Source organism: Macaca nemestrina, chromosome 7 (genome assembly GCF_043159975.1).
Source record: "Macaca nemestrina isolate mMacNem1 chromosome 7, mMacNem.hap1, whole genome shotgun sequence".
NCBI lineage: Eukaryota > Metazoa > Chordata > Mammalia > Primates > Cercopithecidae > Macaca > Macaca nemestrina.
The window spans coordinates 165,687,706-165,759,794 of record NC_092131.1 but is presented as its reverse complement, the minus strand read 5'-3'; the positions used below and the strand labels follow the sequence as shown (position 1 = coordinate 165,759,794).

The 72,089-nt window shown below is 36.0% G+C and overlaps 1 long non-coding RNA gene across 5 annotated transcripts; it reads left to right on the top strand.

The window, feature by feature from the left end:
* The first annotated feature begins 46,986 nt into the window (after positions 1–46,986).
* On the top strand, positions 46,987–66,203 carry LOC105492807 (uncharacterized). 5 transcript variants are annotated; one of them, XR_011606179.1, is made up of 7 exons: positions 46,987–47,095; positions 50,304–50,332; positions 50,918–50,976; positions 51,109–51,317; positions 51,615–53,058; positions 55,298–55,337; positions 66,090–66,203. It is a non-coding gene; the product is annotated as an uncharacterized lncRNA (long non-coding RNA). The 5 variants fall into 5 exon arrangements; XR_011606177.1 differs by having other exon boundaries at positions 50,304–50,976; XR_011606178.1 differs by having other exon boundaries at positions 46,987–50,332.
* The last annotated feature ends 5,886 nt before the right edge of the window (positions 66,204–72,089 follow it).

Below are 72,089 nucleotides of genomic sequence, written 5' to 3'. Positions count from 1 at the left end.
TATGTGTAAAAATTAGTTGTGTCTCTCGTAAAGATGTAAGACTGTATTCCAAATGCCCATGTTGCAAATGCCATGGGGAGATTATCTGGAGAGTAGAATTGTTAACACAACAGCTAAGAATACAACAAAACTCTGGGAAGTAAGAATGAGAAGTTTTCAGAGATTGCTGGTAGTTTGGCTCCACCACACCTGAATTTAGAATCTAATACTTATGTAGAAAACCAATGCTTTAAAAGCAAAGCATTTAAAGATGTGAAGATGGACCCACAACACTGCTGGAACAAAGGGAGGTAAAGAGAATCCTGGGGATGCTACCAAAGTAAAACGTGACAGTCCTTGGAAAATTTCCCTGCGTTGGGCTGGAGAATAACTATTTTAAAAAGTCAAACATGAGAATTCTGCTCAAAGGTTCCTTTTGGGCAACTTTATAGCTGAAGATAAAGGGCAACTTCCTTTTTCGTTCAGTGATGCCCCTGCTCCAGTTCACGAGCAAAATCAGCTATGCCAAGGAAAAGCTGGCTTGAGCCCAGCAAAGGCAAATGGTGGTTACCCGCAGTCGGGGTTGCATGGTTTACGTATCACTGGGGATAGATGTAAATCTCACCTACCTCATCGCAGCAAAACTGTCTCCACAACAGCAGGAGGAGAGGCCAGAAACTTAGAAGAAGAACCGAGTTCTTGCGAACTGTTCCCTGATTAGCTGAAATAGCAAACAGGCCTGCAGACTCTCATCAGCTGGCAATGAATGGACTTGGGTGCATTTGGTACACAGAGGCAAAAGTACAGACATTGATAGAGGACTTCAGTGACCCTCTGAGCTTCCTCTTTGTGAAGACTGAGACTAATCCAGCACAGTATCATCTCTAAGCCTTAAAATGAATCCTAGGAGTGCTTATCTAGCTCAAACTCATCTCCACCAAAAACCCTCCTAGTGCTTAATTGAGATGGTTCATTTTGATTTAGTGCTCAACAGCTTCTGTACCATTATAGCTGTTCTGCATCAGATAGGAATTCCTTTTTAACTTCAGGAGTTATGTTCTTTGAAAGTACTGAAATTGGAAAAACTTTGGCAAGGCTAAGAATCAGAAAATAATTAAACTGGTGTTAACTAGATATGCCTAATAATAATGAATAAAGTTTCTAGAAGGCACCTGGATGCAGGAAATTAAAATAATTAGCATCAGAAATCTCCTGTTGATACCATTTATTTGTTTATGAAATATCGCTTCATCATCCTGCCTAGCTGAGGTAGAGTGGCAAATTTTATGCAAGACACACAGTACCAACTCAAGAAAATTTTTTAACCACTTCTCACTGGATAAAAATTCGATGTTCTTTGCACTTAGGCCCTCAGTTTTAGTTTCACTGTTTATGTGAAATTCTCGTGTAACAGTCTATCTTTTTCCTAAGTGTCAGCCTGCTTAAGGGCATATGTTACTGGTGGTCCCTCTCCTCGATTTGAGAGGGTAGAGCATAAATAATTTCCCTCTGTGCCATTCTATAGACCCTAACACACGATCTGCTGGGGGGATGGAGGGAGAGAGATGAACTGATTTGAAATGAACCTCGGGAGAAATATCATTTTATATATATTTGGTATACAAATATAAAACTGTGCTGATCTCAAAGCTAAAATTAGTAAAGGAGTACAAATTTACCTTTCCTTTTCATCTCTAAGATTTTTGAGATAGAAACGAATGCTGTCTTCCAATTTGGCTGTTAGCAAGAGCAATTGAGGATGGTGAAAAATAAAATGATGAGACATAAAAAGAATGATATGAAGTGTTCTCGGAAAATAAGAAAAATATTCGTATTATTACTTCCATGCTAATGTGTTTAGGAATTTCTTCACAAAACATAGCAAGGTGTATTCTACTATATTATCTCAATACAAACTACAGTTCTGAACTCACACTGCTTTTCTGCAGAATATTTATGAAATAGTTTAGATTGTTTTAAATATCTGACCCAAAAGCATTATTTTCAACAAAAGAAAAATAAAATAGACTTTTGAATATATGTACTGCATATATCTGTGAAAATATTAATATTATATAGACATTTTAAAAATCACATCATCCAATAGTATTCTTAGCAAGCCATAATGTAACAGAATTTTTGGCAGTGCTTAAAATGAAAGGTAATGGAGAAAACACACTATATAATTCAGAAACACACACACAAATAGAACAAAAATAATAAAATGACATTAACTAAAATAAATTCTTGACTTTTTATCATGTGGATTATTTAAAATCTTAGCAAATAAAGAATAACCACCAGCATACCTTATTAATTTTGTAGGATAAGGTATCCATATAGAGTCAGCAAGGTTAAGCTTCTCTAAACTACATCACTATGAGCCACTAATGGTAGATTTCTCTCTGGCAGTTAAAATAGCATTTAAACATTTTTACCAGACATAGATTTTTATATAGTCTAGTTCTCAATATACCAAGTTATTAGATGCCAATTCTCAATTTGTCAAGCCTAAGGTATTGTCTCTGTTGGGAGGCCGTGTCATGCTTTAGTGTTCTAGCACTCTCCCACCTACCTCGAGTGTGGATCCCCCAACAGGCTTCAGTGATTCATCATTCCTGGCATCCACTTCCTTGAGACATCTGATTGGATCGAAATGATGTAAAGAGAAAGAGAAAATATACAAACTGGAGAAATTCACAAAAAATATACAACTGGGTTTCTCTTGTTCTCGATGTTGCTAAAGAAGAGTTTTCAAATGAAACATATTTATCTTCAGCCACACGCAAAAATAAATAACCTTGGAAAATTGTTAAAGAAAAGAAAAGCTGGCAAACAATGCAAAAATGACAAATGGTTAAGATGCTTGTTTTTACAAATCAGTGTCACAACACAGTGCAATATCATGGCTAGCATGTTTTGTGAATCTATGGCTATCAATACATCATTCAGTAAAGAGCAGCAGGGTTTTGGTTAGTGTCTTTGTTTTATTTCCAAGAAAGCAACAGCAATAGTCCTTAGAAGAAAAGTGACAAAGTGGCCAAGGCTGGTGGGCATTGATTTGGACCTGCATTGAATGTCTAGGGAATAATTCTGGGTGGTCCCGAAGCGTGACCTGGGTCACTCATTACTAAAGTGTCCTTTTAAAGCTTTTCCTCTCTGATGTGAACTTTCAACTATCTGGTTTACCTACATTTAACTATCTCATGAGTTATAGGTAACCCCAGCATCTTCCTAAATTCCTTTAATTATTTTCTAAGGATAAGAGGACCAATGATTCCTGTATAACAGTAACTGATATTAGTTCTGCTATACAGCTTGTGAAATATAAAAACTCCCTAAGGGTCAAAAAGGAGCTGTAAGTGTTAATAAAATCTTCTGGGTTTTTAGTAGGAAAGGGTAGCACAGAGTATCTACTCAAATACGCTATTTTTACTACCAGTTTTCATCTTTACTTGGAAATGCTTTTGTTTACAGTGATGTGAAAAATCATCTAACCAGACAGTGATAGGAGCATTGATCTGCTTTTCCTTGCAGTGAAATGAACATAGTTCCTCCATTCTCACACCCAAAACCTGAGCCAAATGGGTGAATGGCTCTGACAGGGAAAAGTGGGAGCTTCCCTGATTAATAGCTAAGATGCAAAGTATTTGAAAAAGAAATTAGAAAAATGCATTATCTGGAGACATTTCCTGCCCCAAAACACTCCCTCTTAGGTCGATGACTGAGGAATCCCAGAAGGCATTCTCCCCTGGATGTGGCCTACATCAATGGCACATTTCTGAATTGTCAGGCTGAAAGCCCATCAACAGTCATAAGGAGGAGGATGTGTCCTCATTGGGGGTGTGTTGATGGATCTGATCCAGAACATGAGAGGTGATTCCTGGGTTACTTGGATGCTGGACATATTTGGGTCTGGTGACGGTGCTTATGATTCTAAATCAAAACCATTCTCCCTGCTTCATTCAGTACATTACATAATATGAGTCGGGCTGTCTACATGCATAATTATCACTGCTCATGAGAAACAGGCCCAAAAGAATTATCTGACCTTGTGCTGATAAATTGTGCTGAAGGAACAAGGGGCTCAGAACTGCCAGTGTCAGTTACAGACTCTGAAAAATTAAGTTGGACTGAAAGAAAATCAAGCTTCTGCATGGCACACTTCTCAGTAGACTGATACTCTAATCTACTGAAGTCTATTCCTCAGGACCCCAGTTCAAGCCCTACCTCTGCTCATCAGTCAGCACATCATTCCCGGCACTAAACAACATGCTTGTAATTTCCAACCCGACTGGAATTCGCTCCTGAGAGGAGCAAGGAGGAGGAGTTGAGGGGGAAGAAAGTTAGAAAGAAATGGTTCAGAAACGTACTCTTTCTAAACCAGAAACAACTGCTACAGTCATAAATGGCTTTAAGTAGAAATCTGCAACAAGGGGATCCGCATAAAAGGAGAAAGAAATTAAGCCACCCCTCACTCAAAGTTCCCAGGTAACTGGAACAAGCGATATCACTATATATTAGAGCAAACCTTTGAACCCGTTTGGTGGCTGACACTTGGCATTTTGTATTTGGCTCCTATTACAAAGAGCCATGTAATACTAAGGACGTCTGTGTGTAGTCCTGAATGCCTGAAACACTGGGGTGTGATTTGGCAACTTTACACATACTTGTCGTCATCCATTAATCTCAGTGAAGATCCCTCTTACTGTAATTCCTCAGAGACCTTTTCCGGAAGAAGCAAGGAATGGACAGGATGCTCCTCTCCCTCAGCTCCGATAAATTCTCACTCTAACTTAGAAGATGTTCCTAAACATACAAAAAAAATTCAGAATGGAATATTACCAATATGAAAGAAATACCAGCTTTCTACCTCTCCGGTGTCTGTGTGTGTCTCTGTGTAGTTTAGACAAATCCTAACATGGACATTCTAGAAGGAAATTGTAAGATGCTTAGCCTTACTTGTTTTCTGCACACAGTCCTCCCAAACCTGCCTCGAGAAACCAAATAAAAAACTTTTTAATTAAAAAAAGCGTCATGAATTCTAAACTAGTTTTGCCACCAGCACAGAAATGCTTTAGTGATATTTTTAATAAATTCAGTCCTCAGACACACACATACAGACACACACACACACACACACACACAAACTCTCTTCCTGATTCATGTTTTGATTGAAATTTAGAGATGAATAAGGTTTAACTAACACTGAACCAAACGTATTATATGTATTTGCCTAAATGAACATGCTCAAAGAAATAATGAAGGACCTCAAAAGCAGTTGGAAGTTTAGTAGTAAAAATGGACATGACTTTGCCACAGTTTTTATTATTGTAACAAATGTGGAGTTACTAGGGAGTAAGAATAGGAAGAACAGAAAAATAAACCAAGCTTCATTCAATCCAACCCTGGAAGTCTGAATAAGGTGACTATTGCTTTGCTATAAAATAGCTAGAGGAAAGGAAAGAGGGTAATATAGTGAAATAAAGAGTTTCTTTAAAAGCAAACATCGAATTGCAACCACATCAATCATTCCTTGATCTTAAAAAAATGAATGAGTGCTTTTCTCCACAGTGGGAAATTTCATTACTTCTGTGTGTTCTCTTCTTTGTTTATAAGCTGACTAAGAACTCCCGGACGCTTTGCTTTCGTTTGGGAAGAGGGGTCAGATTTTTGATGGCCCCAAATGTACCCCAGGGATTCTGCCCCAACACTAAAGTTTAACTTATTTTTCCTTCTCTTCTTGGCTTTTTCTTGTGGGGGAACAATAAATATATCTTTCAAATACATCATTATAAAACAGGCTCCCTGCCGTGCTATAGTATCCAAAGAGTTACTCACATTATGGGGTCCTAATGAAATACAGATCTTTCAAACTCACATCTAAAATGTCATTTGCACATGACTATTTTATTGCATAAGATGCAGTGGTCAGGCAAGCAAATGAGTTATTGTACTGAATTAAAAGACAGAAAAAAAGATGATTTTTTTTGTATTTTGCCAATTAAAAAATACAAATTAACTATTGGCTGTTTCCCTTAAATATGCAGTCTCAGAAGCCAGAGGGAAGATTCAAAGAACAAAAATGATTAATGAAAACGGTGCTAGGATTCCATTTAAAAAAAAGGATGAAAATTCTGGAACTAATCAGCTCTGAAAAGAATACAGTAAGAGAAGCATCACTTGGAAATAACTTTATAGCGAAAGTTCTTTCTAGAGAGCCCAGAGTAGAGGCAGAGAAAGAAAAAGGATAATAAATGACACAGCTGAATGCAAGTCAGGTGTCTTTTCAGTGGTAACAAAACACATGTGGTAAAATTCGTGGGCTCTGAAACTCTTACTTTAGATACAGGTGGGGTATCAGGAGACCTAAAATCAAGTTCCCTTCACATGAAATGACCTGCACGTACTGTATTTCTCTAAGAATATTTATGGTTGATGTTGACCTCTGAAATACTATTCCACCTGGTTGTAGCACTCAATCCAGGAATACCTCCAAATAAAGCAAGTAAACTCTTTTAGGTAAAGTAAAAGGCATACCTGCCCTAAACTGAATCAGGCTGTCAAGGAAACTCTATAAATAAAGTTAAGTGCGCTCTAATTGTGTCTTGCTATACTGTGTGATTTCATTACAGAGATAACTTGAAAAACAAAACAGTAATTTCACTACTGAGGAATTTCTTGTTCAATTTTCCATTTCTGAGGGTTTGATATGAAGATGGTAGTGCAGTAGAAGAGGAAGGGTAAATCACTTTCATTCTCCTGACACCTCTCACCCTGAACTCATGTTCTCAGTGTGATCCTCTAGAATTTTGCCGGTCATCTATTCCCTGGAGTTGCTCTCCTTCCTTACTCTGGTCTGCAGAAAGCATGAAGTTCTGTTTTATCAGAGCTGTTGCATGGAGTAAAATTTCATTAAGTTTTGCACAAAATGGAGAAGTACAACGCAGAATATAAGCAAGTAAAATTTTTTCTGCCAACCTTCCTCGTGGAATTTGTCACTGGCCAACTTTCTCCTTAAGCCCATTGCTGTCTGCATCTCTAGAACCCTTTCCCATGTCATTCTTCCAGAGCCTACAGCCTTCAATTTTTTGGCGGTCTTGTTATTTTTGTAATGTGTCAGATACTTTTGAAATACCTCCTTTCCCCTACATTTAGGCCATTCTTTCCTGTTTTTTTTTTTTTTTTTTTCTGTCCCTGCCCATGAATAATGCTTAGCAACAAGACTGAAGTTAGGAAAGAAGGGACTCGGATATAAGAGAAGTCACAGCTATGACATAAGAGGAAGTATTAAAAATAAAAGTCTTACTTCATCCAGCCCCGGAGGGTTGTGAGAAGAAAAAGTGGGAGGGAGCAAGAGAAGTTGGGGGTGAGAAAAGTGAAATCTCTTCTCTGAATTCAACCTGGAAAGAAGATGGTATATTTGAGAGCGTGACGAGAATATACAGCCCAAAGAACTCTAGGAGGAAATTGGTGCACAGATCCCATTGCCCCAAGCACACAATGGGAGTGGCCATATAAAGTTAACCTGACAGTGATTGCACAGTAATTAGGCAAAGAAGTTGCAGAGTTTAGCTTTACTGAGCCATTTCTGTTTCCTATATACTGTGGATGAAACAGAAAGCTTTAGGACAGGGGTCTCAGACAGCAGCTGAGATGAGAGCCAGCAAGATTCTCCGTGAGGTTCACCATGGCAGTTGGCTGAAACAGAATGAAGCCAGGCAGAGACTCAGAGGGTTCTGTGGTGTCAGTAGAAACTACATGAGGCTGCAGTGAGGCCATGTCAACCAGAAAGTCTCACTGGGTTCTGAACAACAGACCCCCAGACCCGCAGACCTGTGGAATACCACTTTAGCCAAGATAGCCAACTTGGCAAGCAGCCACCAGAGACATGAAGGAACATTTTCAGAGACAGAGGAGCTGGAGGACATCGTGGGTCCACGGACCCCTTTCCCTCAATAATATGTTAGAGAGGCCACCTCATACATTCAGATGCCATCTTGGGAAAGAGGAGGAAAGAGATGTGAAGGATTGAAGATGTATCCAAATGAAATGAAGAGATTGGACTGAATTTAGTCCTCTCCCCTTCGCATCCGTTCACCTGTTTACCTAGCTGTGTGGAGGGCAGGCAAAATAGATCAGTCAGCAATAAAATAAAGAACCTATGCTTCTCTCCATAGCTGCGTCTAGTATAAATCAGTTTTTCATATCTTACCATTTGTTATACATAGAGTTTTGCATTCCCTACTTCCTTTTTTTTTTTTAAACAAATATCCCTTTAAGAATTTTCTTAAACTAAACTGAAAAACCTTTGAGGTTAGTGATGTCCCTCCCCCTCCCGATAACAAGGAAGCAAGACAGGTGTTTGTTACTTTTCTTTTCCTCCCTCTCCCCTCCCCTCTTTCCCTTCCTCCCTTCATTTCTCTTTCTTTCCCTTTTTCTTACTGTGCTTTTTTTTTTTCTTAAGCTATTTTTTTTTTTACTTGTATATAGGATAGTCTTATCACTAAGGCAGTATTACAGTATTTCAGTATTTGCTGGTATGGATCAGCCTTACAAAGAGGATCCAGGGCAAAGCTGGCAAATATATTGAATTTCCTTATTCATCACACAAGATATTGCTTATTCATTTTTTAGTAGCAGCAAATACATTTTTGTAGGTACTTCATTTTTGTTATTTTAATACACAATAGACATTTCAAAGGCCAACACTAAGTAACTAAGGAGACCCTTGAACTCTGTTCAGTTTATTAAAGCTATTCTATAAGATTTCTCTATTCTACATCATTAATATACAAACATCCTATTGGCTCCTAAAAGGATAAAAGGATACAATGACCTATTTCTAGGAACTCTGATTTTAGAAAACCAATGGGAAAATCTAAAACCCATATATTGATTTTCCTATATATACAATTTTAAGATATAATAATAAGATAATCAAATTTAAGTATCATCAGAGTGCCTCTGGCTGTCTTTCCTTTCTCTCCCCCACATTTTTACTTCTGCCCATATAGGACTGAAAGGCTTCAATGCTTCCTTTTCACTGTTTCATTAGGAAAGAACTCACCTGCTCTTGCCGCCTGTGACACAATAAAACTTTTGTTTCCAAATATTGGCAACTCAGCTAGACAAAGCCAGCATTATGTTCCCTAAATATCAATGCTTTTTGAAGGAAATTAGCTTCTGGGTTTTATTTTGTTTTGTTTTGTTTTTACAACTACCTTATATTTACATCACACATTTCCCTGAATGCCACGAAGTGATTTACAGGTGTTAACTGATTCATGCTTATGAAGAAGTTGATGGAAGATGCAATATTTTGGTCCCAATGTTAGAAATAAAATTACAGAGAGATCATCAGTTGTATGAAAGTCAGAAAAGTGGCAGAAATGAAAATCTGAGGCTTGCATTGCAACTTATCTTCATTCACTCACTCACCAGAATGGCATGATATAGAAAAAGCAAGAGACCGAATTGTCAACTTGGGCACTAACTAGCAGATTTACTGGACCCCCGTTACCTATTTCTGAGAAATTTTTCTGAAATTTTAAGTGCTGGATTATTGACTTTAGAAGCTCACTAAATTCAAAAGTGGTCATTATGTTTATTCAGCTAAGCATATATTTACATACATATATACATATACACATACACACACATTTATTTAATTCCATTAAGGTGAAATTCTACTTTCTATTTCTCTTTTAAAAACAAAAGTTATTTGATCATATTAAGAATCAGCACAAAAACATCACTTTATTTCCTGAAAGAAATATGGCAAGGGGGCAATTACCTATATTACAAGCTCAGTTTCTTCCATATATCTTTCTGTTCCACGCTTGCTCCCCCAAAATTGCAAATATTAGCAATATTGATGTCCTGCCAGCATTGATGTAAAAAGCAAAATATTTTGCAATTATGGTAGTTATCATTATACATTTTTCCATACCTGGGATTTTGAGCACTTACAATTTTTAATATGCTCTCTCAGAGGTTCATTCTTTATTCAGGAAAAATGTGAAATTTGAGAATTTTCATGGCAGAATTTGTTGGTTTTACTTTTTACTGCTTTTTTGGTCCGTTAGGTGATTTCCTGTGTGTGTCTGTGAGTATGTGTGATTACACAACCTGTGCTATTTCCTCTTCTGTCCCAGCCTTTCTCACTTGGTTCTGTAATAAGTGAACTTGTACCTACCGTTAGCATCAAAACCACACAATGCACTGCTCTACTGTCGCACAGTGATCACTGCCCTTTCCACCCTGCACTACAACACTGTCATTGAGACATGCAAGAATCAATTAATGAGAGAAAACAACAAAAGACTTTGGGGCTGAGAAAGCTGAAGGAATATTATCCTTCCTAGGGCCATATTGAAAATGATGAAAATGTGTTGTGTTTGGTGTAGATGTCAAATGTTTACGAAGGCACAGAACTAATTCAATTGTATACCCCCCACACACTTACACAAACTGTTTATATTAGCATGAATGGTTTGTTACATGCCCAAGAACGTTTGGGGCACCATTTACAATCAGGGATGAAACTAATCAGAGTAATGTATCACATGGAGTTGCTTTTAGCAACAGGGTGGTAACTGAGACCAGAAATGATGAACAAAGTTTTTTGGTTTTTATTTAATTGATGATTTTAATGTTGTGTATTTCTCTTTTTCCTCCCAGCAGCCTTACATTATACCAAAATGAGAACACAATCCTGTTCAACTTATGACTTATGAAGAATACTGAGAAAAATCTAAATATAGTGAAAAACAAATGACTGTCACTGATAGCCAGGATAAAATATTTCAGCCTTGTTTTTTAGAGGATGAGGTTACTTTACATATCCCAAATTAACCTCAACAGGAAAACTGCCTTTTTTTGGGGTAACTCAGGAAAACAGAAAGAAATTTATGAATAGCAAGAATATGCAGTCATTTAAGACAATGGACATTCTTTTTTGAAATTTTTTTTTAACATCAGCTTGAATCGATTAATGAGAAACAGAGGTAGACAAAGCCCAATGGGATTTGTCTTTCCCAGGCATATGTATTCTTCCTGTTATTAGGGTCAACATGGGGAGAATAAATAGCAGTGAGCAAATACTTCTTTTTAAAAGGATACTATGCATTACAATTTATTACTAGAAGACAATTTGTCAAATGGAAATCCATTAGTAATTTTTCCTTTCCAGAATGATATAACTTTGAAAAATGAATATTATTAAATACAGGAAGTAACCTAATTCACAATGAATTCATCTTCATCATTACTGATAATGATAATCACTCACAAGACATATCCTGATGTCCTTTGCCTATTCATTCATTAACCAAACTGGTAAATCATCAGTTAAATACATGGATTACCCGTGAATATCAGTCATATGTCCCTGTAAGCTATCCAGCTATGTTCCACATTTTATCTAACGAGTAGGACATTAGTTGAGATTTTTGATACATTTGTAATTTGGGGGACAAAGCTTCAAGAATCATTATAACTTCTAATCACTTAATTGTAAGTAATTCAGACTGAATTTCTCATCATGTTTGTCAGGCAAACAAGAAAAAGCAACTTTGATATTTGGAAATTTCACAGTTCTGAAATATGTGACACACAGTTCTTAAAGCACTGATTCATACTCTAACAAATAATTCAAATGGGTTTATCTATTATTTTAACAGTCAACACATTCTTCCTGACATATATTTCTTCTCAAATAGCCTAAAGTTCCTTTCCACTGTGTTAAACAACCATTATCCTCCAGAGCTGAACTAGAAAAACCAAGGAACACAACATTGAAAGGTCTTGCCATGAGTCATTTGACAATTATCTCAGAATAATTATCCTTGGAATCCTGACTCACAAATAATATAGCCATTCAACCCACCTTCTTTGTGCAAAAGCTTAATGTGAAACGGGAACCAAGGAAATAAAATAAACGTCTGTCTCCAATATTCAGAACATCTGCATGAGTAAAAATTATTCAAAAAGATACCATGAATTTTTAAAATGAAATGCAGCATGTAAAAATTAAGCACCTGGTCTTGTTCTTTATATTTCATTTAAAAATTCTAAATAGACTATCACCAGCTGTACATTTTACTGCATTTTATATTATGGCAGGCAGTCAAAGTAATACTGCATCCTTTCTCATCTGAGATCCTCATAAAAATTAATAAAAAGAAAGAAAGAAGAAAAGGGTGGAACATCCCTTTTGTCAGGTGCAACAAGGAATTAAGGATGCCACACAAACTGATGAGACCATAAAAACGACGCAAAAAGAAATTTTCTTTCAAATGAAATCCTTGAGATAAAGGAAAAAGAATATTGTTTCATTTATTGTTAATTCAAACTTCCTAAAAGAATCATAGGAATTAGATAAGAAATTTCATTTAGCTTTGGAGAAATGATGTACTTAATTTATAAGTAAAGTCTGGGAAAATAAATGAAGATGTCATCTTATTGGTTATTTTTACTCATATACCTGACGAATCATCAACCAACCAAAAAGAATGTACACGTTATAAGCCAGAAGCAACACTTTGTAAACTTGATCATTGATTGGCACATACTGTAGTACTGATACCAATCAAGTTTCCATATTTTTAAGAGAAACAAGGGATAACTGGCGGGAAAAAATCCTAAGATAAGCAAAAATCATTAAGTCTCAAATTGGCAGATAAACTTAGATTGCAAGTGGCACTTCTAATTGTTTTACACAAATCTTATTTAGAAAGATTTTTAAAGTTTACCTCTTCAAAAGTATTTATTCTGTAACTTTTTAAATATTTACTGATAAAGTGCTTACTTTATAAAAATGCAGAAACTCAATGTGTTTTTTAAATTTCGATTTGATCAGTTTTTTCTGTATCTATAATCATGTGATATGAACATCAATCTCTTTGATATGACTGTTTAAAGATATAGAAATTCCTGTATCTTTATAGTCCCTATACTTGAATCACATCACTCCAGTTTAAATCCAACTTTGTCATCCATGGCTCAGAATATTTTTTTAATCACCAAGTATCTACTGAGCACTAATGAGTGCCAAGTACTGTTCTTGGTGACGAGGATAAAAAGTGAGCAAAACAAATATGGCCCACACCCTCGGCTTCATCTCTAAAATGAAAAATAGCATTGAGAATAGCATCTCAATAAATGTTAGTCCCATTCTAGTGACTCTGCATCTCTTGTAATGGAAAGTTGCAAGCTCATACAGAATCAATACCAGATAGATAAGGTCCTTTAGGTGAGTGATAATATGCATGTGTGTTTGGATTTCGAAAAATATTCATTGCCTCTAACAACAATTTTTTCTGTAGTCCTAGTTACATAATAAGATATGAAAATAAAATAATACTGTATTTTCACTTTTGAAAAAAATGTTGAGTTTTTTTTTTATTTTTTGTGGCTCTTGTTCTTTATGAGAAAGCTAACATATGATGGTAATTTTAACCATTGCTTTAACCACAAAAAGATATATAAAACTTTTGTTCAAGAGCACTCCTACACGATTTGAGCTCATATGCCCATCATCCGAAAAAATTGAAATTCTTTTTCTACTAAACAACTCAATTATCATGTAGAAGCTTTGAGACATGCAATAAATTATTGGCTACAGGAAAAATGTTTATTTTTTAGAAATGCTATGAGATACTAAATATCACCAAGGTATAAGTTCAAGTATACTGTGTATATTCCTTTAAGACACAGTACTATGCTATATTTCATGAAAATCATTTGAAAAGTCCATAATATTTGCCTTTTAAACCATAACCGAGAGGGGGAGAAATGAGAAATTAGATAAGGACTTACTTTTTTGATATTAGGCTATAGCTGATACCAAATTTGCAAAGGCAAGTAAAATCATGATGTTAATATTACAGAACTTAATCAAAAAACTAGAAAAATGTAACTCCACGTTGCTTCCTATTGCCTATAAAATCCTCAGAAAGAATATGATTGACACAATTATTGCTAGGAAAAATATAATAGTAATAGACAGTAGTCTCATTATTTCTTTTATTTACTAGGGAAAAAAGTAGAAAAAAAAGGATTGAGTGTGATACCTTTCTAATAACACATTATCTCACCTTAAAATATGGCTGCACAAAAACATAAAATTGTGTGGGTTTTAAATTTCATTTAAGTTAGAATTTTTCCATGTGTTCAATTTTATGAAATTTCTAACATTTGACATCCATATGAGTGATCAATATTTTGTTTTCCTTCTTTGTTGTTCTTTTTATGACTCTTCCTCAACTTTTATTATATACGGCTTGAAAAAAGTTCTTAATATTTAATAAAATGTTAGGACTTTTAAGAATAAATTTAGTTTCAATGAAAAGAGAATTTTAACATCCTATTTAATTTGTACTATAACTTCTCATGACTCTCCCCACTCCCAAAGAAGGGCAAAAACGTTTTTACAAAAAAAAAAAAAAAAAAAAAAAAAAAAGCTATTTTAGTGATCTTTTGTCCCTCTCTAAGAGGAAGAGGTCTGACAGGTAGATATATGGAGAGTTTGTTATTGTAAATTCCAGATCTCGTGATTATCTCTGACTGAACTTCTGGGATTTTATCTGGAAGGGTCAACAAGTGTATTACTGCCTGTCTTCACCTTCTTGTGACCCTAATTTTAAGACAGCACCTTATAGGATTCAGAAAGTAGATTATAGTGCTGCATTTCAGCAGACTAATTTTAGAATGGGATGTGTCTAAAAATACATCATTAGCTCAAGCAACCAGAAATATACAACTTTTGATGTATTTATGTCTATCTACTTTAGTTTACATTTAATTGTGGAACTTAAAGGAAAAAACCTAGTAACTTTTCGACTTCAATAACTTTCCAGAGTCAAATGTTCCGTTGCACTATTTCTTTTTGGGTAAAACCTGTTTTTGTAGTATTGCTGTAGTTAAATAATCTCAAGTATGAATAAGTGGATGTAGATGTATCTATAGTTATATAAATACATCTTAACAGATAAAAGCATAGTGGAGATTCATATTAAAATTTTGGGAAAATAAACAAATGTGTATTCAGCAACACATTTTTACAATATAACTCATCCGTATACATTAGAAAAATAAAATGAGCAATTTCTGAATAAATTTTAAGGATAAATTTAATAAGATCAATGGCCGAAGCCTCTAATTATTGCTCCACAGTCCTTGAACACTGGTTAAGAATAACAGGACTATTACTGTCATAGGATGGTGGAAATTGGTTTGATAAAAAGAACACTTGTTAAATGGATAAGAAATGTACAGGAAAGGAAATTAAAGATGAATATTTAGAAAATATTCCGGAAGGAGGGACTACAGTGTAATGCTTACAGAAAGATGTGATTTCCATGTTCTATAACATGGGTTTCAGACAACTTACTAAATGTGTAGTCTCACATTATTTAACCTCTCTAACCCCATTTGTTCCATCAGTAAAAAGAGTATAAACTTGTGCCTATCTCACAGGTCTGATGTGAAAATTAAAAGTTAAATGCTTGACATAATAGCTGGCATAGCAGAGATTGTTGTTGTTGTTATTGTGTTCTGAAAATATCCATTGTAAATTTAACAAACATAATAGTTGAATGATAACAAATGTAAAAATTAGATATGAAAATATAATAATTGGATGATAAAACTTTCCAAATAGATTATTGAAAATGTTACTGTAGCCTAAAATATAGAGATCCAATTAATCTCAAATGCAGTGTGGCATACAATTAAATTCTTATTATGAGAAAAGGAAAAAAATTTCAATAAAGAACCCAGCCATGAATTTGGTTCATTGTCTGAAACAGAATAATACATGGAAATTCATAAGCTGTGGGTGCAACCGTCTTTTGTGTCATACTTTATTCCTTTGACATTGTTGAAGACTTATGACAAACCAAAAGTGGAAAACATTTGAAAATTAAAAGCACACACACAAAAAAAATGCCTCTAAGAGTAATGATTATATGAGATAAAGAAATCTAACATATTTATATTTTCACCAATTTCACCAGCAATTTTCACTGTTCCTCTTAATTTCAGAAAAATTTCTGCCATGTTAAATATATTTTTGCAAACAAATAGAATCCCTGTAGTCATTTAAAGACATAGAAGACTGAGACATAAAAATCTGAGACAATTTCCAGTCATTATCACATCTGATGGAAGCTTTTCCTTTATATCAAGTGTTGATGGCAAATTTTGTCAAGCTTCAACTAAATATCCCATCATGATTCTAATTGTGCCTTTGCACATACCTTTCCAGTCATTTTGTTAAAAATGCTTGTTAATGCCCTTGTAGTTTAAAAAAGATCAATGTAATCAAAGTCGCTTTATGATTTAAAAGACTCATAAAGAGCTGACGTTTACATATATTTGACAGAACAAGTTTGTCACTTGGTCAGTTCTGCTTGGTCTGAAATTAATGTTTTTTAACCTATTTTTGTGATCTCTCTTACATTGTTGCCTAAAACTGTTTATCTTAACATTGATATTTTATATGTTTAATTCATCTTTCAAATATTTATCACCAGATCTTTTGCAGGTATCTTGACGAAGTAACTTAATTATCTACTTATCGGACAAAATTATGAGTAATCAGAAATATTTACTTGAGATCTCTGATTCATAATGTACTACTGATATTAAATATACTGCCCTATCAACATAAAAGAGAATCTTGATTATCACTTAATTAAGGCATTTTTCTATGTCAACTAGGCCTCAACTAAGCTTAATATCTTCATTTTCTTTGTCTGTTCCTATTTTATTGATTAGTTCATTTAACGCACCATAATGTTCAACAAGAACATTGTTAAAGGCCAGACGTGGTGGCTCATGCCTGTAATCCCAGCACTTTGGGAAGCTGAGGCAGGAGGATCACTTGATCCCAGGAGTTCAAGACCAGCCTGGGCAACATATGGGTTTCGCTGTTCATAACTCTTCATAACTTTTCACACCTTTTCCTCTGGCTTGTTGGGTTATTTGTCTATTTAATTTTGATTCAAAAGAATATGTATATTTTATGTGACATGTTATATATGATACTACTAATATATATGACTAATAATGTTTTATAATATAAATTGATTCTATTTTAATTATATTATAGTTATCTTATTATATAATGTATTATAATTATATATAGCATAATTATATAATATGTAATATATAATTATATATAAACTATATCACACTAATCCCTTTTTTGTCTTTTCACTTTTTTAATAAATAGAAGTTAATTTTAATGTAGGTTTTTTGATATTAAATAATCATCTACTCCAATTGCATGAAGTTTTTTTAATTTTTAATTTTTATAGGTACATAGTAGGTGTATATATGTATGGGGTACATGAAATAATTTGACACAGACATATAATACATGAGAATCACATCAGGGCAAATGGGGTATCCATCACCTCAAGCATTTATCCTTCCTTTGTGCTACAAACAATCCAGTTCTACTCTTTTAGTTATTTTAAAATACACAATAAATTATTGCCGACTCTAGTCACCCTGTTGTGCTATCAAATACTAAGTCTTACTCATTTCTATCTAGCTATATGTTTGAACCTATTAACCATTCCCACTTCACCTATGCACTCCACTACCCTTCCCAGCTTCTGGTAACCATCATTTTACTCTCTATCTCCATGAGCTCAATTGTTTTAATTTTTAGCTCCCACAAATAAGTGAGAATTTGTGAAGTTTGTCTTTCTGTGCCTGGCTTATGCCACTTAATGTCCTCCAATTCTGTGTTGTTGTAAATGACAGGATTTCATTATCTTTTATGACTGAAGAGTATTCCATTGTGTATATGTGCCACACTTTCTTTATCTATTCGTCTGCTGATGGACACTTAGGTTACTTCCAAATCTTGACTATTGTGAACAGTGCTACAATTATCACAAGAGTGCAGATATCTCTTCAATATACTAAAGTCCTTTCTTTTGCGTATAAACCTAGCAGAGGGATTGCTCGGTCACATGGTAGCTCTATTTTTAGTTTTGTTGAGAAACCTCTAAACTGTTCTCATAGTGGTTGTACTACTTTATATTCCCACCCACAGTGTATGACGGTTCCCTTTTCTCCACATCCTCACCAGCATTTGCCATTGCTTGACTTTTGGATAAAGCCATTTTAACTGGGGTGAGATAATATCTCATTGCAGTTTTGATTTGCTTTTATCTGATGATCAATAATGTTGAGCACTTATTCATATACCCATTTATCATGTGTATGCCTTCTTTTGAGAAACGTCTATTCAGATTTTTTTTTACCATTTTCAATTAGATTGTTAGATTTTTTTTCCCTATAGAGTTGTTTGAGCTCCTTATATATTCTGATTGTTACTCCCTTGTCAGATGTACAGTTTGCAAATATTTTCTCCTATTCTGTGGCTTGTCTCTTCACTTTGTTGACTGTTTCCTTTGCTGTGCAGAAGTTTTTTAATGTGATCCCTTTTGTCCCTTTTTGCTTCGATTGCCTATGCTTGTGGGGTGTTACTCAATAAATCTTTGCCCAGCCCAATGTCCTGGAAAGTTTCCTGAATGTTTTCTTGTGGTAGTTTTATAGTTTGAAGTCTTAGAGTTAAGTCTTTAATCCATTTTGATTTCATTTTTGTATTTAGCAAGAGATAGGGGTCCTGTTTCATTCTTCTACATATGGATATCCAGTTTTCCAAGCACAATTTATTGAAAAGGCTGTCTTTTCTCCAGTTTATGTTGTTGGCTCATTTGTCAAAAATGAGCTTACTTTATGACATGATTTGGCTGTGTCCTCACCCAAATCTCATTTTGAATTGTAGTTCCCAAAATCCCCATGTGTCATGGGAGGGACCCTATGGGAGGTAATTGAATCATGGGGGCAGTTACCCCCATGCTGCTATTCTCTTGATAGTGAATGAGTTCTTATGAGATCTGATGGTTTTATAAGGGGCTTTGCTCGGCACTTCTCCTCACTTCCACCATGTGAAAAAGAATGCGTTTCCTATTCTGCCATGATTGTAAACTTCCTGAGGCCTCCCCAGTCATGGTGAATTGTGAGTCAATTAAACCTGTTTCCTTTATAAATTACTCAAGTGTTGAGTATGTCTTTATTAGTAGTGTGAGAACAAACTAATACACCGTAGATGTATCCGTAGATGTATCCATAGATGTATAGATTTGTTTCTGAGATCTCTATTGTGCTGCATTGGTCCATGTGTCTGTTTTTATACCAGTACCATGCCATTTCAGGTACTATAGCTCTGTAGTATAATTTGAAGTCAGGAAATGTGATTCCTCCAGTTTTGCTTTTTTTTTTTTTTTTTTTTTTCTCAGCATAGCTTTGGCTATTCTAGGTCTTCTGTGGTTCCATATACATTTTAGAATTGTTTTTTCCATTTCTATGAAGAATGTCCTTGATATTTTGATTGGGATTGCATTTGAACCTATTAATTGCTTTGGATAGTATGAAGATTTTAATGACATTGATTCTTCCAGTCCATGAACATGGAATATCTTTGTATTTTTTTGCATCCTCCTCTTTAATTTCTTTCATCAATGTTTTATGGTTTTCATTGTAGATATCTTTCACTTCTTGGTTAATTCCCAAGTATTTTACATTTTATGTGTATCTGTTGTAAACGGGATTACTTTCTTGATTTCTTTTTCAGATTGTTCACTGATGGCATATAGAAATGCCACTGATTTTTATACATTGATTTTATATCCTAAAACTCTTCTGAATTTACTAGTTTTAATAGTTTCTTTGATGGAGTCTTTATGTTTTTCCAAATATAAGATCAGATCATTTGCAAATAAAGATAATTTTACTTCTTCCTTTTCTATTTGGATGATCTTTGTTTCCTTCTCTTATCTGATTAGCCAGGACTTCCTGTATAAAAATATTTTCTAATAATCTGTGCTAAAATTTTGAAGTGCTGATTTTCAAAGCTAAGTTTTCATCCTCCTAGAATTGATTTTTGTGGATAGTGAGATGTGGATGTGATGATTTTTTAGTTACTAAGCCATCATTTTGCCATTATCAACTTTAATCTGTATCAGATCTCAGTATCTACACAGATCTGTTTCTGGGATCTCTGTTCTAATTCACCAGTCTAGTTGTCCATCTCTGCATACTACCAAACTATCTTATTATAGATTTATGTTATATCTTAATATGTAGTAGAGCATAGGTTTTAAAAGGCCTGATATATTGCTCAGATTTGGGAGGCAAAATGCTATCTTTTTTATTTCTGGTGAAGTTTTTACTTTACCTTCTATTTTATTCTCTTTCAATATAGCTATAGACATATTTCATTTAGAATGTGCTTTGTAGCTTTCTTTTTAACCTTTTACTTTGAATCTTTCTTTGTCTCTATCTTTTAGCTGTTTCTCTTATTTTAAAATGTACCTGAATTTCTTTTCATTTTCTTTTGGAAAATATGTATATTTTATTGAGGAATTTAGTTTATTTACAGTTATTGTTATGTCATTATAATATATTTGAAATTATTTTTATTAAGTTTTTTCTATTTTTTATTACAATTCTCCCTGCCAGTGTTTTAGCTATATTTCATATTTATTCATTTAGTAGTTACTCAACATATTTAATTTATATTTATTAAAAGGTTTAAGGTTAACAATATTATTAACTTGAACAATAATAGCATATAAGTTGGGAGGGAACTGTTTAGAATACCACAACTTTATGTCCTTGTATTCTATGAAGAGAAGGTAATGTCTAGCAAACTCTACATGAGAAACACTTTATATTTAATTTTTTACTTTGTGTGAGATCACATAGGTAAGATGACTTGGGCCTCAAACTGGCAGGAGAAAAGGCTTGTTGTGAGGAATCCTTACAGGAAACTTTTTCCATCCACTCAAAAGTGAATTATCTAAACAATCCTCCTCTGCAGAGGACTGCTGATATTGTTTATTTTTCACTGTTTACTTTTTCTTGTTTTTGCTATGATTCGTCCACTAAACATTTCACCTTTGCAAGAATATCAGGTATGAGCTTCCAATTTTTGTAAAACCAACATTTTGTCTCCTCCTTGAGTAGTACGTCTAGCCTGTTATACCTAAGCTCTTCTCAAATTACCAGAGATGAAAGATCAGGCTTTTAGTTGTTATTAATTACCAAACCTTCACAGACCAATACTTTAGTAAAATACATTAAAAATATTAAACCTCGGCGGAGCAAGATGGCCGAATAGGAACAGCTCCAGTCTCCAACTCCCAGCGCGAGCGACACAGAAGACCAGTGATTTCTGCATTTTCAACTGAGGTACTGGGTTCATCTCACTGGGGAGTGCCGGACGATCTGTGCTGGTCAGCTGCTGCAGCCCGACCAGCAAGAGCTGAAGCAGGGGGAGGCATTGCCTCACCTGGGAAGCGCAAGGGGGAAGGGAAACCGTTTTCCTAGCCAGGGGAACTGAGACACACAACACCTGGAAAATCGGGTAACTCCCACCCCAATACTGCGCTTTAAGCAAACAGGCACACCAGGAGATCATATCCCACACCTGGCCGGGAGGGTCCCACACCCACGGAGCCTCCCTCATTGCTAGCACAGCAGTCTGTGATCTACCGGCAAGGCAGCAGCAAGGCTGGGGGAGGGGCGCCCGCCATTGCTGAGGCTTAAGTAGGTAAACAAATCTGCTGGGAAGCTCGAACTGGGTGGAGCTCACAGCAGCTCAAGGAAACCTGCCTGTCTCTGTAGACTCCACCTCTGGGGACAGGGCAATAACAAACACAGCCAAAACCTCTGCAGATGCAAACGACTCTGTCTGACAGCTTTGAAGAGAGCAGTGGATCTCCCAACACGGAGGCTGAGATCTGAGAAGGGACAGACTCCCTGCTCAAGTGGGTCCCTGACCCCTGAGTAGCCTAACTGGGAGACATCCCCCACTAGGGGCAGTCTGACACCCCACACCTCACAGGGTGGAGTACACCCCTGAGAGGAAGCTTCCAAAGCAAGAATCAGACAGGTACACTGGCTGTTCAGAAATATTCTATCTTCTGCAGCCTCTGCTGCTGATACCCAGGCAAACAGGGTCTGGAGTGGACCTCAAGCAATCTCCAACAGACCTACAGCTGAGGGTCCTGACTGTTAGAAGGAAAACTATCAAACAGGAAGGACACCTACACCAAAACCCCATCAGTACATCACCATCATCAAAGACCACAGGCAGATAAAACCACAAAGATAGGGAAAAAGCAGGGCAGAAAAGCTGGAAATTCAAAAAATAAGAGCGCATCTCCCCCGGCAAAGGAGCGCAGCTCATCGCCAGCAACGGATCAAAGCTGGACGGAGAATGACTTTGACGAGATGAGAGAAGAAGGCTTCAGTCCATCAAATTTCTCAGAGCTAAAGGAGGAATTACGTACCCAGCGCAAAGAAACTAAAAATCTTGAAAAAAAAGTGGAAGAATTGATGGCTAGAGTAATTAATGCAGAGAAGGTCATAAACGAAATGAAAGAGATGAAAACCATGACACGAGAAATACGTGACAAATGCACAAGCTTCAGTAACCGACTCGATCATCTGGAAGAAAGAGTATCTGCGATTGAGGATCAAATGAATGAAATGAAGCGAGAAGAGAAACCAAAAGAAAACAGAAGAAAAAGAAATTAACAAAGCCTGCAAGAAGTATGGGATTATGTAAAAAGACCAAATCTACGTCTGATTGGGGTGCCTGAAAGTGAGGGGGAAAATGGAACCAAGTTGGAAAACACTCTTCAGGATATCATCCAGGAGAACTTCCCCAACCTAGTAGGGCAGGCCAACATTCAAATCCAGGAAATACAGAGAACGCCACAAAGATACTCCTCGAGAAGAGCAACTCCAAGACACATAATTGCCAGATTCACCAAAGTTGAAATGAAGGAAAAAATCTTAAGGGCAGCCAGAGAGAAAGGTCGGGTTACCCACAAAGGGAAGCCCATCAGACTAACAGCAGATCTCTCGGCAGAAACTCTCCAAGCCAGAAGAGAGTGGGGGCCAATATTCAACATTCTTAAAGAAAAGAATTTTAAACCCAGAATTTCATATCCAGCCAAACTAAGTTTCATAAGTGAAGGAGAAATAAAATCCTTTACAGATAAGCAAATGCTTAGAGATTTTGTCACCACTAGGCCTGCCTTACAAGAGACCCTGAAGAAAGCACTAAATATGGAAAGGAACAACCGGTACCAGCCATTGCAAAAACATGCCAAAATGTAAAGACCATGGATGCTAGGAAGAAACTGCATCAACTAACGAGCAAAATAACCAGTTAATATCATAATGGCAGGATCAAGTTCACACATAACAATCTTAACCTTAAATGTAAATGGACTAAATGCTCCAATTAAAAGACACAGACTGGCAAACTGGATAAAGAGTCAAGACCCATCAGTCTGCTGTATTCAGGAGACCCATCTCACACGCAGAGACATACATAGGCTCAAAATAAAGGGATGGAGGAAGATTTACCAAGCAAATGGAGAACAAAAAAAAGCAGGGGTTGCAATACTAGTCTCTGATAAAACAGACTTTAAACCATCAAAGATCAAAAGAGACAAAGAAGGCCATTACATAATGGTAAAGGGATCAATTCAACAGGAAGAGCTAACTATCCTAAATATATATGCACCCAATACAGGAGCACCCAGATTCATAAAGCAAGTCCTTAGAGACTTACAAAGAGACTTAGACTCCCATACAATAATAATGGAAGACTTCAACACTCCACTGTCAACATTAGACAGATCAACGAGACAGAAAGTTAACAAGGATATCCAGGAATTGAACTCATCTCTGCAGCAAGCAGACCTAATAGACATCTATAGAACTCTCCACCCCAAATCAACAGAATATACATTCTTCTCAGCACCACATCGTACTTACTCCAAAATCGACCATGTAATTGGAAGTAAAGCACTCCTCAGCAAATGTACAAGAACAGAAATTATAACAAACTGTCTCTCAGACCACAGTGCAATCAAACTAGAACTCAAGACTAAGAAACTCAATCCAAACCGCTCAACTACATGGAAACTGAACAACCTGCTCCTGGATGACTACTGGGTACATAACGAAATGAAGGCAGAAATAAAGATGTTCTTTGAAACCAATGAGAACAAAGATACAACATACCAGAATCTCTGGGACACATTTAAAGCAGTGTGTAGAGGGAAATTTATAGCACTAAATGCCCACAAGAGAAAGCAGGAAAGATCTAAAATTGACACTCTAACATCGCAATTAAAAGAACTAGAGAAGCAAGAGCAAACACATTCGAAAGCTAGCAGAAGGCTAGAAATAACTAAGATCAGAGCAGAACTGAAGGAGATAGAGACACAAAAAACCCTCCAAAAAATCAATGAATCCAGGAGTTGGTTTTTTGAAAAGATCAACAAAATTGACAGACCACTAGCAAGACTAATAAAGAAGAAAAGAGAGAAGAATCAAATCGACGCAATTAAAAATGATAAAGGGGATATCACCACCGACCCCACAGAAATACAAACTACCATCAGAGAATACTATAAACACCTCTACGCAAATAAACTGGAAAATCTAGAAGAAATGGATAATTTCCTGGACACTTACACTCTTCCAAGACTAAACCAGGAAGAAGCTGAATCCCTGAATAGACCAATAGCAGGCTCTGAAATTGAGGCAATAATTAATAGCCTACCAACCAAAAAAAGTCCAGGACCAGATGGATTCACAGCTGAATTCTACCAGAGGTACAAGGAGGAGTTGGTACCATTCCTTCTGAAACTATTCCAATCAATAGAAAAAGAGGAAATCCTCCCTAACTCATTTTATGAGGCCAACATCATCCTGATACCAAAGCCTGGCAGAGACACAACAAAAAAAGAGAATTTTAGACCAATATCCCTGATGAACATCGATGTAAAAATCCTCAATAAAATACTGGCAAACCGGATTCAGCAACACATCAAAAAGCTTATCCACCATGATCAAGTGGGCTTCATCCCTGGGATGCAAGGCTGGTTCAACATTCGCAAATCAATAAACATAATCCAGCATATAAACAGAACCAAAGACAAGAACCACATGATTATCTCAATTGATGCAGAAAAGGCTTTTGACAAAATTCAACAGCCCTTCATGCTACAAACGCTCAATAAATTCGGTATTGATGGAACGTACCTCAAAATAATAAGAGCTATTTATGACAAACCCACAGCCAATATCATACTGAATGGGCAAAAACTGGAAAAATTCCCTTTGAAAACTGGCACAAGACAGGGATGCCCTCTCTCACCACTCCTATTCAACATAGTGTTGGAAGTCCTGGCTAGGGCAATTAGGCAAGAGAAAGAAATCAAGGGTATTCAGTTAGGAAAAGAAGAAGTCAAACTGTCCCTGTTTGCAGATGACATGATTGTATATTTAGAAAACCCCATTGTCTCAGCCCAAAATCTCCTTAAGCTGATAAGCAACTTCAGCAAAGTCTCAGGATACAAAATTAATGTGCAAAAATCACAAGCATTCATATACACCAGTAACAGACAAACAGAGAGCCAAATCAGGAATGAACTTCCATTCACAATTGCTTCAAAGAGAATAAAATACCTAGGAATCCAACTTACAAGGGATGTAAAGGACCTCTTCAAGGAGAACTACAAACCACTGCTCAGTGAAATCAAAGAGGACACAAACAAATGGAAGAACATACCATGCTCATGGATAGGAAGAATCAATATCGTGAAAATGGCCATACTGCCCAAGGTAATTTATAGATTCAATGCCATCCCCATCAAGCTACCAATGAGTTTCTTCACAGAATTGGAAAAAACTGCTTTAAAGTTCATATGGAACCAAAAAAGAGCCCACATCTCCAAGACAATCCTAAGTCAAAAGAACAAAGCTGGAGGCATCACGCTACCTGACTTCAAACTATACTACAAGGCTACAGTAACCAAAACAGCATGGTACTGGTACCAAAACAGAGATATAGACCAATGGAACAGAACAGAGTCCTCAGAAATAATACCACACATCTACAGCCTTCTGATCTTTGACAAACCTGAGAGAAACAAGAAATGGGGAAAGGATTCCCTATTTAATAAATGGTGCTGGGAAAATTGGCTAGCCATAAGTAGAAAGCTGAAACTGGATCCTTTCCTTACTCCTTATACGAAAATTAATTCAAGATGGATTAGAGACTTAAATGTTAGACCTAATACCATAAAAATCCTAGAGGAAAACCTAGGTAGTACCATACAGGACATAGGCATGGGCAAAGACTTCATGTCTAAAACACCAAAAGCAATGGCAGCAAAAGCCAAAATTGACAAATGGGATCTCATTAAACTAAAGAGCTTCTGCACAGCAAAAGAAACTACCATCAGAGTGAACAGGCAACCTACAGAATGGGAGAAAATTTTTGCAATCTACTCATCTGACAAAGGTGAGTAGGTAATATCCAGAACCTACAAAGAACTCAAACAAATTTACAAGAAAAAAACAAACAACCCCATCAAAAAGTGGGCAAAGGATATGAACAGACATTTCTCAAAAGAAGACATTCATACAGCCAACAGACACATGAAAAAATGCTCATCATCACTGGCCATCAGAGAAATGCAAATCAAAACCACAATGAGATACCATCTCACACCAGTTAGAATGGCGATCATTAAAAAGTCAGGAAACAACAGGTGCTGGAGAGGATGTGGAGAAATAGGAACACTTTTACACTGTTGGTGGGATTGTAAACTAGTTCAACCATTATGGAAAACAGTATGGCGATTCCTCAAGGATCTAGAACTAGATGTACCATATGACCCAGCCATCCCATTACTGGGTATATACCCAAAGGATTATAAATTATGCTGCTATAAAGACACATGCACACGTATGTTTATTGCAGCACTATTCACAATAGCAAAGACTTGGAATCAACCCAAATGTCCATCAGTGACAGATTGGATTAAGAAAATGTGGCACATATACACCATGGAATACTATGCAGCCATCAAAAAGGATGAGTTTGCGTCCTTTGTAGGGACATGGATGCAGCTGGAAACCACCATTCTTAGCAAACTATCACAAGAACAGAAAACCAAACACCGCATGTTCTCACTCATAGGTGGGAACTGAACAATGAGATCACTTGGACTCAGGAAGGGGAACATCACACACAGGGTCCTATCATGGGGAGGGGGGAGGGGGAGGGATTGCATTGGGAGTTATACCTGATGTAAATGATGAGTTGATGGGTGCAGCACACCAACATGGCACAAGTATACATATGTAACAAACCTGCACGTTATGTACATGTACCCTACAACTTAAAGTATAATAATAATAAATAAATTTAAAAAAAATATTAAACCTATATCAAAGTATATGTTTATAAATATATAATCTCTTTCAAAGGTACTATTCCAAACCAAAAGATACTCTGTACAAATGAATTTTTTTAGCTTTTTGTGTCTCATATTGCCAAAAATGGAAGGTTTGCATTTTTTTCGGAAACTTTATTTTAGATAACAGTGCTACATTCTAAAGTTAACCTTAGAAATTACTTATTTCCTGAAAATATTGTACTGCTGACCCCTGAATTTATTTTCATAACACCTTTATGTTATTTCCTAATAAAGTAAATAGTAACTCTAAATTATACTCTTTACAAAGATTAACATGTTTTTTAACCAACATACATGATAGTCAGAGGTAAAACTTTTATTTTTAAGGGCAATACTTTTCAGTGTTATAACTATATCAAAGTATTGTATATTCACATGCAAACACAGAAATGCAAGTTTATAAATTCAATTCTGTCAAAAAATTATGTTCACTACTTAGTGAGTTAATTGTCTCTAAATTTGCTTCAATTTAACCTAAAGTCTTTCCTTGTGTGCCATTTACTGTAAAATTTGTTTTTCACTTATGATTAAATGGAAGGGGAAAAATATAACATAGAACACAAGATTCATGATAAAAGAAAACCAGGCACAATGAACCCTGCGTTCTAATTTATATGCACTCAGTAAGTGTTATATACAAAGTATGATCCCAGTTATAGATTATATCTTAGACTTTACTATATTTGGCATGTCATTACAAAACACAAATCCAGACAAGAAATAATTTCCTACCAGCAATGTGCTTCACTGAAGAAATTAAAGAGCGATAATGTCATGCCTGCTGACAGAAGTGCAAAAATTCAATAGAAAAATTAACCTGTGAGACATGTTATCTGACAGTTAATACTGAACCCGTACTATGAAAGGTTAAAGATTTTTAAGGTTATTACTGATAATGGAAGAAAACAAAACAGAGTTCATGAGTGATAATTTTCAAATATATGATGTGAAAATAGATCTCTGATTTGAAAGAATAATTTGCTAACCCATTTCCGTCCTGTAAAGAATATTCAAACTTCGCAATTATTTTTCAATATGTTTTGTTTCTTTTATCTATTTATGTTCTGGCTATTTTGAAATTATATAATTATTATGTCACAGAGCAATGAAAATGAGCAATGTTGAAGGCCTCATATGATGGAATTCACATTGACTAATGTAGGAGCAGCTGGAGCAATTTTTTTCTGCCAAATGTAATATTTAACCCAATGTTTTGGAAATCACTTGTAAGATTGAATAAAAAACAATTTACCTGCTAATGATGCCCTTCCTCACCACCCTCTTCATGAATGTTGTCAATTACAAATTTTTTATTAGGTTGGAGAAATGAATCCATTTCTTCCAAAACATTTATATGTGGGCCTTTTTCTTACATTCCCAAGATCATTATAATAAAACTTTAATGCATTTTAATAAGTAAAGGAGAATGAAAATTCATTACCTTCTACAAACTATATTTTATTTAATTAGTAAATGAACATAGTTTTAAATAGACAATTTTGAAATTGCTAATATCTGTTGAAACCAAATTTATAGGTAAGCAACTGTACCCTAAACCACTTATATTTTTGTTCAATAGCAGATGAGAAACAGTATTATAAGATTTCTATGACTATTGATACCTTGCAGTAATCTTGAAATGAGTAATGAAGATACTTCAGTTCCTTTTTCTGAAACGGTTTTTTTTTTTTTTTTTTTTTTTTTTTTTGAGACGGAGTCTCGCTCTGCGGCCCAGGCTGGAGTGCAGTGGCCGGATCTCAGCTCACTGCAGGCTCCGCCTCCCAGGTTCACGCAATTCTCCTGCCTCAGCCTCCCCAGTAGCTGGGACTACAGGCGCCCGCCACCTCGCCCGGCTAGTTTTTTTTGTATTTTTTAGTAGAGACGGGGTTTCACCGTGTCAGCCAGGATGGTCTCGATCTCCTGACCTCGTGATCCGCCCGCCTCGGCCTCCCAAAGTGCTGGGATTACAGGCTTGAGCCACCGCGCCCGGCCGTTTGTTTTTTTTTTTGAGACGAAGTCTTGCTCTGTCACCCAGGCTGGAGGGCAGTGGCGTGATCTCGGCTCACTGCAACCTCCAAGTTTCAAGCGATTCTCCTGCCTCCTGAGTAGCTGGGATTACAGGCACGTGCCACCACACCCAGCTAATTTTGGTATTTTTAGTAGAGACGGGGTTTTACCATGTTGGTCAGGCTGGTCTCGAACTCCTGATCTCGTGATCTGCCCGCCTCGGCCTCCCAAAGTGCTGGGATTACAGACGTGAGCCACCGCGCCTGGCCTCCTGAAACACTTTTATAATAATACTCTATTCTGTTAAAAAATGTTTGTGTATTCATTCACATAGACTTCTAATAATATATTTGGTAAAATGTGCTTAGTTTACATATCAAATATTCTTCTATAAAATGTCATTCATCATCAAATATACAACTCCTACATTTTCTCTCTACATATGTTATGAAGGTAGTATTCCTCGGTAGTACATTCTGTTATGAACTACGTAAGAACTAGTTACAATTTGTTAATGTTTCAAAGGCTATTCCTGAAAGTGATAAAGATGTTATATTCAAGAATTATTATAGTTAGAAACTTTACTACTCAATTATATCATGCTAAAATTTTTGTGTGTATACTAATCCAGTATAGAGTATATATAAAATATTAAATATCAATCAAAAGTCATTTGTATTAATTACACGCAAACATTAAATTACGCAAAATGTCATCTGTTTAGATTGAGCTGCACCTAAATTTTAAACAAAAAACTTTCAGAAAGTTGTTAAAGACATTTATTAAAAAGAGAGAATTATTAAAGTTGACTTTAATAGAATGTTTTTATTTTATTTTATTTTATTTTATTTTATTTTATTTTATTTTATTTATTTGATACAGAGTCTCACTCATGCCAGGCTGGAATGCAGCGGCATGATCTCTGCTCACTGCAGCCTCTGACTCCCTCATTCAAGTGATTCTTCTTCCTCAGCCTCCAGAGTAGCTGGGATTACAGGCAGGCATGCACCACCACACCCAGCTAATTTTTGTATTTTTAGTAGAGACAGGGTTTTGCCATGTTGGCCAGGCTGGTCTCAAACTCCTAACTTCAGGTGATACACCTGCGCCAGTCATAAGCTGTAAGTTATCATAAGCTAATGTTTTGAACTTTTTCTGCATCTCAGAATGAACACGGTGGTTCTCACCTGTAATCTCAAAGTGCTGGGATTATTAGGTGAGAACCACTGAGCCCGGCCTAAGAATACATATTTATATAAAGCAATTATTTATTGAACACTTTCAGTGTGTTCAGTAGCTTAAATTCTATATTCGTTTTAACACACTTTACCTTACCTTCTCTAATTCCCCAGTGACAATTATATCTTCTCACTGGAATAATACCCTAAGTGCCATCCCCCAAAAGATAAGTAGAGAATATGGTGAAATAGTATATTTTTCAAGTATGAAGTAACTTGAAAATCATGTAGGTAACATTGCATGAATTTCTCTCTGTATAATGCATTTTTGCATTCATGATTGCAGTTCAAGTTCCAAAGGAAAATTTCTATTTTTAAAAAGAGAAATAATGATAAACACCTGTTGAAGAGGAAGAAAGTAACTGCATACAATTTCTTAGTTATGTCTTCATACATATTTTGGCTTTGCAGAAAGTTAGCAAAATCTTTCATGCTGCTGAAATCTCTCGTTATTTTCTCGCTATCTTCGTGTCACCACATATGATGGAATCGAAGTGGTAATATCAGAAAAACTAAACTAGGGTTATCTGGGCATACTGGATTCAGGCATACACTAGCAATGTAGCAGCCTGACCTTTGAAAGAGGACAATTCATGTGTGCATATCTCATGCCTGTCTGCTTTTCACATACTTCACAACATGAGGATCGCTCCCAGCTATGTTAATATACTTCTATCCACTTGGCTGGCTGTAGATAGGAGACAAATGATTATCTCTTAACAGGCGATCTTCTTTGTAGATGTCTCACTTAATCAGAGAAGAGAGAAGAATATTGGTAAACACAAACAGGTGTGCTACTGTATCTAGTCCCACTATTACCTGCACTGCCTTCACTTGCCTGGTATAAAAGGTCATTGAAAATACTGCTGTAAAGTGGCCCAGGGAATGAGTCAACATGTTGGGGTCAACAGCTTGAAGGGTCAACAAGTTACCTGTGGCAGTGAAGAATAGGAAAGCCCCTCTGGGAAGCATACTTCATGTCTTCATGGATAATCCAACTATAATGTTGCTTTAATTTCCTTCAGGAAAAGGAACATTTTTCATTACATACTAGATTAAATTATATGAAACTGCCAATAGGGAAATATTTTTGCTTCCTAGTAATGCTGACGTTTTTAATGGTTCAGCCTAATATATCTTAGGATCTAGTATAAAATTTAGAAAGTAATTGACATCTCCATTTTTCTTTCAGATTTATATTTTATTTAAAAATATATATTTCAGTCAGGCGTAGTGGCTCACACCTGTAATCCCAGCACTTTGGGAGGCTGAGGCGGGCGGATCACCTGAGGTCAGGAATTCGAGACCAGCCTGGCCAACATGACAAAACCCCATCTCTACTAAAAATACAAAAATTTTTAGCCCAGCGTGGTGGCAGGCACCTGTAATCCCAGCTACTCGGGAGGCTGAGGCAGGAGAATCGCTGCACCTGGGAGGTGGAAGTTGCAGTGAGACGAGATCAAGCCACTGAACTACAGCCTGGGCAACAGTGTTAGACTCCGTCTCAAAAATACAGATATAGATCTATATAGATCTATATGATCAATGTTTCAGAACTCTTACAGCGTTTTCTATTAATTTCAGTGGCTTTTCCAAGGTGTAACATATGTTTTACATGGTAGATAAGGTGAATTTGTTATTACACTGATGAACATGAGTGCTATTAAAAAATATTTTACTAGCATTTCAAACTAGTATGCATTTTTCTATAATATTTCTTAAAACAGTTGAATTTCCCAAAGTTTTTAAAAAGTGGCTCATTGAAAAAATAATTAAGTAGATAAAAGTATTCTGAGCCCTCATACAGGTGTTCAGAGTATGAAAAGCATCAGGCTACATAACTGCAACTTACCATGCATTACCATGTACTATAGTACATACATTCCCAAGTTACTTCAGGGAAGACAAGAGAACTTATATTTAGTTGGACCATATAAAATTGTCATTTTTGTTAATGAAAAACAGATGAATATTGGTAATATCATATGGTTTGGCCTTAATGTATCTCTGTGACCACACAGCATATGCTGTATTAAAGGTATTAGTGAAAATTAAATTTTGATTGAGTGAAAAGATTCAACACAAAATTTCAAGGTCTCTGTCACCCAGGTTGGAGTGCTGTGGTGTGATCTTGGCTCACCACAACCTCCGCCTCCCGAGTTCAAGTGATTCTCCTGCCTCGGCCTTCTGAGTAGTGGGGACTACAGGAGCATGCCACTTTGCCCAGCTAATTTTTGTATTTTTAGTAGAGACGGGATTTCACTATTTGACCAGGCTGGTCTCGAACTCCTTACCTCATGATCCACCCTCCTTGGCCTCCCAAAGTGCTGGCATTACAGGCATGAGTCACCACACCCAGCCCACAATTTCAAGTTTTTCTTAAGCAGGCCTCAATGTGCAGGCTATCAACAAGTTAAAGAGATATATCAACAAGTTTAAGAAAACTTGCCTATAAACAAATGCCAACTGAAACGTAATGATACAAGTCAACATGCTTAACTCATGAATAAATATTAGAGAAACATGAATTTTTTACACAACAATCTTCCCTGAATAGTATACAAAAATAAATGATTATCACTCGTAGGAACTTACACCTTTGTTGACTGCATTTCAAATTGGATCATGATCATAGATGAATTAACTTAAGATATGGAGTCTAGTGAATTAAGAAAAAATGCCAAGGTAAGAATCTTTTTAAAAAAGAATGAAAAAGAAGAACTCAGAAAACCTGTGTATCTTTTACTCTAGAAAAGCATGTCGTTAGAAGCAAACTATTGAAATCCAATTAAGATATCATCAGATAATTGTACATGAGAATGACAAGATGGTGAAACCCAGTAAGTTTGTGAAGGGAATTTCTGAGAATAACTGCTCTCTGAAGCATGGGAACCCTGTGTGGGATTGCTGATGTTGGTAATAGTTACTTTAAATCAAGATTCTCATTAAGGGCATGTGTCTGCTGGCTATAGCATGTCTATAAGTTTAGCAGCTGAAATTAAGAGAACTGAATCAAGCATTTTTTGTTTTTTTAAATGCCTCACTTTAGACAACTAAGCAAAACTAATGTAATGTCATAAAATTTAACAAATTAACTTTTAAAAATTAGCTTACTAAAACTTCATCAGAGCCTAAATATCCCAACTTTTCTTAGCAGATCTTTCATTCATTCTTTTTAAAATATTGAAAGACTGTGTATTAGTAACATCTTCAATAATCAGTAAGAAATCCACAACTTTTTGGACATCGTTTGCCATGCTGTGACTAGGAATGAGGATGAGGAACAGGAGGATAATATTTAAGGGTGACCAAAGTAAGAAACATACATTGCTTTAACACACTTTTCACCATCATGTAATTTCTCCTCTTGTTCTCCCCACTCAATCTATACCCTATTAGCATACAAGTTCTAGTTATGATACCAAGGACACAGAAAGGAACTTAAGGAAAAGGCACCTTTATTTAGAAATTTATGTAGGCCAACAATATAAAAAGCACACTCTCTCCACATAAATAGATGTAAATGTTCTTGTAAATTCTATATAACAAATGACTGTATACTTTAGAAAAACAGTACATGTTTCAGTTTAACTGCAAGGAAGGGATATGTGCATTTTTATGCCTTTGAAGATATTATATTTCAAACCCAATGTCTGAATTTACTAGCCAGTATCCGTGCAACAAAGTTCAGAAGGTTTTAAATAATTTGGGTTGCCAGATAAAACATAGAATTGCCAGTTAAATTGTAATTTCCAACAAAAATAAATAAATAAATAACCTGGCTGGGCGCGGTGGCTCACGCCTGTAATCCTAGCACTTTGGGAGGCTGAGATGGGCAGACTGACTGAGCTCAGGAGTTCGAGAAGAGCCTGGGCAATATGGTGAAACCCTGTCTCTACTAAAATATTAAAAAAAAAAAATTAAAAAAATAAGAATCAGCCAGGCGTGGTGGCGGGCACCTGTAATCCCAGCTACTCAGGAGGCTGAGGCAAGAGAATTGCTTGAACCCAGGAGGCAGAGGTTGCAGTGAGCTGAGATCATGCCACTGCACTCCAGCCTGGGCAACAAAGCAAAATTCTATCTCAAAATAAATAAATAACTTTAAAGTATAAATATACACAAAATATTGCATGGGAGCACTTAATGGTAAAACATTATTCATAGTTTATCTGAAATTTACATTTGACTGAGCATCCTATGTTTTTATTTCCTAAATATAGTAACCGTAAAAACAATTCATGTGAAAAAAGAAAACTAGTCTTTTCATTAAACAATCCAAAGAACAAAGAGCATTCCTGGGTTGGTAGAGGTGGTCAAAGAGGCGAAAGTTTTAATTATTCCCAAAGGTAAAGAAGATCTCCAAAGCTTCCAACATCTCAACTAACCCCACCAAGTCTAGAAGTTCTTGGGTATCTCATCTCTTCTCATGTGCTTTCTTTGGTAGTGGCTGTAGATTTCACTGGTTCTTTCTCAGAAGTTAAAAAAAAAAAATCATTATGAGTTTGTTTTCCAATATTTAAATATAAAATTTTGTATAGATTTTTATATTACATGAAGGCAAAGGAGACCAACATTTAAAAACACTACAGCTAAACAAAGTAATTAATTATAAGGTTAGAAGACAATATAATTTTGTTAATTACTCACAGCTTGGTGCCCATTTTTTTCACTGCAGCCAACAACTGCATGCTTTTAATCTCTGTAATAACAATAATGGCATACATCATTAACCTTATTTTATTCTTTTTTAATTTTTTAGAATGCCAATAACAAAGATCATTAACCTATGTTCTGTTTAACGTGTAATCAGCCATTTTAGTTAAATAAATATCATAGAAAACATTAAACATCACTTTGCTATGCTACAGTGGCTCTCAGGAGGGGAATTCTTCCTAATGCATTATATTAACATTAGTGTACTCCACAAGTGTCAAATCATGAGTGGCAACAAGGAAATAGATAAAGAATAATTGATGGCATTCATCAAATTAGTTCAAAAGTGTCTTTTTCCAGGCAGTTCTAAATCTTACTGGTATCATCGCGTTTTGTTTGTGAGGTTATTTTCTGAAGCTCTTAAAAGAACATAGATAGTCTGCTACTGAGATATCATCAGATAATTGTACATGAGAATGACAAGATGGTGAAACCCAGTATGTTTGTGAAGGGAATTTCTGAGAATAACAGCTCTCTGAAGCATGGGAACCCTGTGTGGGATTGCTGATGTTGGTAATAGTTACTTTAAATCAAGATTCTCATTAAGGGCATGTGTCTGCTGGCTATAGCATGTCTATAAGTTTAGCAGCTGAACCACCATTTCATGCCATCAATGATATCAAAAGAACTACAATGGTAAACAAGACTCATATCTAAAATATTTAGTAAAGCCCTGTTCTAGATTCCAAATAAAGAGTGATTTTTCTGCACGAGTTCTTCTTACCACCCTGCCTCTAATGGGAATAAGCATATAGCTCAGGCAGTCCCATGCTACACAATCTACCTCCCCTGTGAGGCTTGGTTAAGGAGACCAATGAAAGGAAGATGGATCAGAACCACAGGTAAGGAGAAGGGGGTTGTGATAACATTATTAAAAATGTGTATGTATTATTGACAGATACCAACTAGCAAAGGAGGTCAGGGCAAACTCATGCTTACATCCTGATAAATAGTTGTATTTATAAAATACGTCTATGCTTCTCCCAAATTTCTGGTCCCAAGATTACAAATTGCTACATTTTTCTTTTGAAAAGCAAGCAAAGACTTTATGTCATACTAATTTGACAGCCAGAAGGAAAAAAAAAATACTGTCCTCTCCCAAGATATATTTTTGTACCTTATCTGACTTTCTAATATGAGCACATCTCAGAAACTGATGTAGATGGTTTTTCTAATCAAACACATTACATTATGTATTTCGCAAACAAACATCTTCCAACCCTGATGCATTTGTCCAATGTATCTTAGTCAGAGAGAGGATGATAACTAAGGAAGAAAAGAAAGAAAGGGGATTCTATAGGGGCAGGAAATGACAGGTGGCCTATTCCCAGCTTCCTATGACATCCTGCTTGCATCACAGTCTGTCCATGTAAGTATACACAGTAATACAGCTCTACTAACCCTTCATTTATTGACTCAGCATTAGTTAACACACTCTTTTCAAATACTATCTTTGAGTTTTGGGTGCCACAGACACAATATAAAAAACACAGAAGTCAGAAAACAGAGATTCAGAAATAATTTGACCGGAAACATGGCCTAAGAGGAAAAGCTAAAAGAGTTGGGGTTAGTTCTTACCAAAACGAGTGAGCTAAAAGAAAACACAGCTATTATTTTTGCTCTTTTGTCTGAGCACATTTAGGCTCTTCTATTACTTCCCAAAGGAAAAAAAAACATGGCTTCATAATTAGAGTCTGTCTTCTTGTCTTTGACTTACGATGCTTGACAAATTCTCAGAGCCCATTCCACAGCCAGCATCCGATGTTTTGTTCCTTTTTTCCCCAGATGTACCAGAGAGGTGGCCTGGGGCAATAGGATGCACACTGTGTAGGATGGTAAGTGGGACACAGGATTAGGAAACACCAGGCTGTAGCAGACACTGCCACCGTTCTTCTATCACATTTTTGTATTCCATTTATTGCTGCCTTAATGTCAGTAACTGAATGGCTATTATTCTTCCTGAACCTGACCTATCTACTGAAAATCATATTCTGTATTATATCACTTCCATTCCTACTGTCCTATATTTAGTTAGAAGTTCCTCTACTTTATGGGCATTCTTTAAAGACTGGTGGTAGGATGCTTCCAAGAGTCTTTGATAAGGTACTCAATAAATGCAGGTCTTATCTTAACTAGCCATGGACCCAGATACCTACAAAACCGAGTGATGATGGCAAAAGAACTTTGAATTTTCTATACAATGATGTCAGGAAAAAAAAGACAAAGACACAAAAGGTCTTTCTGTATTTTCATATACCTTATTTTGGCTAAAAATCCTGGTTTCCTTGCTCCCAATGCAAAATGCTGTTGGTTTAAGACACTAAATGAGGTATACTGTCTTACAAGACTTGTTGATACTTCACACTGTCTTTAGAATAATTTACAACTAGCACACAGTTCAAGGAAAGAAATAATGGTTAAAATTTAGATTCCTATAAATTAAAAAGTGATTGCTTTCTAATATACTAGGACATTAGAAATATCAGAACACAGTAACTATTTGTTTGTATTTTATAATATGAAGCATCAATGGTGAGCAATATGTTTCTGTAACTTCTGGTTATGATAGGATGGGCTTTGGTTTAAAAAGAAATACACTGTAGGTAAAAAGTGTCACCCCATGGATGTATATTTATATCACTATCATATATATCACAATAAGCATTTTGAATAGATAAACATATAGCTTCTAATTCAAAGAAAAGCATTATTGCTACACTGGTACCATGTTAGTGAGTTCTATTAACACTATTTAGCAATAATAAAAAACAATTTTAAGATTTGTATTATCAACCCTGTCCCTAATATCTGGTAAGTATTTTGATTTCAAAAACATTGAAAGCTTAAAAGCAGTTATCTCAAGTGAAACGCTATCTACTCTAGCTAAACTTAAAAGGTGAGAACTGATAAACTTTATCGTAAACTTCTAGAACATCTTGAATCTTCCACCATTAGTCAGAATTCAATCCACAAACCAAGCTTTTTCAGAAAGCTGTTCCAATATGGCAAAACTATTTTTCTTAAAGTATAACCTAAACTCTTCCTTAAACAAAGTAAAATTCTCCTTAATAAGGATTTCTCTAAAGAATACAAATGGTTTTGCTCTGCTATCCATAATATTAGGAAAAATTATATAAAATTTTATTTTTAAAGGTCAAAAGAGTAGTCAAATATTAGTAATTTTATGTAGTTCAACCTAATGTTATTCTAGACAGATTTAATGTTCCTTATAAAAGTCATTTGAGACAAATATGTTGAAGTCAAAATTTCCTGGATTCTTTCATCAAGATTAAAACAGAAAATACTCCTTCAATAACAAATGAAAGACAAATACGTGGTGTTAGGCTATTTTCTAAAGGTAGAAGTTATATATTCCATGCTCTAAAATGTTCTGAGACTATATTTGATGTCTAAGCATTTTACTAAACATATACCTCTGGAAGCAGTTATAAAGAATCTTTTAAAATTTTTGCAAAACTGTAAAAACAGCAAGACTGTCCTAATTTTTTTGTTTTGGGGAAACATTTATTTTGGAATATGTAGTTATTTGTTTGGGAAAATATGTCATTTATGTTAACTAAAATCGGTTTGTTAGTATTATTTTAAAATGAATTAATTAATAAATATTTTTAATTTCACAGTTTTAATATCCAGTGCAGTAAATATCAATAGATATAACCCACAAAAGTCAAAGCTCTGTGGGGTTTTCAATAATTTTCAAGAGCGTAAAATGTCTCTGGGACCAAAAAGTTAGAGAATCATTGGATTAATTAAAGAGATAAATCAGAAAAAGAGAAGGGAGGTAACAGACATAAGACATTTTATAAATCATACTATTTGTTTCGTCCTAAGGGAAACTAGCCTGGACCTCATTACTCACATGGGGTGAGATGAGTACAGGGATTCCCACAGACACATTCCTAAGCCTGCTTCCATGTACTTTTTACTGCTCACAAGTGCTACAGAAGAACTTCTGGGTGGAAACAATCTACACAGATATATATAATGTGTAACACACATTAATACAGGGCAGCAACAGGTATTCTCTTACATGACTCATTGATTTTAGATATAATTTCAAGGGTCATCAGATTCTTTTTGTATCATAACAATCTTGAGAGATTAAGAAAAACAGAGGTGTTTTTTTCTCAGTTTACAGATAGGAAAACAAAGACAGACGGTTTCAGGGTTTCACCCTAAGGCACATGGATTGTGTTGGGGCAGGTTGTGGAATTCAAGGCACCTGCTTTCATGCACAGTACTTTATCCACTAGGTCAGTGTCTTTAAAACTGCTTTGTAGCACTGGAAATTTTTCTCTCATGAAATCTTGCTCAGAAGACCCTTATAATGCACAAGAAAAAGAGCTGCTCTAGACGGAGAGGGGGCCAGCCATTGAGATCCACTCCCACCACCTCAGCCACCCCCAGCTTGGGACACCAGTCTGCCCAAGACCCTCTCTTGTTTATTTGCCTCTTTATGTTCAGCTCCTGTTTCTACTACTCTGCCTTCCTACACACCCACTTAAACATGTTTACTATATTTCCTTAAATATGCACATAGCCTTGTAAAATACATAGTACAGTTTTTTGTGTTTATATTTTTACATTACACAAAAGCTATTATGCTATAAATTGTGTTCCACATTTTACTTTCGTCCTATTAACACTGTTCTTAAAAATCCACCCAAATTTTTATTTCTACAGCCAGCTGGTTGCTTTTTATGCACATATTGTTCTATAACATATATTAATAGATCATATTTTACTTATCCATTTCTCTGTTGATGAACCAAATTCCCCATCAACAAAGATGGAAGAATTGTTTTGACATATCATGTTGCAGTGAAAGGGAGGAATTTCTCCAGGATACTCACTGACTGTTGGGCATAGGTAGACATATTCTTACCAAATGTTACCAAACTTTCCTATGAAAATTCCTCACTACTCACTAAAACTTGCCACTTTACTTTTCTGATATTCCATTTGTCCTTATGGAATGCATGTTGTTAGGTGTTAAGCCCATCTCATTATTGTCCTAATTAACATTTCTCTGGTAACTATTGCTATCAAGCATTTCTTCAAATATCTATTAGATCTCGAGTTTTTCTGTGAAATTGTGTATGACTTTTGTACAGTTTCCTTCTGTATTTTATGCTTTTTCTTGGGAATTTTCGGTTTTCTTTTCTATTCTAGATACGAATTCCCTGTAAGTTTTAGACGTTTCAAATATCTCTTCTCAGCATGTGACTATGGTGCTCTTCATCCAGTAGGAATGATTTATTTTGATATCGTCATATTTTTCTCTCTTTTAACCTTTGGCTTCTTATTTTTGAATCTTGCTTGAGAAGTTATTTTTGTTAATTTCTAGATCACAAAGATAGTCTCCTACATTTTATTCTTTGTGTTATGGTTGTACCATTCACATTTAGGTATTTAATTCATTTGGTATCTACCGGCACACACATCTTAAGATATGAATCCAGCTTTAATCTCCTGCATTTAATGAGGTAATTTCCCAGATATCAGCTGTCTACCTTTCTTTGTGATGCCTCCTCTACTACATATTACATATTTTAATCCAATTTATTTCTTTGTTTGATTAGTGAATTGTATCCGTTTTCTGTTAAATTAGAACATCTCTTTCATCTTTTTAATTATCATTTATTTATTTTTCTTCTTTTCCCTTTTCTCTTGACTAGTATGAATTTTCTTCTAACCTTAAAATCATGCATTCACTTGTTATTCTTCTGGTCACTCCTTAGTGACCATATTCACATTATGTTTATATTTAATAATTTCTTAACTGTATCTGTATCCTTACCTCTCCTCGGTAAAACAGGACACGTACTTGGGCTCTTCCTTCAACCCCACCCAGGTTGGTATGTCTGAATTTTTAATTTTGTATTGTCCAGTTATTATTTTTGCTTGTTTTATTTTTCATGCCTTTTAAAAAAAATACATCTAACACTTAGTAAGTTATACCCCCACTTTCCATTTACCTTATTACTACCTTCTGTATGTATTTCTCTTATTTTTGAAGTACCACCTCTAATACATTCAGCTCTTTAAGACTGTCTTAGTGTGATATATTTTCTGATGCTTTGTATGCCTGAAAATATATTTATGACACCTTCGCATTTAAATGAGAGCTTAACGAGATTTTTTAAATTCTAGTCTTAAAATCATTTAACTTCAACACGTTGGGGAAAAAAAAAAAAAAAGGATCTTTGCTTTTATGCCTTCTTTTCTCCGTTTTTCTGTTACTTGCTACCAAAGTTCTATCTGACCCACAGAGATACAGGAGGAAACAAAGGATAGGGAAGACCGAGATTAAAAGGGAAATTACATTTAGTGTAAGGAACACAGACTTCAGAGTTACAGAGACATGAATTTGAACATGACAGAGCATACCCAGAAGAGAGAAAAAAGAATTCACAAACTAGGGCAGTGACCTGCGTTTGTTAACTCAGGAAAAAATAAATCCCCCAGTATTTCAATATGTTATGTATTCATGAGTTGTAACCAAGAACCCACTTAAATTTCAGGAGCTGATGGCCAGATTCAGGTGTTTCACACGACTTATTATACCTATGTATTTTTTGGCAAAAAGAAGTTGGAAAAAAAAAAATATATATATATGATTTTTTCTATGGGTTCATTATTTTGTCAACCAATATAAATGTTAGTGTTTGATCATATGGTACATAAATATGGATATCAGATTTATGAAGATTGCACCATTATCATTATAAGATTATTTGCATTTCATTCAATGTTGTCTGATGTTACTAAACCACCTTCTGGTTGTTGTTTGCATTTGCTTGTTATATCTTTGCTTATCCTTTTCCTTTTGACCTTTCTCAATCACATGGTTAAAGATGTGTCTCACATATCCATACATCAAAAAACAGGCTGGAATCTGTGAATACGATCATGAGCCCATTGACACACCACCCACCCTCATGGCACCTGCGTTCTTTCAGGACAACAGACATAAAAGCAGGCACTATGTTTGTTTTACTTGCTACTTCATAGAACTAAGCACAGTGCTATTATTTCTGATAATACCGCACATCTACAACCATCTGATCTTTGACAAACCTGACAAAAACAAAAAATGGGGAAAGGATTCCCTATTTAATAAATGATGCTAGGAAAACTGGCTAGCCATATGTAGAAAGCTGAAACTGGATCCCTTCCTTACACCTTATACAAACATTAATTCAAGATGGATTAAAGACTTAAATGTTAGACCTAAAACCATAAAAACCCTAGAAGAAAACCTAGGCAATATCATTCAGGCCATAGGCATGGGCAAGGACTTCATGTCTGAAACACCAAAAGCAATGGCAACAAAAGCTAAAATTGACAAATGGGATCTAATTAAACTAAAGAGCTTCTGCACTGCAAAAGAAACTACCATCAGAATGAACAGGCAACCTACAGAATGGGAGAAAATTTTTGCAATCTACTCATCTGACAAAGGGCTAATATCCAGAACCTACAAAGAACTCAAACTTACAAGAAAAAAACAACCCCATCAAAAAGTGGGCAAAGGATATGAGCAGACACTTCTCAAAAGAAGACATTTATGCAGCCAACAGACACATGAAAAAATGCTCATCATCACTGGCCATCAGAGAAATGCAAATCAAAACCACAATGAGGTACCATCTCACACCAGTTAGAATGGCAATCATTAAAAAGTTAGGCAACAACAGGTGCTGGAGAGGATGTGGAGAAATAGGAACACTTTTACACTATTGGTGGGAGTGTCAACTAGTTCAACCATTGTGGAAGACAGTGTGGCGATTCCTCAAGGATCTAGAACTAGAAATACCATTTGACCCAGCCATCCCATTACTGGGTATATACCCAAAGGATATACCTCATATCCTTACATCATGCTGCTATAAAGACACGTGGACATGTATGTTTATTGTGGCACTATTCACAATAGCAAAGACTTGGAACCAACCCAAATGTCCATCAATGATAGACTGGATTAAGAAAATGTGGCACATATACACCATGGAATACTATGCAGCCACAAAAAAGGATGAGTTCACGTCCTTTGCAGGGACATGGATAAAGCTGGAAACCATCATTCTCAGCAAACTGTCGCAAGGACAAAAAACCAAACACCGCATGTTCTCACTTATAGGTGGGAACTGAACAATGAGATCACTTGGACACAGCATGGAGAACATCACGCACTGGGGCCTGTCCTGGGGTAGGGGGAGTGGGGAGGGATAGCATTAGGAGATATACCTAATGTAAATGACGAGTTAATGGGTGCAGCACACCAACATGGCACATGTATACATATGTAACAAACCTGCGCATTGTGCACATGTACCCTAGAACTTAAAGTATAATAAAAAATTTTAAAAAGAACTAAGCACAGTGCCCGACAAATAAGAGGATAAGCATAAATATATATTGAGTAAATAAGCTTATTTTTTAAAAGCAATTACTTAATCAAAATGCTGCTGAAGGCTTTAGAGTAAAATTGCACAGAGCTAGAGGAACATTTGAAAGAGAGACCTGGCTAGGGATTGGATAGCTACCCTATGAAGTGACTCTTCAGTTCAAAGAGGCTGGACAATGAAGAATGGGAAAAGTATTCCAGAAAAAGAAACATAATTTTCTTCCAATTTTCATTTAGCTGTATTTTCTAGTTTTGTACAGAGAGTAACATTTATAAAATAAGTAAATATCTTAAACAGAGCAAGCACTAAAGAGAGCAATTTCTGGCCACTTATAAGGGTTTATGATAAACAGGATAAGGCAAGGGTAGGCAATCAGGAAAAGACTACCCCAAAATTACCAGTTGATTATTTGTTTATCTAAATATTAGATTGATAAATAAAACTTTATCAGTAAAGATATATTTTCATCATCACTAAAATAAGATTTCTATCTTCAGAGTTGCTATGAAAATTAAAGAATAGTTCAAGTAAGCTATCTTAAATCCAGTTTCAAACAAGGCAATACACAATCATGTAAAACTAAGTGAGGCTCCTAGTGCAATGCCTACTACATACAGTCATGCATCACTTAATGACAGGGATACCTTCTAGGGAATGTGGTGTTAGGCGATTTCATCATTGTGCGAACCTCATGAGTGTATTTACACAATCCTAGATGGTGTAGCCTACTGCACACCTAGGCTATCTGGTATAACCTATTGCTCCTAAGCTACAAATGTTTATAGTATATTACTATACTGAATACTGTAGGCAACTGTAATACAATGGTAAGTATCTAAACATACCTACGCACAGAAAAGGCACAACAAAAATACAGTGTTACAATCTTATGGGACCACCATAGTGTGTACAGTTCGTTATTGACTGAAATGTCATTATGTGGTTCCTGACTGTATTAGTAATTCAATAAATGGTTATTATTGTTGTCATTATAAGTAGAAAAGTAAGGCGGGAGCGGTGGCTCATGCCTGTAATCCCAGCACTTTGGGAGGCCAAGGCGGGCAGATCACGAGGTCAGGAGATGGAGACCATCCTGGCTAACACGGTGAAACCCCGTCTCTACTAAAAATACAAAAAATCAGCCGAGTGTGGTGGCGGACGCCTGTAGTCCCAGCTACTCGGGAGGCTGAGGCAGGAGAATGGCGTCAACTGGGGAGGTGGAGCTTGCAGTGAGCTGAGATCCGGCCACTGCACTCCAGCCTGGGCGACAGAGTGAGACTCCATCTCAAAAAAAAAATAAGTAGACAAGTAAAATATAGTTTTTTCTTCTGTAAAATATATGTAATACTAATTATTTTATAGACTTATTTTGAAGATTAAATTAAATTTAGAAATGTATGTACAGTATATATTACTGTGTTTAGAATTTAGGAGGTATCAGCCAGGCATGATAGCTCATAGCTCATACCTGTAATCCCAGCACTTTGGGAGGCAGAGACAGGTGGATCATCTGAGGTCAGGAGTTTGAGACCAGCTTGGCTGACTTGGTGAAACCCCATCTCTACTAAAAAAAAAAAATACAAAACATTAACCGGCCGTGGTGGTGCATGCCTGTAATCCCACCTACTCAGGAGGCTGAGGCAGGAGAATTGCTTGAACCTGGGAGGCAGAGGTTGCAGTGAGCCGAGATCGCGCCACTGCACTCCAGCCTAGGCAACAAGAGTGAAACTTCGTCTGAAAAAAAAAAGAGTTTAGGAAAATCAAAATTACCATGTTTAGATAAAGATACATGAATAGATAGGTAGATACCTAGACAGTCAAAGATATTGGTAGCATAACAAAATTTAATGTCATGAAGAAAGCAATTCATAAGCATTTAGAAAAGGAAGGTGAGTATGGCAAAGTTTCTAGAAGAAATGAGGAGCTATAGAAATGAGAAGAAATTGAATAAACAAGTAAAGATGACTTGACTTTCCAGGGGAGGTTGCCATTCTGACAGAGCCACAGAGCTTCTTATCACTCAAAAATTTAAAAAAAAAAAAACAAGAAATACTATAAATCTATATTGAAGCCAGGGAATTAACAGAAATAAAGCAAAATTTAGCAACCTGTAATTTTATCCTCCTTCTCGAGAAGGATTTCAAATTCATGAATAGAGCTAACTGCCCAATTTATGTAGCAACTAAAAACCCTGATTATATCTTGGTTTAGTCAGGATTAATCACTTCGATCAAGATTTAATCAATATAATTAAATAATATATTTAATCAATATAATCAAGATATAATCAATCGGGTTTGGCTGTGTCCCCACCCAAGTCTCATTTTGAATTGTACTTCTCATAATCCCCACATGTCATGGAGGGACCCAGTGAGAGGTAATTGGATCTTGAGGGCAGTTTCCCCCTTGTTATTCTAGTGATAGTGAGTTCTCACCGATCTGATGGTTTTATAAGGGGCTCCTTCCTTTGCTTGGTTCTCATTCTTTCTGCTGTCACCATGTGAAGAAGGACATGTTTGCTTCCTCTTCTACCATGATTTTAAGTTTCCTGAGACCTCCCCAGTCATGCTGAACTGTGAATCAATCAAACGTCTTTCCTTTATAAATTACCATGTCTTCATTAGCAGCATGAGAATAGACTAATACATGTCTCCAGCCACAATTCATGACAAAAGCTCTATGTGTCATTTTTCCAGTTTACACTGGAAAAATAAAGCAAGATCTCCACATTCTCTAAGGTTAGCCATTATTATCAAGACAAAGTGATTTTACAGCTCAAAAATGATGACGTTAATGGTTTATAGTTAAAGGTAATATATGAGGCATCAAAGAAGAGAAAAATAAAATAATTTAGCTCCTGGCCTGAATTTCTTCTTAGTATTTTTATGAGGTTAAAGAGATTAGAGAAAGACCAGGGAAGAATAACCTACAACTGAAAGCCCTTGATAGATTTACTGGTGGGATAGGGAAAGGGTGAACCTAGAAAAAAGGAAAAAAAAAAAAAACAGCGTGTCTCAATAGAATAAGTAATGAGCATCTCAGCTAAATGTTCCTGTAATCACTTCTTATTAAAAAGGTAAATCAGATGGGCTTACTGAAGTAAGCAATAAATTCCCTCAAATGCACAAAGATCATAGAATTATGAATAAAAATCTGAGTCAGAGTGTCTATTTTTGTCACACTATCTCTGTGGGAGAACCCAAGAGAGAAAGTGAAACTGGTCATACTCCATGAGCCTCTTAAAACGTTCGCTTAGGGTTTGCTACATACATCCAATGTGGAAATAAAATGCTTCTCAGATTTTATTGATTCCATCAATCTAGGATCGTAAGTATGTAATCAGGTATGTTTCAGGATATTACATTTAAAAATAGCATTCTTATTTTTATTTGTGTAATCTCTTATTCATTAATCGGTTATTTGGGCACTCGACTTAGGCAATAAATAACTTCATGTTTTCTTCTTGAGTTCTGTAAACAGCATAAAAAAGGAAGCAATTTGGCACCTTCATCTAAATATTAACTAAGCACTTCAAAAGTAAAGAGTTTTGTTCAATGCTATCCAGATTATCTGACACAATCCCTCCGTGGATGCAGCATGTATTTTTAAAGCAAAAAAGAACATATAAAATTCAAAATAAGTTATATTAGACTGCTAAAACAATCATCAAGATCATTCACGGATAAATCTCACTTTCACACAAGCCTCAGCATAATGCTCAGAGGTAAGGACTTTCTTAACCTGAATCAAGCCCAACATCATCCCGATTCTCCATTTTACCCCAAACACCAAAAACTTGGTAGGAAATGGATTATAAAAATGAAAGTATACGTTTATATTGCTGTCTTAGCTTGTGATGTGAAAGAGAGCTTCTTGAACTTGTTTACAGGTCTGGATAAAAAGAAAAATTTGTCACAAATCCCCAGTGTTTACTTATGTTGCCTTTCATGATAATATTACTTACACTTTCCTTGTATAAAAAGTTACATGTATTTAACAAACATTTTCAGAAGGGCCTCTTACTCCATACTAGAGACTGTGATCCAGGCATTAGATATGCCAAAAATAATAATAATAATAATAATAATAAGTAAAAATTTTGTTTCTAGCTTTTATAAATATGTTACTTAGGAATTGCATACAGTTACTCATAACCGGTATACATACACAGGCGAGCAGCCCCAGGCTGGTATGGTGGCTTCTGAAGCCACCAAGGACTCAGACTTCTTTGATCTTTTCCCTTCATGATCTTTAATCCTCAAGGTCACAATCTGGCTGCTGGAGCTCTGAAGGGGATTTTGTCAGAAAGAACACCCTTCCCCACCCCACATTCAAGGAACTTTCTTCTCTACCTCCCACAACTACAAAGAACACTGGAGAGAACTTAGAAACAGGGCCACACCTAACCACAAGGAAACCTGAGGATTTTCATTAAAAAGGGGAAGACGAATAAGAGTTTCTGCCATAACCAGTATAAAAATAATTAACAGTACAGTGTGATGAGTATGTTAGCGCTGGATTTTCAGGATAAGTTGTATCAGTGGTTGGCTGAGTACAGGAATCCTAGGCAAAATAACTAATGTATGCCTAAAGTATCAAGGAGCCAATTGCATTTAGGGAATGGGAGGAATATTCATGTGGATGAAGGGTAGCATGCTCAGGGAAACTGGTAGGTGAGGTTAAGGTTAGGTATCCTTTTATAGCATAGAGATTAAAGCTCAGACTCTGGATTCAAACTGACTGGATGACCTTGAGAAAGTTAGTTAACTACCTTGTGTCTCATATGTAAAATGGGGACAATTGTACCTGCTCCACTGGGTTGTTATGAGTATTAACTGAGGTAAACTCAGAAGCACCTAGAAAACTTTCTAAAATATAATTGTCCAATAAACAATAACTATTGCTGGTTGTCTATGAATGGCCTGCATGTGTTTGCATAAGGGACACAACAACGTCACTAACTAGGGATTGGGGACCCACCAGGAAGCTTGGCATAATCAGGTTTATTTCTTGGGAAGAATTCTCTCTGGTGTGGTAAGATTTAAGCTGTTGTCAAGGAGATTAATTAGGAGGACGTTTCAACTGAGATGATGAAGTTCTAAACTAAATCAAGAAAATTGGCTACGCTTTAGACTCTTGATAATATTGTCAAATTTCTTGTTGGAATTCTAACAATGTCGACGACCACTGAGAGTACAAGTGATACCTCACAAAAACCTAACACACATGTTCATCTTATTTTAAAAAATTGCAAATTTGTTAAGTGAAAATGATGTTTTATTATTTCTTTAACTTATTATTCTTTTTTAAGGTTGAATTTTTTAAGTTTATTAGCTCTGTATTTCCTTCTCATGTTTTTATGTTTATATCCTTCTCCAGTTGTGTTTTAGAAACAATGCTTTCCCTACTGTTTCTATGAACTGTTCATATATACGTGATCTTGGCCATTCGCATGCCCTATTAGTTTCCATGATTAAAGGCTGCATGGAAAAAGGGTCAAAGGAGGACCTCCCTGATTTAATTATAGATTACCAAAAAGAGAGGCAGACAAGGGGAGACAATACTGAGGGGATGTTCTTGCAGAAAAAGCCACGTAAACCTTCCAGCCAAAAGTCAATGACATCTTTAGTAAATTCTACAGAGTTTCTGAATACTTTGAGGAGTATCTTTCCTATGAAGAGACTACGAATACCCACTGAGTCCTGCTTTGAAGTCAGAATCAGCGGGAAGTAAAAACAGACTTTGCTCAAAGGGTAAACCAACCACGAGTTACTCTTGTTAAGATTATTCTCATGTATTTTATATAATCGATGTCATTATAAATTGAAAGATTTTTTTCCATTATGATTTCTAAGTGGTTGTTTCTGGCATATAGGAAAGCAATTTTATATCATTTGCAGGGGTTCTTAGAAATCCTGACCTTTTCAGTTGATTGTCTTGAATACTAATGATGATTTTAGTGATTATAATCCTTGATTGTACTAAATTAATAAGAGCGAAGTATTGTTTAACTGTATAAGAATCAAGGACAGAATAGCATTTTATCAGGAATTTATTAGAGTATTATATCAGACCTTAAATATGTTTTTTCTTCTTGAAATATTAATGTGTTGTGTCAACATCTTCATAGCATTTTACTCACAAACTAATTTTATTAAATTCAGTAAGTATACAAAATATGTACAGACTGAAAAATCTTATGTGGTGAGGCTGAGAAAGGAGATCAAAAACAGAAACAAAACTTAAAGATCATAAATGGAACCTTAATCAATACGCCCTACCCCGTTCTGGTCTAGTTGAATCTCATCTCCAGAAATAAATGGAAATGAAAATGGAAAACAGCAAAATTTAACAGAAATATGATTTAGCCAAAAAGAATAAGAATATGATATGCTATTATTTTTTAAAGTTAAACCATTTGAAAGAACTGTCTACATTGGTTGTTTAAAAGGAGATTTCTCATTATATATGGTTGTGTGAAAAAAACAAAAACTAAAAAAAGGTAACTAAACAGCACGTGTAATTCTAACCATGTGTTTGTATGTTAACAGGAATTAACCTTTAGAAAAGAGAGTCAGAGGTAATGGCTTTTTTTTCTTTTTGTTTAAACTTTTGACAATAAATATCTATATTTTTGACATCAGAAAAATATTGTTAAAAGAAAATCTAAACACAATGCCTCTTTCCCGTTTCTATAATAATTCCATATTTCAGAAAGAATTTTTAGTAGATTTAAGATGAAGATAAGTTAAAATATCTACATGAGAATTTCTGATCAGAGAAGCACCACACATTTTGATAAAACATGATTATTATTATTTCACAAATATTACAAAGTAAACCACAAGTTTTGAGAAAATAGGTTTCTCATCAAAGAATCTTCATGTTCTTTATCGTCCTGACTCATACAAAATGTTCACCAGAGTTGCGTTTTTGAATTTTTTGGACAACTTGTTGATAATTCAAGATGGGGCCAAGAAAAATAAAGTCAAATATAGAGAATAACAGAAATTGTGTTTGTGTTCAAAAATTCTGGACAGAGATTATTTGGGTAAAAGGTATGGTTCATCTCTTGCTTCATTTTAAATCTCTTTCTTTACTGAAATCAAATTTCTTTCTGGGATTTTCAAATATCTTATCTCCATATTTTTGTCTTTATGTCCAGCCTGAAGATTTATTTCAGTTTCTCCATTTTCCTAGCAGGAAAATGCTACATGTACTTAAGTAAGTATAAAACTTTACTGATTGATATTCAGCTATAGAAAAATGTCTCCCATTTTATCCAGAATTTTGTGAACCTGAGGTTCAACTTTGGAAACATCCTTATTCTAGTTTCTCTTTTCCTTCCAAATATAGAGCTTCAAGTAATATGGATAATTGAACTCAACACAGAATAATTAAGTAAAAAAGGAAACCTCATTCATTGCATAACTATTTTATTTCTCTGACTCCTTCCTTTGAATATGTCCTGGATTCAGACACAGAAAGTCAACGATTTCTAGCATTCATTTTAGAATGTTGGTTTGCCCTTGCTGGAAATATCTGTATACCCAACAATTTTGGTGGTAAGTTCATTTTATATTCTGTCACTGCATTTAACAGAAAGTGACTAAGCATCCAAGTCAAGATTTCTGGAAAATAAGACCATAGCATAACTGAAAAATGAACATTTGTTTTACAGGAAATAGTGCACTTGAACCACCCATATTAGCTACAGTATGAGTTAATATGGCACTTTTAGTAAAAGTGAACTTTAAAATACCGTAAAACAATGACACATTATTATTTTGGGTGACTGCAATGGTCAAAGCTTCTTGACTCTACAGGTCATTTTAAATATTTTCTTTTCTTTCTCTCCACAGACATTCAATTCTCTGGAAAAGTTTGTCTAAATTGCTGGAGAATATGTTTTTGGCCCCTTCACTTCATATGAGTACCGCATATTGAGGCCCTCTAGCTGGCGTTTCAGAGCCACAGATATAATGTGACTATATTGACAATTATTCAATCCTGAGAGAGACAAAGACCCAGTGTTCTATCTTTATTATTCAAACGTACTGCCCCTGTTTGGTGAACAGGGATTCATTCACTCCAAATACAAAAGGTCCCTGAACTCATTTAGAACACAAAAACAAATTATAATCACTTTAAGCCAATGGAATTCTGCGTTATCATAAGCTAATGTTTTGAGCTTTTTCTGCATCTTAGAATGCACACATCCTTGTTTAAGATTCAAACCTCTGGACACAATTCTGGTTGACCAGTAGGCTTTTTAGCTGACAAATGAGTGGCTGACTTGGAAACCAGTTCTTAAAGCCTCCAGAGAGCCACATGCTGATACTCCTGAGCTCTCAGCTCTTAGATTTTTCACATCATTTTTACAAAAGAAACACCTCAGGTGTACCAAAGCTTTGTGTAATGAAATCTTTCAGAGCAGCCAGAAAAATATAACTCTTCCCCACCTGGATTCAGTTGTGGGTTAGAGCACATTTAATTTCAAGTCAATAGGTTCCCTGCACATCAGCACTTAAGGGATTAAAGACAAGTCTAGTTTTGTTGCCCTAAATGTACTGTTATTGTTATCAATTCGTGCAGCCTTGCAATAAGTTTTCAATAAATCTAAGATTAACTATGATTTTCTTGCCTATAAATAAAATATAATCATCTTAAAAATCAATGAAGGGAAAACCATCATATCCATTAACCTGGCTCGGAATCCCTCCAGGCTCTTGATATGAAACACAGTGCAGTGGATCTTTCATTTTATTGAGCTATATCTCTTTGTATGGCAACCAGCAGGCAAAAGAAAAAATCTAATCTAAAAACCAAAGACTAGGGTTTTTTTGTTGTTGTTGTTCTAAAACCGCTGAGGTAAGGACTGAATATTCTTTTCTGCCTGGGGTTAATTTTTTTCCCGCTTTAATTTGCAATCATGCAATAAAAAAATGGGGGGAGGACATTGCCTCAAGTAGCTAGTGGCTTTATTACCATCTCTCCTGCCAGTCTCCACTTTTTATCACTTCCAAATCCTTTGTTTTTAAAGTCACCTGCACAACCCTGCAATGTTAGAAACACCTTCAGTTGTCTTCACCAACTGTCATTTCGTACCATCTGCTGTTAGCATCTCAAAAGCAGTAACGCATGGGGGTCAAGGCCACTTTCTCTCAGGAAACTAAAAAACAACAGAGCCAAGTCATTTAATGTGGGTTTTTTTTCCCCCTGTCAGCTTTACTACACTCTGGAGTGGACATTTTCCTTGCCTTTCAGTTGCGAATGTTCCTCAAAAGACATGAACTTCACAATAAGGTAACCACACAAAAGCAAGGTTTTATAGACAAGCCATTATCTACTAGCAGAAGGGGGCGATTAGTCATCTGCTCCACTTGAAATAGATCCAAAGAATTCAAGCCAGCACTGCAAAGAGCAAAATGCATTTATGTCAGGATTTCAGAAAGGGAGCCATCCTCCCTTAATGTCAGGGGCATCAGCACAGCCTTTCAGAAGGCTGTAAGGAATCTCAGAAGTCAAGCAGCAAGGAGTTGACCTAAGATTCAGTAGCTTGCTTTCTTTTGCACTCCCATACCACTACAACCTGGATGGTCCGCTCGTCTGATCTTTCTTCGGACTAGAGCCAAAAAGGACCACCTTTTGTTTCTGCTTTTGTCAGCTACTAAGAATGGTCAGTTCTGCCAGGTGCAGTGGCTAAGACCTGTCATCCCAGCACTTTGGGAGGCTGAGGCGGGTGGATCAACCGAGGTCAGGAGCACGAGAGCAGCCTTGCCAACATGGTGAAACTGTCTCTATTAAAAGTACAAAATTAGCTGGGCGTGTTGGCAGAAACCTGTAATCCCACCTACTCGGGAGGCTGAGGCAGGAAAATCACTTGAACCTGTGAGATGGAGGTTGCAGTGAACTGAGACTGCGCCATTGCACTCCAGCCTGGGTGACAGAGTGAGACTCCATCTCAAATAAAAAAGAATAATAATAGTAACAAATAAATTAATTAAATAAATAAAATAAAAATGGTCAGTTCAATTAAACTAATTCAACCCCGAACACCAGATAGGCTCTCTAAAGACATAATCTTCTCTTAAAATGAAATTGTTAGTTGTCATCATTTTCCCCTTTTTATATTTTTACAAATCATTACAAATTCACATAAAATTCTTCAATCTGAAAGAGGGCTAGTTTACTGTCAAGGCAGTTCACATACAAGTCTAAGTTTTTCACCCCATAAATAAAATATAATCATCCTAAAAATCAATAGGAGAAAACAATCAGAACCATTAACCTATCTCAAAATCCCTTCAGCCACTTGGATGAAGTACACAGTGCTGAGTCTTTCGTTTTATTGAGCTGTATAATTCTTTGTGTGGCAAATGGCAAGGGGAAAAAAAATCAAAGACTCAGGTGTTGTGTTCTGAAAATCAGAGCGAAGTGGGAATGAGATAATAGATTTTGACCCTTTGTGATTATAGAAATAAACAGATATTGGAAACCCCAGAAACGATGGTTTTAAGCAACTGGAAAGAGGTTAGCTTGGTTTAGCTTCTCCCTTTGAAAATGCTTCCTCATGAGCAATTTATAAACCTGGGCATCAATTTTGAAAATTGTTAGAAAATTTTCTTTAAGATTTAAGGGGAAAAAAAAGAAGAGGTAGAGGAAAAAAGATTGATTTCAAAAGTAGAAGTGTGAGTCAAGTGCACTAAAAAGACAAGGCTGATTTAAGATAGGCCCTGCATAGTGGTGCACACCTGTAGTCCCAGCTATTCTGGAGGCTGAGGCAGGAGAATCGCTTGTGCCCAGGAGTTTGAAACCAGCCTAGGCAACATAGCAAGACCCTATCTCAAAAAAAGAAAAGAAAAGAAAAAAGACTGATTTAGTCTTAAGTTTCAAGTTGTAATATACGAACCGAAATGAAGATACTCATATGAAGCTGGTTGCTATTTACCACTGCTCAGTGGTCACTTCTTAATTCTCTTCTTTTCCACAGAAATTTGTTTTGTAAAGTTCAATAATGAGGAAAATTTACAACCTATAACTGGACTTTTTAAACATAATTTCAACTCTTATTTTAGATTCAGGGGTACATGTGTGGGTTTATTACCTGGGTATATTGTGGGATGCTAAGGTTTGGGGTACGATGATCCCAGTACCCAAGTCCTGAGCATAGTACCCAATAGTTGGTTTTTTAACCCTTGCTCCCCTTGCTCCCCTTGCTCCCTACCCACTGTAGTAATCCCCAGAGTCTATTGCTGCCTTCATTATGTCCATGAGTACCCATTGGTTAGCTCCTACTTATGAGTGAGAACATGCAGTATTTGATTTTCTGTTCCTGCGTTAATTCGCTTGGGATGATGGCCTCCAATTGCATCCATGTTGCTGCAAAGGACATGGTTTCATTCTTTTTTATTGCTACATAGTGTTCCATGTACCAAATGTTCTTTACCCATTCACCACTGATGGGCACCTAGGTTGATTCCATGTCTTTGCTATTGTGAATAACACTGCAATGAACATAAGAGAACATGTGTTTTTTTGGCAGAATGATCATGACTGGACTTTGAACATCTAACTTCATTAATGTAAGTAAAGTCTTATAATACATTATATCTCAGATACATTCTTTAAAAAAATAGCCTTCCTGTTCTTCCTTAAACTCCCCTGCCCCTTTTAAAAAAATGGAATACCTCTTCACTCAACACAAGGATAAAGTAAATAATTTTCCAGTGGTTTATCTAATGAGCCATGAATATGTTAAAAATATAAATAAGGACATCCTTATAATAGCCATACAAAAACAGTCAACTCTTCATGGGATGAGAAAAGGAGCAGCTTGGTAATTAGTCACTATAAAATTGAAAGAGAGTTTTTGGTAGGATTTTGAGAAAAAAAACTCACATTTTTAATATCTGGGTAACACTAAGTTTAAATGGTCATTTTGCTATATATCTCTAACACCCAGTTTAATAACTAAACATTTGGAGAAAGAAAACTATATATGGCTTCCTCAGTGAGAAGATATTAAAGAAATAACAGAATCTAACGTAATAACAGAATCTAAAATCCAAATGCTATTTTCCATAACTAAATACAAAAGAATAACATTTTTTGATCACTTCTAATTTTAAAGTTTTAAATTACATTCTATGCCAAACAATTAAAAGTACTAAGCAAAAGAGAAGGAGAGATATTATTCTTTACTAGCACTTAGCATATGGCCAGATATTTAGCCCATTTGCATTTATAGGAATGATGGATTTTTTCTTTTAATCTCATTTTATGTTTAATATTTATTATAAATTATTGTTGTTTCTTCTATTCCCTTTTCATAAGTTTTGCTGGCATTACTTTCTGTTTATCTTCCCCCTTTCCCTTCCTCTCCAGGTAATCTGGAAATTAAATTGTGCTTATTGATTTCACTAGTGATTCCTAATAATGATAATTTTAAAATATACTTGATTAATATATCAACATTAGTTAATAACTGTCGTGCTTACTTGTTCACTGCTTCCTCACCTTTTATCTCTACCTCTGAAAGAGACTATTAAAGTCTCTTATTCCCCAATTCTCCATTTCCCCCACTGAGAAGGGGCTTTTACAATGCTTCTTCTTGCCACAGAATTTTGCTTAGGTAGGCTATAAGTTTTAATTTTAAGTTATTATTATATTATCTCTTCTGGAGTTTCTCTATGGTTGAATTAATTCTTACTTTATGTAATAAATTCCCAGTTAATTTTTAACCACCTACTAAGTCTTAATTATTGCAAGATTTGTTACCACTTTTCCTCTTTTCTTTATTTCCCGTTATCATCAAATAATCTGATTCCATTAACAAAAATTGGAAGGCTTCCTCAAAATCTTTACTTAAATAGGTGACTGAGTGGTCTATATTCCGATGCCTTGACTTTCTCTTACCCTGACAGATAAATATCTTAGATAGGTAAAGAATCTCTGCTTAGCAGTTCTTTTTTTTTTCTGTTTTCTTTAAAATTTATGATCTTCTCTTTATAAAACAAATTAAGAATGTTTATAACAGACTGATTCTCTTTTCTTCACAATTTATTCTTAAAATTTCGCAAGGATATATTTAGTTGTAAGTTTGTTTTCATTAATACTCTTTGGAACTAAAGGAATCCTTTCAATTTAAATATTGAAGTTTTTCTTCAGCTCAGGAGATTTTCCTCAATTATTTGTGGAATTATTTTGCATTAGTCATATTTTTGCTGTAAAGATGCTGCCTAACCTATAAAATCGTACTGACTTACAACAACCCGGTTCAAGTCTGTAAGCTGGCTACAGATCAGCTGGTCTTGACCTGTAGTAGGCAGTGCCTTTGGGAAGTAATTAGGTTTAGATGAGGTCATGAGGTTAGAGCCCCCTTGATGAGATGGATGACTGCCCTTGTAAGAGAAGAAAGAGATGCCAGAGCTGCTTCTCTCCACCAACGGAGGATAGAGAAAGAAGGCAACTCTCTGTAAACACGAAAGACTGCCTTTGCCAAGAACCAAATCTGGACCTTGATCTTGGACTTCTGAGCCTCCAGATCCGTGAGATGTGTCTATTGTTTAAGCCACCTAGTCATGTATTTTGTCATAGCAGCCAAAGTTGACCATGACAATTCTGAAAAATCCTTTTTCTATTCTAAATGTATCTCCTTGAGAGCCATTAGTTTTTTCTTTAATTTCTCTCCATCTTTTTCATTAGTTCTAATTTGGTAGTACTCTTTCTATTCTAGTTTTTTTGATGTGGTCTTCTCCATCATGTGACTTAGTCTTGAAAAATTAGTTATGCTTTATCTGTGTCTATACAGGGCTGTGTCTTCTTTCATTGTTACTATAGGTCAGGCTGTTTGTCTCTCTCACAGAGAGTTAATCTGACTAGTTCCAGTAGGACAGAAGTTTCTCTTTTTGTGGACTAGCAGCATAAACTGGTAAAATGTCATCCTTCTGCTGACACTTGGAAGAGTGCCCTCTACTCTCAGGGGCATCTTCATCATCTGTTGTTGTTTTTTTTTTTAGACGGAGTCTCGCTCTGTGGCCCAGGCTGGAGTGTAGTGGCGCTATCTTGGCTCACTGCAAGCTCCGCCTCCTGGGTTCAAGCCATTCTCCTGCCTCAGCCTCCTGAGTAGCTGGGACTACAGGCGCCCGCCACCAGTCCCAGCTAATTTTGGTTTTCTTTTTTTTTTGTATTTTTAGTAGAGACAGGGTTTCACCATTGAGCCTGGATGGTCTCGATCTCCTGACCTCGTGATCCACACTCCTCAGCCTCCCAGAGTGCTGGGATTACTGGCATAAGCCACCGCGCGGGTCTAGCCGCAAGACCTAGAAATGCTTCAGCATACTGCTGTGGTCCTCTTTCAAAGGTCCGAAGTTAACAGATCTAGGAGCTTTTCCACGTCGAACACAGTAAGCCAACAGATGTGCCCTTTGCCAGACACATTGAAGTCTAGGATCTTCCCCTAAATCCTGAACAAAGGCAAGCCTTCAACTTTTACACTGGTCCCTAAGTTTTTTCTTAATGATATCATGAAGCCTCACCGATATGGTAGCCATTCGCTATGCATGATCATCAAGCACCTGAAATATAGCTAGACTGGCATGAGATGTCTTATAACTGTAAAATACACACCAAATTTTAAAGGAATAGTACAAAAACAGTAAACTATCTTCTTAATGTTTTCATATTGAGTATGTGCTAAAATATTTTTGACATATTAAGCTAAGTAAATTATTTTTAAAATTATGTAAATATTGAATTACTGAGATTAGTGTTCATTCCTTATTTTTACCTTTTTTTTTTTTTTTGAGACAGAGTCTCGCTCTGCTGCCCAGGCTGGAGTGAAGTGGCATGATCTCGGCTCACTGCAACTTCTGCCTCCCGGGTTCAAGCAATTCTTCTGCCTCAGCCTCCCTAGTAGCTGGGACTACAAGCGCACATGGCCACGCACTGCTAATTTTTGGATTTTAGTAGAAATGGAGTTTCACTGTGTTGCCCAGGCTGGTCTTAAACTCCTGAGCTCAGGCAATCCACCCACCTCAGCCTCCCAAAGTGCTAGGATTACAGGCGTGAGCCACTGTGCCTGGCCTATTTTGACCTGTTTTAATGTGGTACTGTAAAATTAAAAATTATATAGACTGCAGCGCAGCTCACATTATCCTTGTTTTTGCCACAGAGATTGAGGCCCTGTCTTGCTCAGCTTCCCCTAAGAGGAGAATAGTTCAGTCTATCCTTCAGACTTCACTGATGTAAGGGGAAAAGGATGGAAAAGAAGTTGGGAAGTGTACTTAGACCACCTTCATCCAAATGGCCTTGTCTTAAATGAGAATAAATTTTGTTTTTATTCATGAGCTTTATTCTTACAACCATTTATGATTTTTATTTTCTCAAATTGGCATTTTGCCTTCAAAAACAGAAATAATTTCTAGGAAAATAATACAAATTAAGAAATTCAGCTTTCAAAAATTTTTCTAATTTAAGGATAGTGAGTAAAATATATTCAATATTCAAATACACTTAAAGTAATAACAAAGGGCTTAAAATTTTCAGAACATCCAACTTCTGCTTTCACAGACTTATAAAGGCATTTAACATTTCTGCAACTTATATGGTGAAATCTATGTCCAGTTGTGGTTTCAGGTATACTCTTAATAACTTGAGTGTTTGAGTAGTTCACACTAGACCAGAGAATTGTCAAATTTTAGAAGACTGAATAATAGGCATCACAGTTTTGAGGGACTGAAATCATCAACAAATGAATGTAAAATAACTGAGGGACTTGGGTTTCATTTAGTTTCTCATCACTTCACTCTTCCTAATTTACAGTACTTCTCAAATAAGAAAATTAGAGTTTCGCACGAATTATTCAGTAAGCTTTGAGCAGTTAGTGTTTACAAAACTCAATCATCTCTAAGGTTCTAGTGATTACACATCACGGAAAACTCACAACAATACTTACTGGTTAAGCACACAAACTACTGAAGCAGAGGAAATGTATTACCATATTTCCCTGCCACACCCTGTTTGGCTAGCACTTGCAGTCTTGGTGGAATGTATTACCGTATTTCCCTGCCACACCCTATTTGGCTAGCGCTTGCAGTCTTGGTGGTATCTTCCAACTTTAGGGATTTCTTCCCCTCTCATTCTTCAAGGTTCCCCCTTAGCTTTACCTGTCCTGAAAGGACACCGTCTCCTAAAATGTACCCTTTCTATAGTCTTCCCTAAAGTTTAGTATGCTTTCCCCCTCCAACAAACTCATTTCTGTTGTCTAAGTTAATAGCTTGGGAAATATCAGAATTCAGTGGTGACTCTTCTGTCACTATTGTGAAAATTTAAATATCTTTGACTTATGTGACATACTGTATAGGAAACACCTGTAATTTGAGGCAACTATATTATTTTGTAGCACTGTCAAGAGTTAGCCTAGACATGAACTAAAAGTTTAAAGACTTCCTATCTAAATTAATGTTTTCATTAAAAAATTAAAGCAGTGACTATAAACAATAGTCAACTCAAAGAAAGTTGACTTGGGGAAATTTAAAATAATAAGCACTTTAGAGAAATCCATATGTCTAACACACTGGTAAGCACATTCTCTTTTACTCATTTGGGTACTTAGCAGACTGCAAAATCTGAAACTGCTACGTCAGAGAGTTACCAGAGCTCTCTTTAACTCACAACCCAGTTAGAGGGAAGGCTGAAGTTTTACCTCTTAAGCTAACAAGATCTTGATATGAGGCAGCATCTGTTTCTCTCTAGCCGTCAGTCTCCTTACTGACCATTCACTGGTCGTTCAATCTAATGACTCCAAGTTCTTCCTATAGTTGAAAATGTGAGGAAGCTTTCAGCATTCTTCTCTTGTTGCTGGATGTTCTATTTTACTGAATGCTCCAATTTGGGCTTCAAATCCTAACTCAGCAATTTGCCAGCTATGTGGCATTGGGCAAGCTACTTACTGTCTCTGTGCTTCAGTTTCCTCAATATCATAATAGTGAGGATAATAAACCCTATGGCAGATTGCTCTGAGAACTGAAGGAGTGTGTGAATCGTGAAGAACACTGCCTGGCAACCAAATAAGTATGCAGTGAAAGCTAGCTCACGGGATGCCCTGTTTCAGAGATCACTGCTTCTCAATGTTGGAGGCATATTAGAAGCAAACACTGATGCCTGGGCCCCTACCCAAATTAATACAATTAGAATATTTGGATGTGGGCCCCAGGTTTATGTATGGTAAGATTCTAGGGCCAGAACATCCTCAAAAATAATAATAATATGTATGTATTTATTTATTTATTGAGTGTTTACTATGAGCCAAGCTGTGTCTCGGAGGGTTTTCTTTATGTGTTCTCCCCTGAGCCAGGCTCCAGAGAGGATAACAACACCCACAAGCCATATTTGAGATGTGAGCCTGAGCGTCCAGTCCGCCGTTGTAGAACTTTCCCAGCCACCACAAGCACTGACTGGAAGGTTGAAACTGAGAGTTTGGGAGGAAGGAGGAAGGCACCAGTCACTGAATGAGGAAGGACCAGCCTCTTCCTTGATTTCTTTTCCTACACTGCCCACACTTGCCCCTTTTCCATCCTGGATACATTTATAACATAAATTATATACTTCAGCTTTATAAAATATATGTAAAAGCCCAAAAGAGTTACTCCCACTGTTAGTCTTTGCATAGTTGTTAGTGTGGATGCTTTAGGAAAGAATATTAATTTTAATATTAACCTTAAGACACAACCAAAAAATTAATTTTCTGCAAAAAGTTAACATGTTCTATAATATAGTAGAAAATGTAATCGAATATTCATGATATATTGTCAGTGAAAAAGCCAGATGTAGAACAATGTGAACATTATGATCCTATTTCTGCAAAAAAAAAAATTTCCTACTAATATTATATACAGATGTAATCATGTGTATTCACTCCAAAATATTATCAGCCATGCATAAATATTCTAACTATGCCATTAACATTATTTTTAGTTTCTGTACATAAAATAACTCAAGAATAATTGTTAAGTCTCTAAATAAAGTACGATGCTGAAATGACCTCTTCGTGACATAAAAAGTGCAAAAACAAGGCTATCATCATTTTTTCAAGAGATTCTCAGACAAAAATGTTCATGTTATTTTGCAAGCTTCTTTATTTGCATAAAAGCATGCTTGTCACATTTCTATATTTCATTGAACTTCTATTAAGAATATATAATCCAGATGTTCCTTGATTTCAGAAAGCAATTTTTCTTGAATCTGAGCTTGTTTACATTACAAGAGATTCTTTTTTAAGTAAAAGAATCAAAGTAATGTTACTTTAAAGCACAAATCCCTCTGTGAATTTATGATTTTATTAAAAATATAAGTTGCAACTTCTCAGATGTACCCATCATGAAAATATATTAGGTGTCCGCATTATTTGCTTGTAAAATATAGTGACTGGATTTATGTTCAAAAAACTGGGAGGCAGTCACGTCTTCAGTGTCCCAGGAGTGAGCAGCCCACCTGTACATTTTCTGTTGACCAAGGAAAAGAGATGCTATTCCAAGCAATGCATCTTCCATCATCCCTCAGACTCTCAAAAGTTGTAGCTTCTTATTCATAGTTTTTAGATGACATCCTTAACTGTGGATTCAGTTTCTGAATTTCTCTTTCCTAATGAATTAATGTGGATTTCACTTATTTAAAAATTCTTTATCAAATATGAAAATGGTTGAAATAGAAAATTAAAAGGAATAACATTTTTGTTAATATTTGTGATGTGTTTTGGAAAGCTCACTCCAGTAGGCTTTGTTGGTGATGGGGCAGCAGGGAGATAATTCAAGAGTTTATTAGTCTAGGCCAGACATAAAAGTCTTCAGTCCTGCAACAGCGAAGAAACTTGGAGGGAAAGTGGAGAAATGACAGACAGACATTTTCCCATTCTGCTTCTTTCCTGGCACAGCCTGCCTCCACTGAGGAAGCCTACAAAGCCAGATAGACAAAGAGTCTGAGTGACTGTGAGACCCAGTCCTTACCAAGGAACCTGCGGAGAGGCTGCTGATGGTAGTGGGAGGAAGGGTATCCCTAGGAAAGATTTTCCACCCTCATAGGAAGATTGAAGAATTCGAGAAAGAACCCTATCCTTTTGGCTTCTGGATTTTGTTAAGGAAGACAGTGATCCTTGTTGCTACTTTGCTATAATGCTGAAGCAGAAGATCAAAGAAGCTGTAGAAAAGCCATCCCAGAGTTCTAATAGTTTCAACTGCTGAAGTAACCCTGGAAACAACCTAACTCCAGAATCTTTTTTATGCGTAATGACAAGAGTCCTTGATATTTAAGCAGCTTTTACTTGCCGCAGAAAGTATTGTAACCAAAACACAGTGGATGGATTAAAACATGATACTATTCAGTAGGTAGAATCTATAATTCTTGACCATTGACAAATTATAGATGATGAGGAAAAGAAGGAAGTCTAAGACGACTCCCAAGAAACTTAGGTCAAAGGGCTTAGAGTGATATGATTTACTAAATAGAGGAATACAAATACAGAAAGTAGAGAAGGCAGGAGAGAGGAGAACGACCAATAAAGTTTGGGATATTATTGGGATATGTCTGTATTTGAGTTTGTCTGGGACTTTCAGATGACTGTGTAGTAGGTGCTGGGTTATAGTCCTAGAGCTCTGACATTAAATGAATAAAGAGACCAACACGATGGCTCACGCCTGTAATCCCAACACTGTGGGAGGCCCAGGCAGACGGATCACGAGGTCAGGAGGTTGAGACCATCCCAGCTAACAAGGTGAAATCCCATCCCTACTAAGAATACAAAAATTAGCCAGGCATGGTGGTGTACACCTGTAGTTCCAGCTACTTGGGAGGTTGAGGCAGGAGAATCGCTTGAACCCAGGAGGCAGAGATTGCAATGAGCCAAGATCATGCCACTGCACTTCAGCCTGGGCAACAGAGACTCCATTTCAAAAAAAAAAAAAAATGAAGATACACAGTAGATAAGAAGGCAAGCTTTGATATTCAGTTGGCTCCTAGACTATTTCTGTATCTAAATTTCTAGCATAGACTTCTTGTTTAATCCTGACTCATATCCCTAAAGACCTATAGTACAGTCTCTCCTTTAAAATGTCATAGGTACCTTACATTCAACATGACCACACCTAAGCATCTAACTTCCCCCTCACCTACTGATCTCTTTTTATTCCCATATGTAATATATCAGATTATGCCAGTAGTACATATTTTCTGAAAAGGGCAGTGTGCCAGGACAAACCTCTGGGAAAAACGGAGTTTAAAGGCTAGACAAAGGAAGAGGTTCTCGTGAAGAAACCCAGAAGGAACAAGAACAATCAAAATTGACTCAGAAACGTTTAGTTGAAGCCAACAAATAAGAGTTTCACCGGAGAAATGGTCAATAGCGTGAAATGTCATTTAAGAAGCTCAGTGAAATACAAGCTTATAAATCACATTCCAAAAAGGGTCAGCCACTGCCTCAGTCAGAGGCATTCATCTATTAAAGTCATTTTAGAAGAGATAATATTCACAGAAAACCACTTTCTCATATGAAAAACTATAAATGCATTATACAAGCGTGTATTTTGTGTTTTGATAATTAACCGAAGTTAAAAAGATTTGAGAGGATTTTTTAGGAAAATGAGCAGAGTGAAATCAGAGTACAGAATGTCTTTTCTCCAATATCCAACAAAGCGACCAATTACACTTTCTAAAGTGAATGGAGCAACCACCAAGAGTAACTAAATGTAAAGGTGTTCGCCTTTCGGCCAGAACCGCCATCTTCCAGTAATTCGCCAAAATGAGGAACACAAAGGGAAAGAGGAGAGGCACCTGATGTATGTTCTCTAGGCCTTTCAGAAAACATGGAGTTGTTCCTTTGGCCACGTATATGCGAATCTATAAGAAAGGTGATATCGTAGACAAAAAGGAATGCCCCACAAGTGTTACCATGGCAAAACTGGAAGAGTCTACAATGTTCCCCAGCATGCTGCTGGCATTGTTGTAAACAAACAAGTTAAGGGCAAGATTCTTGCCAAGAGAATTAATGTGAGTATTGAGCACATTAAGCACTCTAAGAGCCGAGATAGCTTCCTGAAACGCATGAAGGAAAATGATCAGAAAAAGAAAGAAGCCAAAGAGAAAGGTACCTGGGTTCAACTGATGCGCCAGCCTGCTCCACCCAGAGAAGCACACTTTGTCAGAACCAATGGGAAGGAGCCTGAGCTGCTGGAATCTATTCCCTATGAATTCATGGCATAATAGATGTTAAAAAATAAAATAAAATAAAAGACCTCTGGGCTGAAAAAAAAAAATGTAAAGGTGTTCAACCCTTTACTGAAAAGATTTAACAGAAAAGGCAGAGCAAAATACCAAACATTTCCTAGAGGGTTGTTGCCATTCTCAACCCCACTTGTACATCCTGGAGGTAATACCAGAAAAAGAAGGTAAGTCAAGGAAAACCTCACTAACAACTTCAAATTTGAAAAGGAAAAAAATTAGCAAAGGAATCAGTAGGCAACTCTGGGAAACATCTGAGAATTCTCAAGATTAGAAGCTTCCTCCAAAGATTTCAACATCTCAGCAGACACAGTGACCAGGGTCTTAGTATTTGGGGTCTCTTTATTTTGGTCCCTTCAGTCAGAAATCAAAGCAGATGAGCAGGGAAAGTGATTGTAAGCAAACAAAGTTGTTTACCCCCAGCAGTTAAACTTAAAGGACTAAGTAAAACCGATGCCAAAAGAGAAGATACATAAGACAAGATCCTGTGAAGATGAAGGGAGGTGGAGGACCAGGGAGAGTGGCTGGTGGAGCCAAGCCTATGACTGTTCATATATTTTCCTTCTTCTGTCCTGACTGAATACTAGAACTAGAGTCTCACAAGAGACAGCTATAATTCAGGATTAAATTCAGGCTTCAGAGCTCAATGCCCAATAAGGGACACAACCTGAAGCTCCAGATGGTCCTGTATCCCCTTAGTCACCTCCAACCAAAACAGATATACATCCACTGCGTGGAGAGAATTCTAGTGCAGGTCATTCAACAAGAGAGGCTCAACCTAATTTTAGCCTTAATACACTCTAACCTTCACCCTGATCACCCTCACCCTCATCCGAATTCTAACAATTTGTAAAATATTAATTCTCTCATTTGTAAAATAAAAATTGTTTTTGGGAAACATTAATTATACCAACTTCCTCCAGGGTCTTGCCTAAGGATCAAATAAGATAACTTATACAAAAATATGAACTATGCAAATGCTAGAGCACTGATACAAAAATTTGTTGTTGTTGTTGTTGTTGTTTTAATTTGTATTTGAAAAATATGTTTATATCTTTTTCTAGGCTAACAAACCTATAAAAGTACAATATGCAGCTGAACTGCCTCCCCCCGCAATTATTTCTCTTCACCTCATGAAGGTGTGTCAAAAAATATCTAAATCGACAGTACATTGGATACTCAAGATGCATCTGTGTTTTCAGAGATTTTTTGGCTTTAAAAACACATTGTCTTATACAATATTGTATTTGCAAATTGGTTTGTTAATAAAGTTTAATTTGACATTATGGGCTTCATCATATTTTAACAAAACTTCAGTGCTGACTTTGCAATTGCTTCATTTTCTGTTAAATATAGCAAACATATAATTTGTCCGGCTTACCTGGAAATAATATTGCCCTCAGCTGTTTGGTAATTGGGTAGATATTTATTGGAACATCTCATACTCTCTAAGTAAACACTTGATATTACTAGCTATTCATAACTGCAGCTTGGCATGTTCATGAAATTAAACAAAGTAATTAATTTGGTTTCAGGCATAAAACAAGAAAATATGCAGGGCCGTTGGAGCAACATGCACATGTGAAAACTCACAGAATTATTATAATAACAGAGTGTGTGCCCTGCAGTAATAAAGCAATTTTTAAATTATTTTGTCAGAGAAAGACATTTAATTTATCATAAGTAGCCTTAAAGATACAAATTTTAATATTTCTTCCTTTCATTATCAGGCTACTTTCCATATTTATTGACTATGATCATTCTGTTAGTAGGATCCGAAACTTAGCTACTAAACGCAAGAAGCATCATTTTTTTATGTGTGAAAATCTCCTTATTCCACCAGAATAAAACCTCTAATAAGATAGTACCATTCAAAACAACCTGTTATCTAGAGCAAACGTCATGGGAGAAGAACAATGATGAATATAATCAAAGCTGAAGTGAGGGAGAGAAGAAATGAGGGGAAAAAATCCCAACTTCTCTATTCTCTAAACATAACCTGACATAGGCACCTGGTTTGGTACCTTGGTCAATCTATCAGTAAGAAAAGGACACCATCATTTGCAATGTGCTTTAAAATCTTTACATGAAAAATACTGCCTAGCATGGATGGACAATGAAGGATTCTAATCAACTTTTGTGTAGTCATTATGAGAAGAGACTTCAAAAAGTTCGTGGGAAATGGAATTAAAAGATAAAAGTAAAATACATAAACTTTTTTTTCAACAGAAGCTCCAAGTTTAAAACACTGTTGTAAGTGATGATACCAGCCATTTGGTTCATCCCTAAAGAACTGAGAGTACTGGGGAATGGCGATCATTAAAAAATCAGGAAACAAGAGATGCTAGAGGGAATGTGAAGAAATAGGAACTCTTTTACACTGTTGGTGGGGATGTAAATTAGTTCAACCATTGTGGAAGACAGTGCGGCCATTCCTCAAGGATCTAGAACTAGAAATACCTTTCGACCCAGCAATCCCATTACTGGGTATATACCCAAAGGATTATAAATCATTCTACTATAAAGACACAGGCACACATATGTTTATTGCAGCACTATTCACAATAGCAAAGACTTGGAACCAACCCAAATGCCCATCAAAGATAGACTGGATAAAGAAAATGTGGCACATATACTCCATGGAGCACTATGCAGCCAGAAAAAAGGATGAGTTCACGTCTTTTGCAAGGACATGGATGAAGGTAGAAACCATCATTCTCAGCAAACTAACACAGGAACAGAAAACCAAACCCCGCATGTTTTCACTCATAAGTGGGAGTTGAACAATGAGAACATAAGGGCACAGGGAGGGAAAAATCACATACCAGGGCCTGTCAGGGGGTCAGGGGCAAGGGGAGGGATAGCATTAGGAGAAATACCTAACATAGACGACGGGTTGATGGGTGCAGCAAGCCACCATGGCATGTGTGTACCTATGTGACAAACCTGCACATTCTGCACATATATCCCATAACTTAAAGTATAATAATAAAAGAAATTTTAAAAGATTAAAAAAGAACTCAGAGAAATGGGAATTTAACTATGTCGATGCAGTCTTTTTTACATGATTAACTGAAGAAAAATGAGTGCCCTTTACGGAGTTTTTAACATTAGGAAACAAAAAGAAGTCAAAAGGAGCCAAGCCAGGACTGTAAGATGAATGCCTAATGATTTCCCATCAAAACTCTTGCAAAACTGCCCTTGTTTGATGAGAAGAATGAGCAGAAGCATTGTCATGGTGGAGGACTCTATAGTGAAACATTCCTGGGTGTTTTTCTGCTAAAACTTTGGCTAACTTTCTCAAAACAATGTCATAATAAGTAGATGTTATCATTCTTTGACCCTCCAGAAAGTCAACAAACAAAATGTTTTCAGCATCTCAAAAACTGTTGCCATGATCTTTGCTCTTGACCAGTCCACGTTTGCTTTAACTGAGCCACTTCCACCTCTTGGTAGCCATTGCTTTGATTGTACTTTGTCTTCAGGATTGTACTGATAAAGCTGTGTTTTATCCTGTTACAATTTTCCAAGAAAGTCTTCAGGATCTTTATTCCACTTGTTTAAACTTTCCATTTAAAACTTTGTTCTTGTCTGCAGCAGCTCTGGACACAACAATTTGGGTACCTATCAAGTGGAAAGTTTGCTTAACTTTAACTTTTCAGTCAGAATTGTATACACTGAATCAAGTGGCTATTGTTCCTACCAGTATTCATCAGTCCTCTTCAATCAGGGCATAAGGAAGATTAATTTTTTTCCTCACAAATTGATGTTGATAGGCTGCTGCTGTAGACTTCATTTTCAACATCATCTCATCCTTTCTTAAAATGAGTAGTATGTTTGTAAACTGCTGATTTCTTTGGGGCATTGGCCCCAGAACCTTTCTGTAGAGCATCAATGATTTCATCACTCCTCTACCCAACCTTCACCATAAATTTGATGTTTGTTCTTGCTTCAATTTTAGCAGAATTTATGTTGCTCGAATAGGTGCTCTTTCAATTGATGTCTTATCCTTCTTCGTACCTCAAACTAGATCCTGTTTGGACATGTTACAAGTTAGTACAAGTTTATTTTGGTGCAAAAAAAATGTTTGAAATCCATGCATTGCTTTTTATAACACTTATTTTCCATGAACAATTTGAAGACTCCCTCTTATATGCCACTCTTTGATTTACAATTTTCAGATGATTACAGTATAATAAACAATTGTAATACCATAACCACACTGAATGTAAATTAATCTCTCACAATTCCACACATTCCTCAGAATCTTGAAATATAATCCTGTTATACTTGCCAAACACGAATCCCAGCTAAAGTGTACATATTGGCAAAAGGCTGGATAGCAAAGAATTTAATATATGTTAAAACTAAAAACGCCATTAAAACTCTACATTAAGCAACAATTCCATATTGAGAAAATGAACAAGCAAAAAGTAAATGACTAACTTAAAATTTATACATCAACTGCTAAAATTGCATTTATTAATAATCAATTTATGCCTTCTATACTTTGCACATTTAAGAAATATTTTATATTTCTTAATATAACAGGAAAGAAAGAAAGAAAAGAAAGAAAGAAAGAAAGAAAGAAAGAAAGAAAGAAAGAAAAAAGGAAGGAAGGAAGAAAGATGGAGAGAGAGAGAAAAGAGGCAATTCAGAGGTGAAATGGGTTGTAGGAACCCATTTTGATAATATATTTTTTTATCATACATCTTCAAAAAAAGTAATTTTTTGTCATCTTCAGTAAGAGAGACTAGAGAAAGATCCTGTCTAAAAAAGAGAGAGAAAGAGAGAGAGAGAGAGAGAGAGACAGACCAAAATATCTCCTAACAACCTACAAGCTTTAATTCGTGGAACGCCAAAAAAGCTAGTCATCCTAAATGCTTTAGTTAATAAAGCTAAGAAAACAGAGAGGGGCCCTTGCTAAATATAACAATTGAAAGGAAGAAAGCAAAAGTTGTGGAGGAATTAAGGTGACTTTCACTTTGTAAATCTCCCTGTAGGAACTACCTTTCCCCTCTCTGCACCTCAAAGAAGGTTAATATGTTTCTCCTTATTTTGGAATCTCACTTTATGTTCATTTAAAACTCAGACATTCTTGAGAGGTAGGAAGTGGGGCTGGTGATACAGTTTCCATGGGAAAGGCCATAAGAATGTTTTTGCCCCACTCTACGGAGTCCATCATTGTGAGCCATGGCTGAATTGCCCCACATCATTAACTGGATGCTGCTCCTCAGCCTCTTGCTTTCACGGCTCTCTTCTCTCATTTCTGCTGGACTGAAGCTTTCAGATGAGGCAGACAAATTCGTGTTATAATTTCCTTTGAGCCCATCAATAGTGAACATGAAGTTTAGAAAAATCTACAGCTCGAAAATTGTTTACTGTCAGTACCATCATTTCTAAACACATACACACACACACACCCCCAAGCTGAATGAATGATTTTTTAAATATGACAATCATAAATCCTTAGTAGCATTTCTACCTTCATAAAATTATCCTAGAGTTCTAAAGTTTGAAATGTCAGTTTGGTTTCCAATGACAGTCAAAATCCCATTGGTTTTTTGGAGTATGTTATGGCTGTTATTGTTTGTTTGTTACTGTTAAAACCTCTATTGAGAATGAAAAGCTAAATTCACCAACACCATTTCTTTTCCAACAATGTATTTTTTTAATATTAATCTGACTGGGCTATTTGATTATGCCATTAGAATATTACCTATCTGTGTAATTCCATGGTTACACCTAGCCAAAATCAAGAGCCAAAATACATGGAAAATGTGGTGAGGGAAAGTTTCACTTACGGGTTTTTTTTTTCTCCTATGCCACAGTAAAATTTGGCTAATGTTTATATCACATCTTCCCATAGACAGTTTACCAAAGCCAAGGCACATTGTAAACTTCTAGTAGGACCCAAGCCCGCTCAACTGATGTCACATTTGCAAAGCACTACTAACAAGTCCACTTTTTGAAGTTTGCCAGATTTCCACAAAGAAGAGAATCAGAACTGCTACTGTAATTAGAATTCATCCAGCTGTCTTCCTCACTTCATCCTCCATTAACATCAGCTCCAGATTTGGGTACTTAACAGCACCACATCCAACGACATCAACGACAATCGAAAGAAGACTACTGAAAAATTAAAACTAGCTTCATCCTACATAATGGATTCTAAGTTATTACCAAGAAAATAATTCTTATTCAGTTTTTGATAAACTTTATCAGAGAAGAGCTACTTGATATGAGAGAGTGGCCAATGGAAATCACCAAACGGTGAGTTAGTCAAAAGAATTTTCTTATTTGCCTCATAATTTAAGCATATAATTTAACCTTGTCCTGCCTCTGTTCCCCAGATTATAAAGTACTTAGAACAGCTAGAGTTCCTCCCTAGCTATGATATGGTACATAACTATGATACCTTGTTATGGTACAGGAAGCTATAAGAACAATTCAGGCAACAAAGAATAATATTTTTATAAAATAGAACAGTAAATAAGTCAATTAATCTAAATAATTTCCTATTTGAATTAATTTTTAAAGATAGGTTTTGAGAGATTCTAATTAAAGATTTCTATTCCACTAGTCTTTTCCTATACTCAATGTTTATTTTGTTATTCAAATCTTGCTGAGAAAGTGATGAATATATACATTTTTCAATTACAAACCAGAATTACTGCATATTTCCATTTAGTCATATTCCATATCTTGGCCACAGTTGGGTAGTGGGGTGGGGAAAATAAATTGAGAGAAGAAAAGGAATGGGGAGACGTTTTGCAAGACGTTGGAGGGATATCCAGGATAAAATTATTTCCCGATAAAGGAATATGTGTAAATAAGTTTAAATGACATTGTTTCACAGAAGTAAAACTAAAACTTGATTTTCCTGAAAATAACTAAGAATATAAACAATAAAAGTATTATATAACGTGTCTGTTACATGAGGATCTTATTACCCTATGTATTGTGTTAGTAAAATTGCATCAGAAACATAGAACAATCAGAAGTAGCTCTTGAATGGAGAAATGTCCTCTTTATCCCAGTTAAAATGAGAGCATCTTCAGGCA